General features: G+C 37.8%; 2 protein-coding genes across 9 annotated transcripts; both read right to left on the bottom strand.

Annotated features, from left to right (window-relative positions):
• Window positions 1–2,378: 2,378 nt before the first annotated feature.
• Window positions 2,379–3,995, bottom strand: LOC1278594 (V-type proton ATPase subunit D 1). Its single transcript, XM_318202.5, has 5 exons — window positions 3,721–3,995; window positions 3,520–3,637; window positions 3,081–3,444; window positions 2,919–3,013; window positions 2,379–2,836 (listed from the first exon to the last, which is right to left on the bottom strand). Exons 1-5 carry the CDS (start codon window positions 3,759–3,761, stop codon window positions 2,714–2,716), a joined length of 741 nt encoding a protein of 246 aa, XP_318202.4. The 5' UTR covers window positions 3,762–3,995; the 3' UTR covers window positions 2,379–2,713.
• Window positions 3,996–16,085: 12,090 nt separating this feature from the next.
• Window positions 16,086–48,706, bottom strand: LOC1275345 (armadillo-like helical domain-containing protein 3). Of its 8 annotated transcripts, XR_009765923.1 has the most exons (8): window positions 47,652–48,703; window positions 47,422–47,583; window positions 34,956–35,168; window positions 34,669–34,889; window positions 22,425–22,532; window positions 22,268–22,338; window positions 17,137–17,369; window positions 16,870–17,069 (listed from the first exon to the last, which is right to left on the bottom strand). XR_009765923.1 is itself a non-coding variant. In XM_061655603.1 (6 exons), the coding sequence occupies exons 1-6, from the start codon at window positions 48,398–48,400 to the stop codon at window positions 16,501–16,503; spliced, it is 2,130 nt and encodes a 709-aa protein (XP_061511587.1). In that variant the 5' UTR covers window positions 48,401–48,695; the 3' UTR covers window positions 16,086–16,500. The 8 variants fall into 8 exon arrangements, 6 of the variants coding, with proteins under 6 accessions (XP_061511587.1, XP_061511588.1, XP_061511591.1 ...); XR_009765924.1 differs by lacking the exon at window positions 22,425–22,532 and having other exon boundaries at window positions 47,652–48,702; XM_061655603.1 differs by lacking the exons at window positions 22,268–22,338; window positions 22,425–22,532 and having other exon boundaries at window positions 16,086–17,052; window positions 47,652–48,695.
• Window positions 48,707–72,089: the final 23,383 nt, after the last annotated feature.

Here is a 72,089-nt window from a genome sequence, read left to right as displayed (position 1 = left end):
CATTATTTTTTTCAATTTTCACATTAATTCCTCATTATCTACGAGCCGCATGGGCAATTTACGTGAGATTAGAACTCTTACTCACATGATTTTAAATTTCGTGCATAAACAAATCATCCAATCTTTTGTTAATATACCTCATTTTTTCGATAAAATCAATAGACACACAAAAATGCACATAATAACAAAGAAATCTGTTCTATTTGCTAAGCTTTGTGTGTGGAAACCAATGGTTAACGGTTTTTAAAATGACGCAAAGTCCCTCAACTATGGTGACTCCCCACTGGCCCTTATCCACCAACTGATATTTTTAATCCACCTTGGCCATGGGGCAAAATGGGCATATGGAAACAAACTGCGAAACGTCAAGACACTGGGGCAATATGGGCCACAACAACTGCGCTTAGGTAAAGGTCTATGCTTTTGCGCACGTTTCGTGAATTGTATTTTCGTTCTATCTTTTGTTTTGCTGGCCAGGAAAGCCCTTAACATTCTTTCAAATATATGTTATCAAAATTAGAACAGTTTTTACACGTTTAAATCTACAAAATCGCATCTTTTGAAGCTATGTCTGTTATCATTATTTAGCACGTGGCCACGGAGCTGAAAAAATGTTGAATTTTTTTTCAACTTTGTCAAAATTGCTTGTCAACTGCAAAAAAGAGCTTTTCTCGTGGCCGCACCAAAAACATACACAAGAGCGACAAAAAGCTCCAACATCTGAATATCATCGATATTTTGTTTAAGAAGCACTAACTAGGTACATAAATCAATTAGAATCATGCATTTTAGCATTATTATCATAACAATGGGTCACAACTGCGCCAAATAGCTGTTTGTTTACGCTTTTTCACGAACGTCAAATTTTGTCAACTTTTGTCAACTTTTTTTCCTGGCTGCTCCAGGTCACAAAATTTTGACAAAAGCTCAAAAAAGTGACAAAAGCTCACATTTTGAAAAATTTGTCAGCATTTTGTCACTCCCGTGGCCTTTCGCTTTGAACTTTTGTCACTTTTTTGAGCTTTTGTCAAAATTTTGTGACCTGGACAAGGACCGTAAAGATATCAGGTCAAGTTATAAGCCCGTTTTGACAGCTAGGTGGAAGAAGAATCGACGAAGAAAACTGACAGTTAGTTTTCCGCGTTTGGCGAACGCTTCAAGTTCTCGAAGGAAAATTTCCATTTTAAATCACGGGCAGTGTTCTAATAAACTAAAATATTCACCCAAATTGATCTCCACCAAATATTAACCATGCAAAACGTAAACAATCCATCAATACATATACAAGCGGAAAACCATCTGTCAAAATCGGAGCCCAGGGGGGGGATCGCCAAAACCGCTATAACTACACCTCATTATACATTCCACCTTGGACCTGGAGCAGCCAGGAAAAAAAAGTTGACAAAAGTTCCAAGGTGGAATGTATAATGAGGTGTAGTTATAGCGGTTTTGGCGATCCCCCCCCTGGGCTCCGATTTTGACAGATGGTTTTCCGCTTGTATATGTATTGATGGATTGTTTACGTTTTGCATGGTTAATATTTGGTGGAGATCAATTTGGGTGAATATTTTAGTTTATTAGAACACTGCCCGTGATTTAAAATGGAAATTTTCCTTCGAGAACTTGAAGCGTTCGCCAAACGCGGAAAACTAACTGTCAGTTTTCTTCGTCGATTCTTCTTCCACCTAGCTGTCAAAACGGGCTTATAACTTGACCTGATATCTTTACGGTCCTTGCCCAAGAGTAACTGCCCATTTTGCCCCACTTGTAGCATTTTTGTATTTTTTGTTATATTAGCAAAAATACGAATTCAATCGCCTTGATTGCTTCAAACAAATTGTAAAGAAATATCATATCTTTAAAAATATATCATGAAAAACTTCAACGCATCTTTGTGACAATGGTTTAAGCTTATTTTCGAAGTGGCAAAAATTACATCAATGTGCTACTAAATCTTATTTTGCATTTTTCCTGGTTAATTGTTATGTAAGGGTTATGAAACTTACATGGCGTTCATAGAACACTCTAATGAAAACATTTTGAACATTGAAAAGAATCTTTGTAGTTAAATAATGCTTATATCGAGGGTTCCCATTTTGCCCCGCTTTCCCCTACGCACTAGGAGTCAAAGTAAATTTCGTGCTCGACAAATTATGCAGCACACATTGCAAAATAGCTTGTAAAACCCTGTAATGTTCAAATAAGAGGGGGTTTTCAAATTGGAGAGGTCCCAAATTTGAGGGAGTTCACTGTAGATGCATCACAAAGCAGAAAGAGCAACCGGCCTCGGTTGCGAATTCGGAAATAGTGCCCGATTTCGAATACCAACCATCGTATGTACGATGTCTGTTTGATAAAATAATAAAAGTACGCCACTATTAATCACATCCATTTCATCATTTGTATTTAAGACTAAAACGTGTGCAATTGAACGATTATCGAGTTGTGGAAGCATAGGTGTTACTAGGTTGAATCTTGCGCATTTATTATGTCCCACTTCTCAATCGCAATCCATTGATTAAATCCCTACCGTCAGCAATACAATCGCAAACGCATGCAGAAAAAACATATCTAGATAGATATTGGAAACATATTATAACTCCAAAGGGATTTGCACCAATATTTTTTTTTTAAATTAACCAGCAGTTCGTAATCAACTTTAAAAGGCTTGTAGTCGAAATCATATTGATTCTGGAATGGCGATGTAATTGTTCTAAAACAGGATATCATCATCGCCTTCGTCAAGAATATTGGCTTGACTGCGCACATCTATACCTTCTTGTAACAGTGCTGCTCTCTTCTCCTCGGCTTTTTTCTTCGCAATACGTTTTTTGTCCTAATGTGATGATATAACAAAAACCGGAAATTTAGTGAAATTGTAAAGTAAAAATAACTTCAGGCAGATCAACTATACGTACCTGAATTTTCTTCAGACGGTAAAATTCCTCACGTTCCAATTCATCTAGCTCGGAGATGATGTATGCCAAAGTACGATCAATTCTTGGAATAATCACTGTAATCAAGTAAAACGGCATATTTTGTCATTTAAGCTACAAACAAAAATTTCCATCACATCATACCATGTTCAATAGCATTTACTCGGCGATTAGTGATTTTAATCACCTCATCTAAAGTAACGAAAGATGTTTGAAGCGATGCCAGTTCTACCAACAATTTTACAGCACTCTGGTAATTCTTTTTTAATTTCTGAAGTTGTTGGCCACCCTTTGCTAATCCAGTTAATTCGTATGTGTCCGAGCCATCTTGGTAGGATTCAAAAACTGGTAGAGTTACTCCAGCAACGTTATCCTTCTTAGTTCGTATCTTAATTTGCGCTTTGGTAACATTCTGCAGAACAACCTGGTTAAAATCGCCGGAGGCAAATTTTGCTTCTGCCAGAGAGAAAGCGGCTTCTTTCATAACTTCACCCATAAGTGTTTTAGTCTGTTAAGTATGCAAAGTAGTCGAAAACGATTGATCAGAAGTTCTGTACAGAGTATGAATAAAAATGCATATTACCTCGATTATCTTGCTTAAAATCATTCGGAAACGCATCTGTAGAGCATCAGCCTTTTTTTTTAGCAGTCCGTGGCCCTTGTGGGCGCCAGCAAGACGAGCTTTCATTTGCATTTGCGCGCTGCAAGCGAATAGAAATATAAAATAGTATTAAGAAAATTATTTCAGCCGAGAATATTTTCTTCTAAGGCTAAACATATCTACCCGCGAGATGGGAAAATAGGAATCCTATCCTTGGATGACATCGTGCGAACTGCGATTTCTCTCGAAAAAATATTAAAAACTTTATTTATAAAAGCGAACTATACACACGCAAATAACACTCACGAGTAGCAAAATTTCAGATTACTCTGGTCACAAGACCATATCATACCGCACACACGCACACAGCTTGGATTTGTGAATGTAGTTACCTATTGAAACATAACTGGATCAATCGTAAATTTTGACAGACTTCCAGACACGGTTTACACTGTCTCAAAAACTATGAGAGTCAAATTACCAGGGTGACCAGAAATAACGATTCCCATCGATTTTTCATATGCCTACCGATCCACAGATGAGCTTCCTACAACAACCTATTTTTCTTTTTTTTTCTACCGACAATCACAGATTTTTTCAAAATACTGACCGAGAAATCATATTACCAATAAATTTGAACACATTTTAACTTTTTTTTATGTTTTTAAACAAAAAGCATGTAGGTTGATTGGGCAAAATGAGCTACTTTGATCTACGCGAAGTGAAATTTTGAACTATTTTTTGTCGCGCGCGACGTTGTCAGTCTATGTCCATTTGAACGATTATGCATTACGGTCTTAGGGCGGTGGCAACCCAAGCGCCACCGATTAAGCTTAAACGACTGGAAAATTAAATATCCGTAGAAAAAAAATGAAAGCTCCACAGCTTCATTGGTTTGATCAATAGATGGCGTATTACCCCATATAACCAAGATACCGAAAACGCCACCAATTTCCTTTCCACCAATCACATTTTAAACGCGCACCTGTGTTAAAATGTGATTTAATTGTGCAAAGGAAACAATTAAACGTGTGTGTTTAGGTTGGTTTGTTGTAAAACATTCATGTGTAATATGTGTATATGTGTGTTTGTTTACTTGCGAATGATCTCTCCATTTCGCTGGTCAGTGCATAGTTTATAGACTAATAATATTGCTGAAGTTGAAGTGCAGTGATGTAAGTGAATGAATGTAATCAATCGAAGAGTTAAAATCCTGTTCAGCATATTGAGCATATTAGCCAACCCTTGACCAAACTTTTCCTCAAAGCATTTTTGGAAAAGGTGGGTTAAGGGTGGGCAAGATAAATACGTCGGATCGGAACTGGCAGCTCCGATTGTTCTAAAATTTGGTGGGTTAACGACTGAATCGACCACCACAAACCCACGTGGGTTTGAAGTGGTTTTACAGTGGGTTAAGGACGATTTGGTTATTTGGGACAACTCATCATTATATTACTATCCTTTTCTTGCAACGTGTTTCGACAAGTTTCATCTTATCATGACCTATATAGCCTTCTAACTTTCTGAGCAAAAATCTTTATGAATGGTCGTGAGGTCAGATACGTGGGTATCAACACCAACGACCGTTACTCAAATCTCACTTGCTTCAGTGCTGCTGGTTTCCTTTGGAGTTAAGTATTTAAACAATCGTATCGCCGTTCTAGTTCTAGCGATGCAAAACTTCAATGCAAAACCATACAACAATACAGAACAAAGGAAATGAGAAAGCTTTCCTCCAAGCGATGAAGCTCTACTGGTTGGGGTATCCCACCAACAGGTAGCGCCACCAGCTTTTTTTTGCTATTTTTAAAATGCATGAATCGTTTGCCGTCTGCTAAACGAAGTCTTCCTACATTCCATTTAGGTAGAGAGCTTGAGTCATTTAAAAGCCGTTTAGTGATCATTTAGTGGATTTGTGGCACTTGGGAACGCTTTTTCGCATGCGATTTTATCGGACGGCCTGTCAAATTTTTATATGCGATTTGACAGATAACGTCGGACGACGAAATCGCAAGTCCGACGTTATCTGTCTAATCCCACATATCCCAAATAGCCAGCTCGTTCTCTATAGCTGATTTAGGGGTGTTTAACGAAAAATCGTTCCGATGTCGTACTTTGTGGCTGATTAAGAGATAGACGGTACTTTCCGGAACTATGGAGCTTTTTAACAGGCACATGATACTCTTTGGAAATTTGCGGCTGATTCCCAAATAACCAGAATTGCTTAAGCAGCTCATTTTGGCACGCTAAAGATCGCTGCTCTAATTCGCCTTTTGCAGTAGATAAACAGCATCAAAGTTCCAGGCGGTCCTTCTAAATAGCGCCTAAGCAGCTTCCTTAAGCTACGGTGCCGGGGATTATTTTTCTTTGTGTTTTATTTTCAAGCAAGCGTCATCGATGAAATAAACAAAAGGATTTATTTTGTTTGTGTACATGTGTTTATTTTTCAATCCTTAATATTCATAAATTACACGAAACGTATCACAATTTACTGTACAATCACAATCACTTGCTTCAAAATCCCTTCTTCAAAGAACTAATCTAACTTGTACAGCAGCAATGAGATGATTGGCGGCGTCTGTCTTTGACACTTTGACAAGACCCACCTTGTACCGATGTCATGCATTAAAAAGCTATGAAGTTCCACCAAGTTCGGTACACGTTCTAAACAAGCCTTAAAGTTCCATCATGAACCCTACACATAGTGTTAATCAGCCGCAAAGTTCCAAAGAGTACCATGTGCCTGTTAAAAAGCTCCATAGTTCCGCAAAGTACCGTCTATCTTTTAATCAGCCACAAAGTACGACATCGGAACGATTTTTCGTTAAACAGCCCTAAATCAGCTATAAAGTACGAGCTGGCTATTTGGGTTAGCACTATGAGTAGGGTTCATGAAGGAACTTGAAGGCTTGTTAAGAAAGGGTACTGAACTTAGTGGAACTTTATAACTTTTTAATGCATGACATCGGTACAAGACGGCTCTTGTCAAAGTGTCAAAGACGGACGCCGGCAATAATCTCATTGCTGCTGCACAATTTAGATTCGTTAATTGAAGAATGAATATTGAGTGAAGTGATTGTGAATCATCAGTAAATTGTGTAAAATATTGTGTAATTCATCAATACAAAGGATTTCAAAATATACATTTTGTGATATTGCGGGGCTTGGCTAAAAAGATTTTGTACTTATTTAGAACAATACAATAATATAATTTATAAATCCTAAGCCCTTTTTGTGTGACCGTCCCGCTCGGACGCCTTATTCGAAGAGAGCACGATCGTCCTTTCGATCGTGCTGAGTGGCCTCTCGGCTCGCTGAGTGACCAGCCAGTCGGAGCCGAACTTTATACGCAGATTGGCTCACTTTCCGTAATTCGCCCTAAAATGCCTCCATAACAATACATATGTGTTTAGACGAAAAAAATCTTGTTGTTTATTTCATCGATGACGCTTGCTTGAAAATAAAACACAAAGAAAAATAATCCCTGACATCGTGGCATAAGGAAGCTGCTTACCCGGCGCTCTAGCAGCAATCGAACAAGACATCGAACATGAAAAATGTATGGGATTTGACATGTTCGATTTGTTGTTTATCAAATCGAACATGTCAAATCCCATATATGTTCGATGTCGTGTTCGATTGCTGCTAGAGCGCTGCCTTAGGCGCTGTTTGAAAGACAGAGCGTTTCTACATACACCGAGAATGCAGCTGAGAAAATAACTGACAGCGTGCTTTGACAGCGACTGACAGCATTTTCGGTGAGAGAATTCTCCTCGGCATGCAAAGAACGATGGAGCTGAGAAAAAATTGAATTGGCAGTTTATAGCGATTGATCAATCATAGTTTGTATTTTTGCCGTCTAATAATCGTAGAAATATTATTAAACAATAAAAGAAACTTTTTTGACTTCATTTTAGCGATTAAAATGGATTTTTTCAACATCATTTTAAAAGTCTCATCTCAGCGCTTTTCAGAGCTTCTACACACACCGGCGTGAGAAACCGATTGTCAATTTTCTCACAGCCATCTCTCACCTTCAGTCTCGGTGTATGTAGAAACGCTCACACACATAGAACTTTGATGCTGTTTATCTACTGCAAAAGGCGAATTAGAGCAGCGATCTTTAGCGTGCCAAAATGAGCTGCTTAAGGGCGGTGGCAACGCTTTTTCGCATGCGATTTTATCGGACGGTCTGTTAAATTTTTATATGGGATTTGACAGATAACGTCGGACGATGGATAATTTAAAAATAATCCAAACTAACATACAAAGTCTGAGAAGAAACAGCAAACAATAAATAAAATTTCGTTTAAAATCATGGTGGAACAGTACACTAAGACAGGCACTACAGGATAGAAATGAAGCCAGACAAATTTTTAATCAAATATTAACTCTAACTCAAATACTAAAGAATTATGGGATTTACTGGGAAGAATAAGCAACAACAACCTCCAAAATAAGGAATAAAACTTGATACACAATGAAGAAAAACAAGCAAAAATATTTATGAACCTTAATTTTACTAAAAACAAAAAATCTAAATTTAGACTACATATAGACCCAACTTTTCCCATGGATAATGAACTAATCAATAAAGGTTTGTGGGAAAAAATTCTTAAACAGAAAAAAATACGGCACCTGGAAACGACAAAATTACATACCAAATGCTGAAACACATAAATGAAGAAGTATTAGAGAAAATAATACAAGATGGAAATAACAAGTGGAAAAAAGGAAAAATAAGCAAAGATTTAAAATCCGTTTAAAATAATAGCAATACCTAAACCGAATAAAGACGTGAACAACCCCAATAATTGCAGACCAATAGCATTATTACCAACCCTCATAAAAAATTTAAATTCTGCAGTATTATTCAAATTAAAAAAAATCATAGAAACCAAAAATATATTACCTGAAAACTCCCTGGGCTTCAGAAATAAAAAAAAAACGATAAACCAATGTATAAACCTTTTTAACAACCATATCAAACACAACCAAAGACAGGACAGAATTTGCGGTGCAATATTTATAGACTTAGAAAAAGCATACAACAAAGTAACAACAAAAATTCTAATTGAAAAAATGATAGCAGTAAACATACCACTACAAATTACCATATGGGTATACTCATTTCTTAGAAATAGAAACCTACAAATAGAAAGCAACAAAAAAATACAAAACATGTTAGTGACTGACGGATTACCTCAAGGAGACGTCATGTCCCCATCACTTTTTAACATCTACACCAAAGACATTCACACAATCATAAACGACACCCAGGAAAATATCATAATCCAATATGCAGATGATTTTGTAATCCTTAGCAGTGGAAAAAACGAAAACGAACTCAAAAATAACTTACAAAAAAGTCTAAACTCCTTCACTCAGGAAATTGAAAAATTAAATCAAGTCATAAACATAAATAAAACAAAATTCATGATTTTTGGAAATAACACTCACAATATTCAGCTCAACATAAAAAACATACACATAGAAAACACAAATACGTACAAATACCTGGGCACAATAATAGACAAAAAACTAAACTTTGAAAAACACATCGAACACATAAGAAATAAAGCCACAACAAGATTAAATTTCTTAAAAATAATAAGCGCTAAACAAATCAACTTAGGTCCAGAAAACAGCCTAAAAATATACCGGGCAACAATTAGAAATATATTAGAAACAGGAGCTCCATACATATCAAACAGCAGGAAAAACAGCATAAAAACCATTAACACCCTAATAAACCAAGCAATAAGGAAGGCGACAGGATGCACAAAAACTACCCCACTCAACACCTTACACGCCATAGCATCGGAAATTCCGTTCCATATCAGAAGCCATTTTATCGTAAGGAAAGAACTAGCCAAAGATATAGTATTCTCCAGACCAATCAGACAACAATTAAACAAACAACACAGAACACAATACAAAAAGAAAAAAAAAACATTTCAAGAACAAACATACGATACCCAAATAACCATGATACCGAAAACGCCACCAATTTCCTGTACTAAAAATCCAGTTGCATCGAACAAAGCCAAGAAACTGTCAGTTTGGTGGGTTAAACCACACGGCATCAGAATCGGCCACTTCAATGTTGTTAAAGTAAGTTTTTATACACGGGTAATTAATTTGCTAAACATTTATCACCCCAAAATGTGTTTAATCGTGCAAAGAAAGCAATAAAACTTGTGTGTTTAAGTTCATTTGTTGTGAAACATATTTGTGTAAGATGGGGATGCGTGTGTTTGTTTATTTGCAAATGGACTCTTTCATTGCGCTGGTCAGTGCACAGTTTATATATCAATAATATTGCCGAAGCTATGCTCTGATGTAAGTGAATGTGTTGAAGTAATCGATGTGTTAAAATCATGTTCAGCATGTTGACCTTAGCCCGCACTTGATGCATCTTTTTCTCGTCAACATGTTTGGAAAAGGTGGGGCAAGCGTGGGCAAGGTCAATACATCTTGTTAGAACTGACAGCTCCAATTGTTCTAAAATTTGGTGGGTTAACGACTGAATAGACCACCACTAACCACCGTGGGTTTGAAGTGGCTTTACAGTGGGTTAAGGCCGATTTGGTTATTTGGGTAAAGACTTACATATACTAAAAAATATGTATACAGCCAAGAATAATGACTTAACAACACAAATAAAAATAAACACAAGTCTCACACTAGATATAGGATCTAAAAACAACAAAAATGCCCAAACAATGAGCGAATGCTTGTTACCACCACACCTACCAGGTCACCGCTCCTAAAAAAAGACCGAAGCGCGGAAACGCTAAACGGACCGATGAATCTGCTGACGATGGCCCGTCGGACGAATAGCAATCTAGCATTGCATCCGGCGATGCACCTCGCTCAGCTCATCCTAGTCTCTCTATCTACTACCAACATGTACGTGGTCTACGAACGAAAACTACAAATCTTCGCCTGGCGCTATCAGAATCTGTATATGATTTTATCATCCTCACTGAGACTTGGCTTACTCAGTCCATATCTTCTTCGCTCCTCACTGACGATCATTATCATATCTACAGGTGCGATAGGAATCTTTCCAACAGTGCCCTCTCACGCGGTGGGGGTGTTTTAATTGCATGTTCCTTTTCAATACCGACATGTGAAATCGCATCGCCTAATACCATACTGGAACAACTTTGGATCAAAACATTGCTGCCAGGTGTCTCTGTTTACATCGGCGTTGTTTACATTCCGCCTAGTCATGTGAATGACCCCGCAGTGATGAACGCTTTACATGATAGTGTACGTGAAATTTCAAGCCGCATTAAAGAGAGCGATTTATTATACGTCTTCGGAGATTTCAATAAACCTGACATCAGATGAGAGCTGACTAATACATAAGAAGCCACTAAATGCTCTCCATGTTATTCTGTCATGCATTATACACCTTTATGCAATTCCGTGGCTAATACCGATTTCGTTGATGGGTTGCATAGTAGCGGATTTCAGTTGAGCGGTATTGCAAATCAATCTGGGCGTCAATTGGATCTGGTCTTCGCAAACCTAGCCGCAACCAATATTTTGTGCGACTCAATCACACCTCTGCACTCTGTGAATGGTACTTCGGCTCTAGAGAACTCCCTCCCATACGTAACACAATGTAGTATTCCACTTCTCAGTGAGGACTTTCATCATCCTTCATTGGATATGATGATTTATTATCCCGCACAATTATCCCACACCACCAACAGTCACACTCGCAGTACAGTCAATAGAAATTTCTTCAAAACGAATGTTGAACGTATGAATTCTCTTATTGTGTCGTTTGACCGCAATTTTGACTGCTCCAACTTTGCCACTATCGACGAAGCCACCGATTTCTTTAGCGTTTTTATGCGCTCAGCGATTCTGCGTTCCTGTTGCTCAACGAAAGTCTGGCCCCGATTGGTCTAATGCATCTTTAAGACGGTTGAAAAAAAAATAAAATCTAAAGCCTACGCGGATTACAGTAGAACGAGATCATCGCTGCATAGGAGAATTTTTTTCAATGCACTGAACAATTATCGTCGACAAAATCGTGTGCTCTACCGCTCCTTCATTCGCCGTACTGAAAGGCAGCTGTTTTCTAAGCCGAAACGGTTCTGGAGCTTCTGGTACAAACGGTGCAATATAAGAAGTATCCCTCCGTCAATGAGCTAAAATGGCGAAAATAGTATCGATACATCCGATATTTGCAACACTTTCGCCAATCGCCAAATAGTTCGCTGATGCATTCACCCTTCCTGTTCACAATCCTAACACACTAGCTGAGGCCACTCGCAACACTCCATCGGATGCTATCGACTTTATTTTACCCACAATTGACGAAGCACTAGTTGCGCGCACACTCAGCGATATAAAACCATCTACATCATCTGGACCTGACAATATTCCCGCATACATTTTGAAGCACTGCCGTCAATCACTCGCACCCATTCTTGCCAAAATATTTAATGATTCCCTTATGCGTGGCATGTATCCTGCGTCCTGAAAACACGCGCGAATGGTTCCTATCCATAAGAAAGGCAGTCGACTTCATGCTAGTAATTATCGTGGCATTGTTTCCCTATGCGCTTGTGCAAAGGTGTTTGAGCTCATTCTATACAATCCGCTACTCACAGCAGTTCAAAACTATATGAGCCCTAGTCAGCATGGATTTCTCCCAAGGAGATCTTCCACCACAAATCTTGCTGAATTTGTTGGTTTCTGCTTCGACCACATGGATCGTGGTACTCAAGTTGATGCAGTATATATCGACTTCAGGGCTGCGTTCGATAGTATCTCTCATGATATTCTACTCTCGAAGCTAAAAAAACTCGGTTTCCTCGACTGGCACATCACCTGGCTGCGTTCTTATTTAACTGGTCGTTCGTACTACATAAGCATAGGATCTCATCGTTCTCACTCCTTCACCAGCTCCTCCGGTGTGCCTCAAGGGAGTAATTTGGGACCGCTACTCTTCCTCATCTATATAAATGACCTATCTTTTGTTTTACCGCCAGGCCAACACCTAATGTACGCCGACGACGTAAAAATATTCGCTCCAGTTAGAAACGACAGTGACTGTGTACGCCTTCAAATGTTCCTTGAGAATCTCGACAGCTGGTGCAGCAGAAACGCGCTCCAAGTGTGTGCTGATAAATGTCAGTGTATATCATTCAGCAGAGCCCGTTACCCCATCACGTTTACATAAACTATGCTCAACACGGCTTTGGTTCGCACGACATGTATCCGTGATCTGGGGGTGCTACTCGATCAGAAGATGTCATTTCGCCCTCACATTGATAGCGTTGTTGCGAAGAGAAATCGGCTACTTGGTCTAATTACGCGGACCTGTAGCGAGTTTACCGATCCCATGTGCGTCAAGTCGATCTTCTGTGCCATCGTAAGGTCGTGCCTGGAGTACTACTGCCCGATCTGGTGCCCGCTTGGCGTTGGTGACATCAATCGCCTCGAAGCCATTCAACGGAGAATCACCAGGTACGCGGTTCGACTCCTTCCATGGCAATCCCACCATGCTCGGCCCTCCTACCATCAGCGGTGTCTGCTTCTCGGACCTGAACCACTCTGCTCTCGACGCAAAAACGCCCAATGCCTTTTCATATTCCGGCTCCTTAACGGAGAGATCGATTCCCCGGCATTACTAGCTAGAATCAATTTGTTCGCTCCCTGTCGGATTCTTAGATCTAATTTCCATCTCCGTGTACCGCGTACCCGCAACAACCATAGCCAGGGACACTCCATTATACGTATGTCCCTCGAGTTCAATGAAGTGTTAGATTTGTTCGATTTTAGTATGTTTACTTCCACGTTGAAGGAGAAATTGCGTCTACGTCACATTTAATGTTTGCTTATAACTAGAGGTTTATTTATATGCTCCTTAATTTAATCACAGTCGGTTCCCGGGTTACGCGGTTCTCGACTTACGCGGATTCGGAGATACGCGGTTTTCTAAATTTGACAGACCATATGTCAAATCAGTACAATTTGCTTCAAGTTCGGTAAAAATTTCATTTTGGCTTACAAATTGAAACTGCTTAAAAGCCAGAAATATTAGAATTTTTTGCACAAATCATATCAAATAAATGATAAAGTGTATAAAAGTACTAAATTAAATTAAAAAACTCTGAGTAATGAATCGTATTTTATTCAAAAAATGTGAAATTCGACTTACGCGGATATTCGAGTTACGCGGATTCGCCGAGAACGCAGAAACCGCGTAACTCGGGAACAGACTGTATAAGGTTGCCAATTAGACACGATGGTCCGTCGGTTATATATATGAAATAAATAAATAAATAAATAAATAATAAAAAATTGGATTTATTACAGATTCTAACTGGAATATTGAATCAGAGGAACCTCCCCATTTCCGCTAGACTGCCGCCCATGGGAATATCTTTATCTGTATTTCGGCCCGTGATCCTAAATGAGTGTGATACGGACGTCACACGAAGCGTAAACTTTGGCGTAAACTGAATTTCAGCCATACAACCCTATAATCTTTTGACAGGAAGTTTACGGTCTCCCATACAAATCAAGCGTAACCTTTTTGAGTTTACGCCTCGTGTGACGTCCGTATGACATCGCCGAGCTAGATGTTTCATATCAAAATCGTTGTGTTATGTTTCCTGGGTGCGTAAACCCTTTGACAGTTCCACGATGCAAAAATATGCACAAACCAAGGTGGATTAAAATATCAGGTGGTGGATAAGGGCTTTTGGGGGGTCGCCATAGTTGAGGGACTTTACGTCATTTTAAAACCGTTAACCATTGGTTTCCACACACAAAGCATAGCAAAAAGAACAGATTTCTTTGTTATTATGTGCATTTTTGTGTGTCTAATGATTTTATCGAAAAAATTAGATATATTAACAAAAGATTGGATGATTTGTTTATGCAAGAAATTTAAAATCATGTGAGTAAGAGTTCTAATTTCACGTAAATTGTCCATGCGGCTCGTAGATAATAAGGAATCAATGTGAAAATTGAAAAAAATAATGATTTCTTAGTTTTTATCATCAAAAATGTCGAAAACACAATGAATTATAGAATAAATTCACGGAATAAAACAAACTAACACACATTAATCCATGTTCTTATGTTTAATAAGAACTCGCAAAGTCCAAAATATATTTTTAAAGAATATTTAATCGAAAAAATGGAGTAGATAAATTATTTGAACAAATTTAATAAATGTAAACAAAGTTTGAATCCTGGGGACCTTACGTCAAGTGACGAATTGTCAAAATGCACTAGAGTCCACCACCTGATATTTTTAAATCCACCTTGGCACAAACCCATAATAAAATAATGGCAAAAAATACACAAAATAAAATACAGTGGAGCGCCGTCTACACGGGTACCTTTTATCCGTGCTGTTGAGAAATGACAGTTCAATACAAAAGTGACATTGGGTTATGAGGAGGATATTTGAAAAAGCGATTATAAGAGCACATTGTCATAACAAAAACACTATAATTCATGTCAAATTTTAAAAATTCTCTTTTGAAAAACATAAAGTTAATGAAAACTGGGTTATTTTTTATCAAAAAATAAGAAAAATTTCCAAAAAATAACCAGAAATTGGTGATAAAATATATCATTTGACCCATTATCCGTGTTATTCGCTTATCCGGGCGAAGTCAAGTCCCGAGAAGCCCGGATAAACGGCGCTCCACTGTAATGTTGGCCCATTCTGCAAACCATTGCACAAAAGATGATGTGCGAAATGTGCCAAAACACTGAATGGGTTAAGAGAAAACACTCTTGAATAGAATTATATCATTTTTTATTATTTTTTCTTCAATGGGATGTCTGTAACCGTTTTAAATTTTGAATGGATTGAATCCTTGATGCCCAAGATTGATTATCCTGCTATAGCGGAATTTTGGGATATAATACCCTAGTACTTTATACTTACTAAAACATGTTTAATAAAAGCCAAATTTTCCTTTTTGCCCATTTTACACTTTTAACTTACACATGAGTCTTAGAAATAATAAATGCAAAAACCACTGTGTTTGAAGTTTTTCAGAAATATTAAAAAAAAAACGTGATTTTGTAAGCTATGAGGCAGAGACGGCCACCTAGATAAAATAAAAGATTTTTTAAGTGTGACAGTAGTGAATGTGAACCTACATATTTTGATTAATCTGTGTATCTTATGCAAGCATCCACAAATGAGGTCCAAAACGGCCGAAGTAATACAAAATCATGAAAAAGTCTGCGCCCTTGCGTTCCGGCATCCACCCGACCCGCATCCATGCATACATTCCGGGTACGTTCGTTTACAATAGGTGACCACTAACGGGATGTTTTTTAACTGGAGTGCTTTTTAACTGGAGGTTCGCTAACTGGAGTGATTCTTAGTTTTAAAAAACTCTTAAACGTCAAAACATGAAACATCCGGAATCTCACGAAAAGAAATTTATCGCAAATGTACATTTTTCACACAAATGTAGGATGTATTACCTATGTTTGTTACTAATTTATGCCATCACACGAATTACTACACTTTATATCAACAAAAATGAAAAAAAAATTGATATGTTTATTCAAGTTGACACCAATGAAAACAATCAATCCATAGCAACGTTACTCCAGTTAGCGAACGTTGTTCGTTAACTTAAGCTTGTTTACCTCTTAGATAGCGGTCACCTACTGTATAAGCCTATCCCTCTTACGTTAATGGTGAAGATATAATCGTATGCTATAGGCTCTGCATTCGGGCATGGACAGGCCCGTGGGCGTCGTGTGGATGCTCGCAAAGCGAGTCCATCATCATGGTCCAAAAGACCATGACTGTACCGCGATATTCTACATACCTCCCTATTTATTGCCATCAATAGAAAAACGAGATGTTTTATGTACATACTTTTATAAAGTAAGGTAAAATGTTATTGAACTTTTTAACACTAAGCATTGTAAATCAGTCGCCTATAATTTTCAACTGGAGGATTGCATCATTCCAACTTCTGTATCCCCTGAAGTACTTGGTACACTCACAGCTCCAGGCAAACATTCTACAATAGTTCCTTTGCTACTTTCTTTTACTAAATAGTAAACTGTTTTTCTAGTATCCGCCATGACTTCCTTCACTAGATTGGCAAAGAATATCACATGCTTTGGTCGTTCGCTGTACCTTTCGTATTGGTCAAGACTATCTTGTAGTTTCAGTGTCAGATCATAGTTTTTTTGAATTTGCTCTAGTATCTGCTGCTCAGTAGGTGTTGATAAGCTTTGACTGGCAAGCCATTCTTTGATTTTCATCTGAAAATGTTTGATTATTGCTAGTATGTTGGAAAGTGCATTTAACAAACGAATTGAATCTTCTTTGTATTCGCAGTCTTGCATTGAAGCATATCGTAGAACCATGGCATGTAATTCACAGAACACTTTTTCCTCGCGGTTTAATTCGTAATAAAGCTCATCATAGCTGTTGGTTGTTGCAAGAAACGTGTCCCCATAAGTTATAAAAAGATTGAAAATATTAATAACCTAAAAATGTACAAATACTTGAATTAGTAGCATTAAAACATGAATTATTTTCAGTTTAACATTATTTTTGTAGTTATTTTTTACCTGTAATGCTAAATCAAATATATTACATCTCTTCATGAGATTTTGTTCTTGGTAGATGAGAAATTTTAATAAACTTATTATTGCCGTCCATAAATCCTTCCAGTGATATGCTATTCGTACGCGGCATCGTTTTTGGTAGATAATTACGCGATGTATTATTCCAACGCATAAAAGATAAAGCTCTATAGGAAACTTTTTCAGCAAATGTGAAACGATGAACTCCACTAAAAGATCTGAAAATACAAAAGCATTTTTTTAATTACTTTAAAATAGTACATAGTTATGTTACAAAAATGTTGCACACGCTGAACTGCATTGGAAATTCTGGTCCCATGTTGACCAACGTGACTCCAAAGCATCAGCATATAATCTGATAGTTCAACAGTCAACATGGTATCAGGGGAAAAGCAGCCAATGCATTTGCCGGGATGAAATTCAAAAAATCAACTTTGTAATAGCGCAATTCCAAATAATAGGTTTTAATACTAAGGGTTAAACTAAGAAAAATACCAAATATGAGCTCTGTATCTGTTCTGGTTCTCTAGAAAACACCTCTCAAAGTCGAGATTTGTTAAAAAAACGCAGAAATTTTTTTGGAAAACTTTGAACCTTTGTAACTTTTTCAAATATGAACCGATTTTGATAAGTTTAGACATTTTATAAAGGATATTTAGTCAGCTTTATAAACACATGAAAAATTTTGAGCTAAGTTAATTTTATGCAAAAATATACGATAATAACTGAAGAAACCTCCTGAAAATTTTCATCATTTTAACTTTTGACTTGATGCCATTATAAAAGTGGCGTAGAGTGGCGTTGTCTCATATATGTCACATCATAGTGTAATATATATACTATCAATCTGTGAAGAAATATTCTGCGAAAGTTTGCGAACGCGAATTTTATTGAAGTTTTTTCACATCAACTTTTTCTAAAAACAGACACATGCGTAACTAGGCGGCTCCATAGGTGCCTAGTGTAGCGTATTTCGTGTATTCTACAAAAATATATTCTACGTGCTTTTGATCAACTTTCATTTCAATTACGAACCTGTGTATCTTAGTTTCAGCTCATGTACTTATCTAATATGTAAATTTCTATTCTAACCTAACTTTATCATTAAATATAATAAAGCAAATCAGAACCAAATACCTTTTGGTCCTACTGCAGATTATATATAAGGATATAAGGAAAATACTCGCAACTCGTACGACTTAACAACATGCCCATCATGGGTTCAAGCCCCAAATAGACCGTGCCGCCATACGTAGGATTGACTATCCTGCTATGGTGGGAAATCAATAATTAGTCACTGAAAGCCAAACCCACAAGAGGTAAAGGCAGGCCTTGACCGACAACGGTTGTTGAGCCAAAGAAGAAGAAGAAGATAAGGAAAATAATTCTTAAATTATACGCATAACAGGAAAACGTTATGAATGCAGTAGCATCTATTGGCGTTTTGGGAGAAGAAACTCCCAAAACTCATGACAAACTAAATATAAGGATAGAGGGGAGATGCTACAAAGAATATTTTGCAAGAAAGAAAATGCATCCAGAAGGACATTTTGTATAATGAGCTGTATTCCTCTGATTCGTTAACCAGTTCAATATCAGTAGCTACACGCACTAAAACAAAGACAGGGTTTAACTTTACAAATGAAGTAAATACTTAGTTTGTAGCTATCGTACAATTTTGATTTTTTCAGATAGTTGTAAAACCAAGAAGGAATTTGTAGTTTTATTACCCCTTCTGAAGGCAGTACAGCACTTGGAAAGGTATTGGATGAATATTCAAAGACTAACAATATGTGCTGCTTTTCATTACGAATATGGGAAGTACTTTATTTCAATGCACCTGCTCTATCCAATTATTTAAATGCCTTTATTCATGTCTTTAGAAAAGTGAACTAGACGTCAGGAGCTTGTAATAGCAGCCACCTAAGTTGTGTGTGTAAATTTTTAATATTTGTACTACCTGTGAGTAAAAGTGACGAGAATTAGCTACAGTTGTCCTATACAATGCAGAAAAAATTATCTTATTCAAAATTATTATGTTTTGTTTATATATTATTATTATTATTATTTATTTAATCTTCATTATGGAACATTACAGTATATTTTAAAATGGTTTATACTATTAGCAACAAATAATACAAGAAAAAAAACACACAAATTTAATAAAACTAAACAAAGATCCCTTAAAACACTATTTTATGTAGCGCCACCTGGTGGTATGGATGCGAACTACAAATAAAATGTTATTTACTATCATAATACTTTACTACAAACGATAAAAACTAACCATTCCTGCAAAAATAATTTTATCCCGCAATTTGTTCTAAACTGCCCATTGTGCAATGGGAGCAACTCTTGAACGACCACCTAGCAGTCTTATTTCGCCTTGCAGTCGTATCAATTCGATTTATTTAGAGTAATAAAAGTGTAAATATATACATGATACATTGATATACAGTGGAGCGCCGTTTATCCGGGTACCTTTTATCCGGCTTTCCGATTGTCCGTGCTGTTGAGAAATGACAGTTCAATACAAAGGTAATATTGCGTTATGAGGAAGATATTTAAAAAAGCGGTTATAAGAGCACATTGGCATAACAAAAACACTATAATTCATGGCAAATTTCGAATATTCTCAATGGAAAAACATGAAGTGAATAAAAACTGGGTTATTTTTACCAAAAAATAAAATAATTTTTCAAAAATGTATCAGGAATTGGTGATAAAATATATCATTTGACTCATGATCCGTGTTAATCGCTTATCCGGTAGAGGTCAAGTCCCGAGAAGCCCGGATAAACGGCGTTCCACTGTATTTACATGTTTGTTCGTTTATCCGGGTACCTTTTATCCGGCTCTTTGGTTATCCATGCCGTTGAAAAATGACAGTTCAATACAAAGTTGACATTGAAAAAGCATATTGAAAGAGCATATTGTCATAACAAAAATAACTCTGAATCATGGAACATTTCAAATATTCTCTTTGGCAAAGCATGAAGTCAATAATAAAAACTGACTAGGATTTACCTAAACACAACTTCTTCTTCTTCTTTTTAAGCACAACAACCGCTGCCGGTCAAGGCCTGCTTGTACCCACTAGTGAAGTGGGCTTGGCTTTCAGTGACTTTTTGTTACCGTAGTAGGATAGTCAGTCCTACGTATGGGGGCACGGTCTATTCGGGGCTTGAACCCATGACGGGCATGTTGTTAAGTCGTTCGAGTTGACGACTGTACCACTAGACCGGCCTACTTGATAAAAGATTATTTAAATAATATACAGCTACAAGCCTGGATTTACTGTCTACCCTGTAAGGAATAATTATAAGCGTTTATCACTAGAAGCACTGTAATGTCATATTAATGTAAAGAAAACTGGCTTTGATATCTTTGGTATGCGGTTGATAGCATCTCAATTCGATTTTTTTATTTATTGAGTTGCTAATAAAGATCTTAAGCTATTTGAATATGCATTCTTTACATTTTCGGAAGTTTTATATGTGCTAATAACTGATGAAAAAACGACAAAAAAAAGCTTTACAAATATTGCTTTTTGGTGATTTAGCTTCATGACACTAACGTGTAAAGACTTTACCCCGTGGCAAAGATATTTTTCATCTGCTATCAATTGTTGATTGACAGATGTCATCACACAACCTTAAAAAAGAGTAACCGGAAGTCATGGACCAACCAGCTAGGCTAATTCCCGGTTTTCCCGATTGAGTGGCCACCCTGCTTTGAGCTTAATACCGTCACTTACACATAGACGGTTACATATAGATAATACGTTCAAATACACATAGAGCGACAACATCTCGCGCGACAAACAGTAGCTCAATTTTGCAAACAGTGTTTTTGTCTCGCGCGACTTTTGTACTGGGTCTGAAACAATCTAATTATCGAGTTTGATAATGTTCAAAACTCAAATACATAAATTAGAACACATTTTAACTCATTTTTTATGTTTTTTTAAGCATGTTGGTTGACTGGGCCAAATGAGCTACTTTTTGTCACGCGAGACGTTGTCGCTCTATGTCTATTTGAACGGTACGGTACTGAAGCAGCACTGTTCCTACTCATTCGAGCACATAATAGCATAATCGAAGATAATCGAATGCAATTTCCGCTCGCTGCTCCGAAAGAAAGGAAGATTTTTACGTCGATGATCTTATTACGAGTGCTGATACCGAAGAAGAATCAAGACAACTTCGTCTTGAAGCAAAATCCTTACTAGATAGAGGTGGGTTTCCGTTGCGAGTGGGCGTCAAATTGCCCGCAAGTGTTGCCAGATGCACAAAGGGTCCTCAAAGCCTGATGCTGTTGTATGAATCAAATTTAAACTGCGCAGTTACAACTTTAGGCCTAGTTTGGAATCCTGTTACTGATTCCCTGAGTATACGAGTACGATCAAAGGTGAGCAGGTAGTAACAAGGCGTAGCGTTTATCGGACTGTAGCTCGAATATATAATCCGCTGAGTAAAATCGATACTGTAAATGCTAAAGCGAAACAATTTATGCAACATTTATGGACGCTAATCAAGACGACAAGCAATATGGATGGAACGTGAAACCACCGACAAACCGACATGACACTTCGAACAAAATGAGCTTCAAAAGTTGTCTCTCTATTTCAAATGAAAATACGTTAAACACTAGCGCCATCTCTATAATGATTCGCTTACTACACTGACACAGAGAACAAACGGTGAAAGTAAGGCTCAGCCCTCTACGTTACGCTAGCGTTACGCGTAACGCCTGTTTATCACAAACCCAAGCAGCATTTTTGAACGTTTGTTTTAACCGCCGTGGATGAGCAAATTAATAGATTATTATGGCTTAATATTGTTTTCTTTTATATGATAATTAGAAAATCTAAAATTTTTGAACAAACATAAATAAGTACAGCAATCGCTAATAAAGATAAATTCATTGATAATTGTTTAGTATAAATATATACTAATATTATTATTAGGCTATCATTTTTAACAGCAATCAGAGTTGTAACAACTTCAAGAATTATAATTATACCAATCTTTTACATAAATAGGGTAAATAATAAAAAATGATTTTTTTATCTATTTACCCAGTTATTGATAAAGTAGGATAATGAAATACTTACAAGTATTTTCCAAGTGCCACAAATCCACTAAACGACCACTAAACGGCTTTTAAACGACTCAAGTTCTCTACCTAAACGGAATATAGAAAGACTTCGTTTAGCAGACGGCAAACGACTCATGCATTCTAAAAATAGCAAAAAAAGCTGGTGGCGCTACCTGTTGATGGGATACCCCAACCAGTTGTGCTTCATCGCTTGGAGGAGAGCTTTCTCATTTCCTTTGTACTGTTGTATGGTTTCGCATTGAAGTTATGCATCGCTAGAACTAGAACGGCGATACGATTGTTTAAATACTAAACTCTAATGGAAACCACCAGCACTGAAGCAAGTGAGATTTGAATAATGGTCATTGGTGTTGATACCCGCGTATCCGACCACACGACCATTCATATAGATTTTTGCTCAGAAAGTTAGAAGGCTATATAGGTCATGATAAGATGAAACTTGTCGAAACACATTTCAAGAAAAGGATAGCAATATAATGATGAGTTGTAATACGCCATCTATTGATCTAACCAATGAAGCTGTTGTGGAGCTTTCATTTTTTTTCTATGGATATTAAATTTTCCAGTCGTTTAAGCTTAATTATGGCGCTTGGGTTATTAACTTCATTAACCTCATTTTTAAAAAGAGCCCTTGCATCTAAAGTAATTTTTATTCGAAATGGCCGGAAACATTGATTGAAAAGGTAATAATTATATTTGAAATATATAATTTAATTATAAATATTTTTTATATTTTATATTTTCTAATCATAGGAAATGTTAGTCCAATTGAAAGCTTTTGGGGTGTTCATGAGCTTCCTTCTTTCAGACTTTTTTCATTAATCATAGTGCAACAATGAAAAATATTAAACCTGTACACAGAAAACTTTTTTTACTGAACTTCAGTAAAATTTTACTGAATTTTTTTTAACTGAAGTTTCAGTAATCCTTTCAGTAAAAAGAATGTTTACTGAATCATTCAGTAATGTCCGGTGCTCACCAAAATGACAGCTCGTTTACTGAAATCCCAGTAAAGCCATTCTCATATTACTGATTTTTCAGTAGTTAGTAGCGATTAAAAAAATGACGAAATACTTCTTTTAAATTGAGTTTTTATTGATACGCAGATATTGCTAGTCGCTCAGTTCATATTAATACATGTTTTGTGTTGTTTTATACAGTTTTTATACTGTATTTCACCGCCGCAAGTGTAGATGGTTCAGTAGGCGCTCACAGACACCACGCAATTTCAGCAAGCACAGTGGATTGTAGCAAACATTTTACACACCAACACGGCTGCCAATTGCTTTAAATTAATCCCGTAAGCCGAAATATCACCTGAAATTTCACCAGGGTGCCTGTAAGCGCCTACAAAATCAACTTTTTGCACATCACGAGCAAATAGGTACCGCATTGTTTTGTTTTGATGTTCTAACTGACAGGTCGATTTGACAGAATGAATTGCTGCATTTTCAGTAATTTGTTTTACTGATATCCAGTGAAACGACTAATTTGACACTTATTTTACTGATTTTCAGTAAAATGTGTATTACTGAAATGCGTTCAGTAAATTGTTTTGCTGAAAGTCAGTAAAAACATGACATTCATACTGAAAATCAGTAAAATATTCTATTACTGAACCGTTTCAGTAAAAAACTTTACTGAAGCAGGATGAGAAAATTTGCTGTGTAGTATTGTGGAGATTTGACCCCTAATTAGACCATAGTGCCGGATCGGAACATGACCATCACCGCGACAACTGTGCGAAAATCTGAATGTCAAAAATAAAGATCATTCGTTTACGGATCGTTGTACTGACAACACCTTCAGCCTTCGGTTTATTCTTCTGCCTTGCGTATTTGTCCTTTTGTGATACGTTCAACGTTAAATTCAAATTAGTTAAATTCGAGGTTTACAAACCTGTTATTTAATTGTTATTTAAAAATTAAATCTCCTAGAAATTTATTCATCTTAAAGCAATTAACTTTTTTTTTCATCGCAATTTAAAATATTTTGTATTCTAATAATGTACACTGGTCAGTCGCCTGGATGACAAAACTGTAATAAAAATGCTGCTTGGGAATATTTTAAGGGATGTAACGCTTCTCCAATGTAACGTAGAGGGCTGAGCCTTACTTTTACCGAACACTGCTAAATTCCCTTTTTGTTTTTCTTCACAAATTCCAATGCGTATTGTTTTATGTACTTCTCACATCTTTTGCATTGATTTGGAAACTTATAAAATGATTTTCCTGGGTGTTTTGTCCAATAATTCTCACAAAATCTTGCCTCACACTTCCTTCGCAATTTGTATTTATAAAAGTTGTTTACATCGAAGCAGCAGTGAACAGAGCTTACTTTGACAGAAGTGATCGCCTCACTGGTAAATGACAATACTTTCGTGTGGGACACTTTTGTAACGCCAGTGTCACGTCGGTTTGTCGGTGGTGAAACTTCTACGCCAACTGCGTGAGGAATGGCAACTATTTGAAACAGAACTTGTTCATCTAAAGGAGATCAGCATTCCGAGGCTGGTTGCTATTGCTCATCCGGATTCCATTCAACTTCATGGGTTCGGCGATGCCTCAGAAAGCGGCTACGGTGCATGTGCATATGTTCGTATTAACAGAGCTAAAACACCTTTACTGTTTGATGATTCTAAGAGGAATGAACATTTCATTAACTACATTCTGTTAACACTATTTCATAGAATACTACGATCAATTGTACACCAATATTTCATAGTATACTTAAATCAATTGTAAACTTCAGCAGTTCGATGTATTGATTCAACCGGGACAATGTTGTCACAGCTATTTGTGTCCAAATCAAAGGTGGCACTAGTGTTATCTAAGAAGTACACCATAGCAAGACTCGAACTGTGCACTGTTCATTTGCTTAGCAAACTGATAGCTAAAGTGAGAAAATCGATCAACATGGAAGTACAAACATACTGCTGGACCGATTCTACTACTGTGTTATATTGGTTGAAATCTTCTCCCAATCGATAGAAAACTTTTGTGGCAAACAGAGTATCACAAATCCAATGCACAACTCAAGGTATCGAATGGCGACATGTTCCTGGTATACAAAATCCAGCTGATGCAGTGTCAAGAGGAAGATTTTCGACCGAAATAATCAAAGATGATATTTGGTGGAGTGGGCCAGATTGGCTCCAAATGGACAAAACTGCTTGGCCAAATTACAAAATTTCAAATGCCGAGGATTTGAAGGTCGTTGAAGAAGAGCGCATTACATGCGCACTAACTAGTGCGGTAGATGTGGAGTCGTTCATCAATCGTGCTTGCGAGGCTGATATTTTTGATTAATTGAAGCGAGTAGTATCCTACGTCTACAAATTCTTTGATGAACGAAAAGGCGATGCACACAACACAGAAACTAATGAGATAAAATCGTTACAACGAGCGAAGAAGATCGTAAAACGCTTGGTGCAAAGAGTTTCCAATGCAAAGGAAATCGAATCGCTGAAGCAGGGGAAACCTATTAGTCGTTCATCACCATTGAAATTGTTAAGTCCAATCTGCAAGGACGATGGTCTTATTCGAGTGAGAGGTCGGTTGTGCAATTCAGGCATAGATGAGGAGCATAAACATCCAATTTTAGTGCCAGGAAAACATCGCATACTAATTGCTAACCATTATCACAAGACGCTATTGCATGGAGGAGCTCAAATCATGATAAATACTATTCAGCAGAAGTATTGGATAGTAGGCGGTCGAAATGTCGTTAAGAGTATCATCCATAATTGTAGGGGAAGGTAGGTAAAGACGGACACTGCGGGTAAGATGGACACTTCTCATAAATGCATGAAAAAGGTAATTTTCGAGTAATTCAACAATGTAGAATCCAAACTGAAGGTAAAACAACACATTTGAGAACATTTTTGGCATAATATAAATAAAATTGGTTAAATACACGAACAAAACAAATTTTCAATCATGTGCACCTTTGTGGATCTAATTTGACTACTGCCGATCTTAAGCTCTACAACTTGTATTGTTTATATTTCCGGAAGTTTTATTTCATGAATGGGTTGTCGTGATCATTAATGAAAAAACTGGCGAAAGAACGAGGATAAAAGCAATACAAAATATTGTTTATTGGAGGTTTAAACATTCTGACACCAAAGCGGGAAAGACGGACACCTTGTTGTAGGGAAAGATGGACACCGGATTTATTGATTTTTTTACTTCTTATATCAATTGGTGATGAATATATTTCTTCAAAAACCTTAAATCAGGGTATTCCGATGCTATAAATCAATCAGTAACTAGAGAAAGTATTGAAATAAGCGAGAAATGAAACACCGGTCAAAATAGTAGCCACTCGTTATGCTATTACTCGCTCGACGCTGATGAGGCGCTTCACGAAATCCAATATCTTCTCACGACTTGGACAACTTTAAACAATAAAAAGATGAGGCATTTATACGACATGTTCAGGAATAGATGAGAAATTCTATGGAATTACAAAAATCAAATGTTGAATTTTGACATGGTGGAAAATGGATTAAACTATTAACAAGTCCCTCATAAATACTGGGGTCGTGGTCTTTTCGCGGAGTAATTTCTTTAAAGGAAGTTCTAGACTGTTGTTCTGTAAGCTGGAGCAACGCCAGCTGTTAGTGCGCGATATTTCAATAATGCTTTCGATGCTGCATTCTACGATATATTACAATCGCTACTTACAATTCCTAAAACCACGACTGAATGAACCGTCGTTGCAATTGGCCTAGAATTGGTTTATAAACGTACCAGGACGTGGAAAGCGATAGAATTTGTTAAAATACTGTAAAACTCTTCACTTTCTAACCTTTTCATTTCCCTTAACGTGTCCGTCTTTACCTACCTTCCCCTATACGGTGCACACGATGCAAACCAACACTATTGCAGCAACCAATGGCGGATCTTCCTCTACATCGAGTTATTTCATTTCATTTCATTTATTAATTTCAATATGTCTGCCTCTGGGGTTGAACATATAATTGCTTAAAACCTAGTTGGCCCTGTTGGTACTAAACTAACTGTAACTTAACATAACTAAGGGGAAATAGAAAAGGATGTAACAGAATGGAAATCCATAGTGAAAAGAAAAATAAGCAGCGGATAAGAAGAAAATATTTAAAACAAAAAAAATTAAGAATAAAAGAGACATAATTATATTCTTTCTAATGTCAAATAGCCGGAACATAAAATTATAAATTAAAATCGCGGTAATGTTCATTGAATTGACGCAAACAAATTAGCCACGGGTCGTTAATGCCAAACGCTGTATTGCGGAAAGGTATTTCAAGAGCAGTCCGATTTCTTAAACACCTGGAAGGAACATACCAGCTAAGTTGGGAAAGCAAGTCTGGAGCATCTATATTCCCTCGTAACAAATTGCTGATAAATGACACACATGCTTTAGTTCGTCTAGATTCGAGGGTGTCGAGATTGAACAATATGCAACGATCCATCCACGTTATATACTGCTTCGATAAAAACAAAAGCTCAGAATGAACGATGATTTCCAATACCTCGCCACTAGCGGGAAGTAGGGAAATACCACGATAGTTGCTTACTTCAGATTTACTGCCTTTTTTTTAAATAGGAGGGAGCCTACCTGTTTTCCAAAGAGCAGGGAAATATTTATGTTGAAATGAGAGATTTAAAATGAATGTCATTATGCGAGCCGGTCTCGTAGTACAGTCGTCAACTCGTAGGACTTAACAACATGCCCGTCATGGGTTCAATCCCCAAATAGACCGCGCCGCCATACATAGGACTGACTATCCTGCTATGGGGGGAAATCAATTAGTCACTGAAAGCCAAGCCCACAAGTGGGTACAGGCAGGCCTTGACCGACATCGGTTGTTGAGCCAAAGAAGAAGAAGAAGCAGGTATACCATCTGGGCCAGGAGAATAAGAAGGTTTTAAGGACAATATAGCTGTAGCAACATTTTCGACGGTACAATTTATGGAACGGGAACACAAAACATCGTGAGGTGTAGTAGAAAGTCCACCCTCTAACAATTCCTCATCATTAATGTAATCAGAGTAGGCGTTGGAAAAAAAATCGTGCGGTACCACACAATTGTGCTGTTGCACAAAATCGTGCGGTTGCACAATACCCGCACGACAAAATCGAGCAGTTTTGTAGCTCGGATTTTCGATCGCTTTCCGCCAAAAGCGATCGAGAAAGTGAGCAGAAATGTCAGGGAAAACGCTTGGATTCCGATCGAAGAAATATTTCAATCCTAAAATTTCAGCGCTGAAACATTCGAAATATTTCATTGATAAATATGCAGCAATTTTGAATGCGAAATATTTCACAGCCATGGGCAGTGAAATATGTTTGCAGTTTGAGATTGAGAAGTTTTCGATCGCTTTGCGCAGCGGGTATCGCGCGGTTGCACAAAATCGTGCAGTTGCACAAAATCGTGCGGTTGCACAAAATCGTGCGGTTGCACAACATTGTGCGGTTGCGCAAAAGTGGTACCACAATTTTGTTTAGTGTGCAAATGTGCTCGCACATATTGATGTGCTGTGCGTGCGAGGTAGCACTGTGTTACTTGACCCATCACTAGATGGCGCTAACCCTGCGCAGGCCTGCGCAGGAATCGCTGGAGTCCCGCGCGGGAGACCAGCCAAACCAGTGCACTTTTCGCCGATCACTTTTCCAACGCCTACTCTGATTACATTAATGATGAGGAATTGTTAGAGGGTGGACTTTCTACTACACCTCACGATGTTTTGTGTTCCCGTTCCCTAAATTGTACCGTCGAAAATGTTGCTCCAGCTATATTGTCCTTAAAACCTTCTTATTCTCCTGGCCCAGATGGTATACCTGCTTCTTCTCCTTCTTTGGCTCAACAACCGATGTCGGTCAAGGCCTGCCTGTACCCACTTGTGGGCTTGGCTTTCAGTGACTAATTGATTTCCCCCCCCCCATAATAGCAGAATAGTCAGTCCTACGTATGGCGGCGCGGTCTATTTGGGGATTGAACCCATGACGGGCATGTTGTTAAGTCCTACGAGTTGACGACTGTACTACGAGACCGGCAATGGTATACCTGCAATCATCCTTAAAAAGTGCACCAACGCTATTGGTCCCATAATGACATTCATTTTAAATCTCTCATTTCAACATAAATATTTCCCTGCTCTTTGGAAAACAGGTTGGCTCCCTCCTATTTTAAAAAAGGCAGTAAATCTGAAGTAAGCAACTATCGTGGTATTGCCCTACTTCCCGCTAGCTAAAAACTATGCTCTACCACAAAATTGTGCTGTACCACAAAATTGTGCTCTACCGCAAAATTGCTTGCGCACAAAATTGCGTCATAGCACAAAAGAGTGCGCGCACAAAATTGTGCTATAGCACAAAATAGTGCGCGCACAAAATTGTGCTATAGCACAAAATTGTGCGATACCACAAAATTGTGCGGTACCACAAAATCGTGCGGTACCACACAATTGTGCTGTTGCACAAAATCGTGCGGTTGCACAAAATTATGCGGTTGCACAAAATTGTGCGGTTGCACAAAATTGTGCGGTTGCACAAAAGTGGTACCACCAAAACACCGCACACTTAATTGTGTGTGGTAGCACCGCACCACACAGTAAAAAGTGCTACTTGACCCATCACTAGCGCCATCTGTTGGCGAAATAGACGAACTATTTATGGCGGCGGAGAAAAAAAACGGTCAAAAAATTTAAAAATATTGGCGCCCATTTTTTCGTCCGCTTCTTCTCCCTCCCTCACCCTGCCTTGCCTTACTTGCGCTTCACTGCCCGTGCCTTCCGCCGCCAGCTGATTGGGTGTTGTGGTGTATGCGTTGATGCTTATATGTGCATTGCGGTTGTGTATTGTTATTGGTGGGTGTTAGCATTTATTAATTTGTGTGCGACCTTGAGACGCTGTGGGAGAAGCTGGATTGGGATTCAAAGTGTTATCGGTGTATTGAGGTTTATTTTATTTCGTGCCGCTGCTGATGAGACCATTCGATGCCCGTGCCAATCGAGGGTGACAAAGCCTATTTAAAACAAGCGTAGGAGAACGTCTAACACTAATCTAATATTTTTTAATTTGAACATGGGCGCGCTTTCGTGGGTGCGTGCTGGCGTGCGCGCTTTCGTGCGTGCGTGCTCGCGTGCGCGCGTACGTGCATGTGTACGTGTGTGTGTGTGTGTGTGTTAGTTTGCGCGCGTGTTTGTATGTGTGCGTTTGGAAACCCCAAAACTATTTGATTCTGATGCGTACATTTTCATCCGCTGCGGCTACAAAGTCCATTCATTTTCGATCTCGCTACCTTGGAGACAACACAACCATTGGCATTGGCATCTTTGCGATCGGCTCTGCTGTTGGGGGTATTAAAAAGACACACGATCTAAGCAAACATGCGTGTGATATATTGCACATTTATTTCTGATTCAGCTAGCGGACGCAAGTGGAAACAACATTTTGAATTGAATCCATACAAAAGAGGATGGTGCTGCACCTGTTCGTCCAGAATCTGGTGGCTTGTTGGTTTGGAGTAGTTATCATGACGCCGATTGACCGGCAATGCCTTGGAATGGGTTCGGATCGGTAGGTTCATGTTTTGGTCGAGTGCATTCCGTGCATTTGTCGCGCCACAGCGGTAGACCCGGCAGCACCAAAGTCAAAACAAAAACCTTCCCCGAGTGTGGACTGCTATGCTAAGTTCTTCTTATTATTATTCTTATTATTGGCGTAATGGTCTACACGATCATGCCGGTCTTTTCAGGACTTGAGTACCACGTAGCCGGATAGTCAGCCCTTGCTACGGCGGACGGTTCATACGCGGTTAGAACCCACGACGGGCATGCAGATGTCCGGAATGATGGCGGTGCCGCGGGCCCGCTCCTATCCAGCGTGCAATTTGCATACTGCCACACTGTCTCCTGCTCGATGCATACGCTGCAGGCAGGGGGAAGGATGCACCTCCACAATAAAAAAAAACCCCGTCATGGACTAGCGGCGGATCTAACGGTAGGCGGACAAGGTGGTCGCCGAAGATCTCTAGTCTGTAGTATGCAGTATGCTTACTAGTGGACAGAGTATTAGCGACAAGGGCCCCGGAAAGATGGTCGTTGGGGCCCCGTGGCTGAAGAACCATTTGCACCTCCCCTCCCCCCATGGCGACAACAATTTTAGGGCCTGTGACCGATGATCGTAGGGGTCCCATGGCCATCCCCCTCTCCATCCACCGGCAATTTAAGTATACTGTTCAATCTTCCAACAGCTGTGTATCAGTACCCCCTCCTCCCGGTCATCAGTTACCATCGACAGGGGCCTCAATTCGTCTTTCCACCTTTCATCAACACCTTCCTTTATTTGACCGATGGATCATAACATTCCGAAAGAAAACACATTTGGCGACAGTTGTGCACACACACGCACGCTCATACCCTTGCGCAGACGGCACAGCATATCTGTGTAATCTACAACATACGAAAGCAAAAGCTTAGTGTAACAAAGTTATGCTTAATGCTTAACACGTTCAGAACAATGGCAGGCCCCAGGAACTGCCAGTGAACTTTCCAGCCTGGATGCTGGTGGAAAGGAAAGTTGATGAAAATCAGCGGCGGGATGAACGTGTTAATGCGAATTAGGATTCAGCGCGTTTCATAGCAAACCAGCATTAGCTAGCGATTCCTTAGTCATTTTTACATTGCAGCAATTGAACTTATTGCGCTTTATTTTTTTGATTTGTGAAAATGTAACTTCATCGCCGCAATGTTTGTTGCCGGCATTTTTAGGCGCCACAACAGCTCGCGAGCATTGACCACACGCGAGAAAGAGATAGCGCTATGGAGGGAAAAAGCACGGACGACGGCTGACAGCGATTGGCCGTCTGACGCACCAACACATCCAAACCGTTGGAGGGAAAAAGATGGCATGATAAAATTCTCCGAACGGCATGATTTCTTCCATCGCTTTGCGCAGCGGGTAGAGATTTAAGATGAAAATTATGAAATAATTTAGTAGCAATAAAAAAAACTTGTCGAAATAAGAGCTATCGAAACACATGTATTCTGCAACCACACTCCATAGATCGGCATTTACTAAGTTATATTGCGGCTGCTGCCTCTAAAAAACGACATTCATCAAGGTGGATTAAAAATATCAGGTGGAAAAGGGCCTTTGGAGGGTCGCCATAGTTGAGGGACTTTAGGTCATTTTAAACCCATTAACCAATGGTTTCCGCACACGAATTATAGCAAATAGAACAGATTTCTTTGTTACTACGTACATTTTTGTATGTCTATTGATTTTATCGGAAAATGAGATATATTAACAAAATAATGGATGATTTTTTTAGTCACGAAATTTAAAATCTTGTGAGTAAGAGTTCTAATCTTATTTAAATTGTCGCTGAGGTGCGCACATAATGAGGAATAAAAGTGAAAATAGGAAAAATAAATGATTTCTTAATTTTTATCCACAAATATGTCGAAAACACAAAGAATAATAGAATAAATTCACGAAATAACACGAAATGACACACTTCAATTCATGTTTTAATGTTAAAAAAGAACTCACAAAGCCCAAAATATATTGTTAAAGAATATTTAATCGAAAAATTGTGATAGAAAAATTAAATGAACCATCCCAAAACATGTAAACAATGCTTGAATCCTGGGGACCTTACGTCATGTGACGAATTGTCAAAATGCTCTAGATTTCACCACCTAAGGCCGAAAATACACGGACCGGAATTTCGCGGCCGCGGAATTCCGCTTGCTGAAAAATGTATGGATATGAGGCTGGAAATAGACGAACCGAGATCATCGCGGTACCGCGAAAATCGCGTATGACTTGAGCTGTTAATTATGTTATAAAATCTGACAGATAGGCGAGATAATCGCGGTTCGTTTATGGAACCATCCGATATCTGGTGACGATTGAATGTGCCAAGAAGAAATATTTTTCTATCAATTTGCGAATCAAATTATTTATTTTACATAGTTTATGCAAAATAATATACAAAACTCATTTCTCGACACGAGTTTTCACACAAATCCGCCAGGAAAAGTAAAAATAATCGGTTCGCGCTACCGCGAAAATCTCAGCAATACCGAAGTTGGGTATCTTTGCGAAACAGCAGGCGCGATTGGTGGCGCGGAAGATTTGACAGCTCTACTGTTCTACAACTGTTATAAACAAAGCGCGAATTTCGCGGCACCGCGACGATCTCGGTTCGTCTATTTCCAGCCTGACAGTTCGGGAAAGTTGCTGTTGACACTTTGTATATGGGTTTGACAGCAGGCGGAATTCCGCGGCCGCGAAATTCCGATCCGTGTATTTTTGGCCTAATATTTTTAATCTAGTGTAACTGTACCAGTTTTCGGCAGGCTAGTGCAGCAGTTTCACAAAAACTGCTCATGCAATGCACCTACAATTTTTATTTATTTTTTCATGAAAGTTATATTATTTTGGTTGATAAATTATCGTAATATGTTAAGCTATTTTTTATTTTCCGTTTCAAAGTCCTTTTTTACAAATACTCGTGAAAATGTAAACATTGGTTTTGCTCCTATTTTCGGCAGTTTGTGTTTTATGAAAAATTTTACCGCATTTGTGCAAAATTTAACGTTTTTAGTTACCCTGTCGAAAATAGGTACACTTCCGAAAACAGGTACACTGCCGAAAACTGGAGTTACCCTACCTTGGTCCAATTTAATAACACAATTTTCGCCTTTTATCCGCACAAGGGTCGGATTCGGCACGGTTTCTTGTGGTTGTTGCAGTATTTACAAAATTAATGTTGTGATGTACTGGGATGTAAGGTATAATCTGCATATTACTTGAATAATAGAAATGTGTTTGAATACGTTTTGTTTTTGCAAAATTTGGTCTAACAAAACCAACCGTGCCAAATCCTAATCGAAGGCGAAAATTGTGTTCTTAAATTGGACAGAGTAGCTTACACCATCTGACGTGTGAGCAAGTGGTAGACAGCGGTGTCTATTGAAAACGACTATTGTTATAAAAACAAGTGAACAGTTGCTTATTGGACTGGTGAACCCTGTGAGCACAATACGAAGAAGTAGAAGAGAAATTTCATTCTTCTTACAAAATGTAAGGAATATCCGGGTATAGCGGGGAAAAAATAATTTGAGATTGTGCCTACGTAACACCGCACAATTAATTTGACAGATAACATCGGATGCGGCGTCCGACAATATCTATAAAATTGAATTCCGTCGTACGACGAAATCGCACATCTGACGTTATCTGTCAGTTACCATATAAAATTTTGACAGGCCTTCCGATAAAATCGCAGCCGATGAAGCACAGACACGACTCTTAATCCGGATAAAGGCACTAGGATAAACTGAATCCCAACATAGATATGATATGAAGATTAAATCTGAATTCAACTTTACTCACCTAATAATGTGTTTGCCAGCGGTTGTGGTTTAGAAACCTTTTCTGATGTCAATTTCCTATGTCTCATATGAGCTCGATGCAATGAAACTTTGAACGTAAGGTTGGTGTCATGCATCATTGAGTTCGCATATTGATCTTCAGCAATGCATGTCAAAATCAACAAACAAAGTTTCAAATTAGTTGAACTTAATTCACTTTTGTGATCCTGCATCACGATTGAGCTATAAAGAAACCCCATTGAAAGAAATATAAAATATTGTTAACAAGGACAGGAGTTTATGTCATACCAGTATTGAAATAGGGCCACAAACAAATTAGTAGAATAATGTGAGGCATCTAGAATGGCAGCCGCGGATAAGTCAGGCGATCCATCATTTATATTCAACGTATTGCACGGTGAAGGCGGAGTAGAATCTGCTTGTGTATGCGCTAATGTGGTTATGAAATTTCGATTTAAATGTATTGCTTCATACAGAGCCAAAAGCAGTGCGTTGTTTGCCCTAAAACAGAAATTAATTATTATATTATTATAACTAAAACGCTTGGATTAATTAACAAATTATCAAGTATCGAGTAGTAAGGTGGGCCATACGATTCATTTCACGACCCGACCTGGAGTCGGGTACGAGCCAGTCGGAATCAATTCCGACCTGTGGGTGCAGAGGGTGCACTACGTCGGAGTCAGAATCAAATCCGACATGCGGGTGCAACGAGTTCGTGTCGACCCGAACGTTCAGTAGGTGCGAGAAAGCATAAGCGACTCCGACCCATGGTTTCAGGAAGTTCGGATCGTCCCGAATGAGGAGTACCCAACCCAAGTGACATTTGCTCGAAATTGTTTTTCCATATCTGTTCGATTAGTACTCGATACATTTTACATTCGTAGCTTTGATTTTTGATGAAAAACAAAAGCAAAATTTGTGTGAAGTTATTTTATCAAAAATCGGTGTTATTTAAATCGGTGAGTGAATCTAGAAGAAAACAACGAAAAGCCGCATTACAGTTAATTTTAAAGGACTTATACTAAATTCCCTTAAACTGGTTCAGTTTAAGGGAAGTTTAAGGCTCCACCCAGTCAGACAAATCGGACTTAATTTACCCCTATCTTACCGTAATTTAATGGTAAATTAGCAGTCCTTAATTTACCCATTCGAGCAGTTTTGACAGATCCTATTCCTTCCTCTATTTTTTTTTTTATTTTTTTCGGCCAAAATGTTAATTAATAACACGAAATGAATTTTATTACAGTTTAATAGATCCATTTTCCTTAACTTATACAAACGATTACAATGTATTTTTTAAGCAAACTTGACTTGAACAGCCGCTTCACCCGGAGAAGGTGATGCACAAATAACACTAATAAACGCAATTTATACCCATTTAATACTTAAATAATACTGATTTTTTATAGAATAACGTCACAAAAAATTCTCTCTTCTTATCTTCTTTGGCTCAACAACCGATGTCGGTCAAGGCCTGCCTGTACCCACTTGTGGGTTTGGCTTTCAGTGACTAATTGATTCCCCCCCATAGCAGGATAGTCAAGTCCTACGTATGGCGGCGCGATCTATTTGGGGATTGAACCCATGACGGGCATGTTGTTACGTCGTACGAGTTGACGACTGTACTACGAGACCGGCAACCACAAAAAATTACCTTTTGTTTTTCATAGAAAAAAAAACCATAGCTATGAATGAAAAATGAGCTCGACGGCATCGTCCATCGATAGGGGAACGTCTAATTTACGAAAACAACAAATCTTGGCGCTTTCAACACACTTTATCACATACAAATCCATTCGCTCTGCACCAACAGCTCCGGAGCCGGTATTACAGGGTGGCCACTCGAATCAGGATTTGAAATTCCCGGTTTTTTCCGGTTTTACCCGGATTTTTTAGGGATTTTCCCGGTTAATTACACTTCAGTTGCCCGTAGTTGATAGCATTGTACGAAATTTCAAAGCATTTTTTAAACAATTTTATAGATAACTCTAATAGTATTTATAACTTCATCTGTAATTAGTAGGAAAGTGCAAAGCTACATGTTATCGATATATTTCATAATACAGACTGACTTCACTGGTTGAACTTTGAATCACTGTTAATGATTGAATGAATGCTTTTTATTTGGAAAGTTTTTCCATACAAAAAGTTTTGAATTTATTCTGAACAAGCCATGAGATTTGTTTGTATTTTTTCGGAAATCGGCGGATGAGTTCTAGTTTCGAATTTGTACAGTGTAAGAAAAATAAACAAGAATTAAATACAACAACCTTAAACTATTATTTAAAAATAAACCTATTAAGCAATATAAACGTTTTTATAAGATGGCTGAAACAGCTTATTTATTCAAATTATTCATTTTCTCTTCAATCAATGCTACTTCTTTTTGAGCATCTACGAGAATTTTGGCTTTTACTGATTCCAACTCCTTGAGTGCGTGATGCATTCTCTTTTTTCTAGCACTGGCATCGTCCGTTTGTGCCCTTTCCTTCTTCTTTTGCTCTAGGTTCTCGACGTATCGTCCATGCGCGTTTCGAGCGTACTAGATGAGTGATTTATTTATGTCAACCCCTAAAACCCCACCAGCGTTCAAAATAGCGTCGTACACTATTCGCTGTGCCACTAGGCTTTCGTCAATTAAATTAACAATCAGACACTCTTTGTTTGTAGAAAATCCTCGCTCCAGTGTTGCATTGCCATGTGATAGAATTAAAAAAAAAATTAAAAAAATCTCAAGTTTGAGAATTCTTTTCCCGAATCCGCAAGAACTTTAAACCAAAAATTATCTAGTCGACGTTCATGTCGCTTGTAGGCAGCTAGAGATGACTTCATGCTAGAAATTTCCACCGCATATGTTAATTCTTGACGAATTTTGTCAGCTACATTACCCGTTAAATGTTCTCTTTGGATCATGTAATCCAGGCAGTACCCCAACCGTTTCAAGGCAATATCAAGCGATTTTGTCGAGGTCTCTGGATTTATACATAAGATATATCGTGTAAAACTGTGTGATAGTGGAGAACGGTCACCAATTTTTGTCAAAAAGGCAAAATAATAAGGTTTACAATCGTTCTTACACTGTAGGATAATCTTTTCAGATATTTTTCCACGTGCCATTATTGTTTTAATTGCCGCTTTGACTCCCAAAACCGATATCAACTTACGATGTCGGTAGAATGTTGTCATCTTTGAGCTCGATATCGGTGATCGCTTCAACTTTTACATTTAAGCATTTCGATTTTAAAACCTTACTCATTATAGTATGGGTAAGTGAAGTTAACTCATCAAACAAAAATGGCGCCATAGGAGCATCACATTGAAATTCTCGCAAAAAGGGTTCTACACATCCTGCTGATGAAATAAAAAAGGCAAGTTTTGGGCTCAACATTTCATCAGAAATTGCCTTTTCTGTTACAGCGAATGGCCTCGACTGAGCAACTGCTGCAAAACTCCTTTTGAAAGCATGGTGACCTTCCTTGAGTTTTTTGTCACGTTGGTTTTTGACTGCAGCCACATAGACTTTCAAATGAGGAATCATTTTAGAAGCGCGCTCAGTCACATTCAAATTTTCAAACCATCGAACAGGACAAAATTTCAGCGGGAATAAATTGGATCCGGTAGTTTCTTTATAATCTGCATGACGCAACGGAAAGTCTTTGAACAAATAATAGAGGGATGTCAAAAGCTCATCAATGTTCCATTCAGTGTGCTTAATGCCATTTTTAAAAGCATTATAAATAGCATGTAAGCCGCAACTACTTATGTTTAACAAATCAAAAGATGGTACCCCATGCAGATTTCGAAGTTCTTCGCTTAAGTCCTTCATTAAACGCCAATTCATATTCGACCCGTCCATGCTTAGCTCAATCACATTATTTAGTAGAGCAGGCTTTTTTTCTGTGCACTGTTTCAATCCGTTCTCAGATCAGGAGATCGACTGCGTGAGAAGAATCTAAAAACGCTGATCGAATGTATCGACATTCTACCTGTTCCTTATTTTCATTCCAAAATCTCACACTAACATCCATCTGTTGGCGCTGTGAAACTTTATTCAATGTTTCATCGAAACCAATTACTATTTCGGAACATACATCAAGTTGCTTAAATATTTATTTATTTATTTATTTATTTATTTATTTATTTATTTATTTATTTATTTATTTATTTATTTATTTATTTATATATTTATTTATTTATTTATTTATTTATTTATTTATTTATTTATTTATTTATTTATTTATTTATTTATTTATTTATTTATTTATTTATTTATTTATTTATTTATTTATTTATTTATTTATTTATTTATTTATTTATTTATTTATTTATTTATTTATTTATTTATTTATTTATTTATTAATTTATTTATTTATTTATTTATTTATTTATTTATTTATTTATTTATTTATTTATTTATTTATTTATTTATTTATTTATTTATTTATTTATTTATTTATTCATTTATTTATTTATTAATTTATTTATTTATTTATTTATTTATTTATTTATTTATTTATTTATTTATTTATTTATTTATTTGAATCAAAGTTATCGGGCAGCATGCCTAAATAACTTAATGCTTACAGAGTACATGTTTAAAGTATGGCCCTAGAACTAACTTGAATATGCTGACGCAGCTGACTAACGGATTGATTGAAATCTGCTGATAACCCTAACCTATTATACACATCAATCATTTTGAGCAGTGGATCATTGGCACCAAAACCAGTCGATCTAAAAGGGCTTCTTAGTAGCTCTCTACTTCTAAGACCTCTAGAGGGAGTAGAAAAGCAAATATAATTTAAAATGTCAGGTGCATCAAAATCTCCAATGAATTATTTTTTGCATAAAAGTTATCTGAGCCGTAGTTCTCCTATGCTGTAAAGTCTCTAAGCCAAATAGTAAACACCGAACATTATACGAAGGACGTGGAATTTGGTTTGACCAGGGAAGACGATGAAACATAACACGTGTGATTTTTTTCTGATTTTTTTCAATTTTATCTATGCATGTAATCTGATGGAGACACCAAACTACACTGGCAAATTCCAGGATGGGACGGACTAAAGAACAGTATAATGTTTTTAAACTGAAAGGATCTTTAAAGTCGGCTGAGACACGTAAGACAAATCCTAACAGTTTAAAAGCTTTAGTGACGATAGTTTGATAATGGCTAGATAAACTAAGCTTACTGTCTAAAATAACTCCTAAGTCCCGAACCTGAGAAAAACGTGGAACGCTGTCTTCATTGATTTTGTAGTTATAAATAATAGGATTTTTTTTCTTTGAGAATGTTATACAACTACATTTGCTAACATTAAGTAACATTTCATTATTAAAACACCATGCAGAAAAATAGTTTAACGAGTCTTGTAACATTTCAATTACAATTACAATTCAACAATTTAACATGAGGAATAGCAAACACGACATCGTTAATAAATATAATAAATAGTAATGGTCCTAATATACTCCCTTGAGGTACACCAGATAAATTATGGAATGTGGCAGATAAACTAGTTCATATCTTAACGTTAATGCAACGATCAGTTAAATAACTTCTTAACCACTCAACAACATTTGTGTGAACACCATACTTTGATAATTTTTAATTAATTTTTAATTTTTAATTCAATTAAATTAATAAAATTAATTTTAATTTAATTTGTGAAAAAAGGTGCCAAACCAAACTTGATTAGATACGCAAGTTTTGTGCGTCCCATCTCGAGCTTGGCAGCAATTTGGCTGTCCGGAAACATTGTCTTGAACAAATTAGTGTTAGCCCCAGCACTGCGATAGGAGTTATGAGTGGCAATAGTTTCCAGAGCCCACACAATTTCACAATTATATATATATATATATATTTTTTTTTTTTTTTTTTTTTTTTTGCGTACATAGCACTACCATTAGACCACAATATATAGTTTTAACCATTAAGCTTTAGTTACAGAATTAGTGAGACTGTAAATTAATTGCTAGTTATTGGGTTATACACCAACTACCATAACTGTAAATCAGTGGTCTCCAACCTGTGGTCCGCAGCATTAACAGTCCGCGAAAAAAATGTTTTTTTTTTCTAACAATTGCTTATTGCCATACACATAGTGCAATTGTTTTCCCACAATCAAGATAACAATTTTAACAGTTACGTATAGAATAAAGTGAAATTGAACGTGAAATTTTGGGGCTGAAATCAAATGTATTATCAAAGCCAAGTGGTCAGTGATCCTACAAAGGTTGGAGAGTTAAAACCATTATTGCATGACTTATTATTAAAAAACGAAGTAAAGATCGCCTTTTATACATACTACAACCAGGATCACAGATTCTTTACTAATTCTTGTAAATAAAATATCGCCAACATCCAGCCATTATTTATACTCATAAAATACATTGCGAATACACAAACAAACGGCCGGCTGTGGGCGCCTTTATAGCGGGCTAGGTGAAGTGGGTGTTGGGTTAAAAAAAAGCAGGTTATGATAATATTCAAAACGTTGTTGAGGTTTTAGTGATCTGATCTGGCTTTTGTCTGATCGGATTAGCTTTGAATCTATATTCACTTTATGGGTAATGCTGTTAGGCTATTTTAAACTAATTTTTGAAAACCTTTTTGCACATTTTGGTTTGTATTCTCAAAACAATCAAAACTTCTGAGAAGAAATTATTTTTAGGAAAAATTAAGATTTTTCAAAATTACAGGCTAATCCTTGTAAAATTCATAAAACCTGTAATACAACTTTAAAAAAATCGTCATCAAAAATTATTTCTCTGAGACCTGTACTAGAATATGTTATTTGTACTTCTGGATTATTTTGAAATACATGAATTATAACAAAAACTTTATTAGGAAAGTGTCTTATGATACACTCTTAATTCGTTTTTTAATATTAAGTCATGTAATAATGATTTTAACAATTTCAAAAAATAGAAAAATATTGAATTTATAACCGAACACATAGCGGAATTTGGGGCAAGTGTGCCACCTTAAGTATTTCAAGTTATAACTCACTAAAACGTGTTTTTAAAAAGCCGATTTAAATCTCATAACTATTTTACATCTATTTCCTCACTTATAAATGAGTTTCGCTTGGAAAAAGTGCAAACAAAACAGTTTTTGAAGAGTTTTAAAAAGGGTCCAAAAAGACGTTGTTTTTAGGGCTATGGGGCAAGAGTGCCAGTCGTATGTGGCAAGACGGCCACCTGGTTAAAATAAGCGTAGCGGAATTTGGGGCAAGTGTGCCATACGGGGCAAGAGTGCCACCTAGCATTTTTCCTTAAAAACTTTAGTTTAATGATCAATTGTGTATACAGTTGGTTCCTTTCCAATGACTAGGTATACTGAGCCGAATTTCATATAGACCAATCGATATTCCCCATTGTTTTGAACTGATTTATATTGAGTTTCAAAATTGAGCAGAATATTATATTTTTTTAATCCAACCAAATAAGCTCTCAAAAATCATGCGAACAATCAACCGAGAAAATATTTACACCCCCGTATAGCTGAGAAAAAGTGAAATTTTTTGTGGGGTTAGTTGAAAAAAACTTTCTTTTTGTCACTGAAAAATTCAATTTCAAAAAAGTTACAACTTTTGGGGCAAGTGTGCCATCTCTGTTTGGGGCAAGTGTGCCACCATCTTTCATAGGCGCGAGCTGTCAAAAATGTAAACATTGTTGTAGCGGGCTGCGGAATGGTGCGCTATTGTGAGCGGATTCCACGCCAGAAAAACAGAACAGTAAAAAAAAACATATTGTGGTACAGTTGGTGGTCAAAAAGGGTTAATTGTTGACTAAATACATGTAGGAATACATACACTAGTGGTACAAACGTAATAATTTCCAATTATCTAAGAAATACGGTTATTTTAACCAAGTGGCCGTCTTGCCCCATACGAGTGGCACTCTTGCCCCATAACCCAAAAAACAACGTCTTTTTGGACCCTTTTTAAAACGCTTCAAAAACAATTTTGTTTGCACGTTTTTCAAGCGAAACTCATTTATAAGTGAGGAAATAGATGTAAAATGGTTATGAGATTTAAATCAGCTTTTGAAAAACACGTTTTAGTGAGTTATAACTTGAAATGCTTAAGGTGGCACACTTGCCCCAAGTTCCGCTATTTCTTAGATATTTGGAATTATTACGTTTGTAACACTAGTGTATGTATTCCTACATGTCTTGAGTCACCAATGAACCCTTTTTGACCACCAACTGTTCCACAATATGGGTTGCTGCTGGTCTGTTTTTTCCGGAGTAGAATCCGCTCGTAAAAGCGCACCATTCCGCAGCACGCTACAACAATGTTTACATTTTTGACAGCTCGCGCCTATGAAAGATGGTGGCACACTTGCCCCAAATAGAGATGGCTCTTTTACCTCAAAAGTTGTAACTTTTTTGAAATTGAATTTTTCAGTGACTAAAAGAAAGTTTTTTTCAACTAACCCCACAAAAAATTTCACGTTTTCTCAGCTAAACGGTGGTGTAAAAATTTTCTCGGTTAATTGTTCGCATCAATTTTGAGAGCTTATTTGTTTGGATTAAAAAATTATAATATTCTGCTCAATTTTGAAACTCAACATAAATCAGTTCAAAACAATGAGAAATATCGATTGATTTATATGAAATTCGGCTCAGTATACCTAGTCATTGGAAAGCAACCAACTGTATACACAATGGATCATTAAACTAAAGTTGTTAAGGAAAAATGCTTGGTGGCACTCTTGCCCCGAATGGCACACTTGCCCCAACTTCCGCTATATAAAAATGGGACACAATTAGTTGAACTTTTTTTTATCGCAAAACTATGAAAGTGTTAACACGTTCTACCCGATGCTGATTTTCATTAACTTTCCGTTCCGCCGGCAACACCAACGCAAGCAGTTAATTTTTGTTAATTTTTAAACCTAATATGCTGCAGCAATTTTTTTTTTTTTTGTATTACGATTTAAACTCTTCCCAGTACATCAATACTGTTAAGTGTGCGATGAGATTTTTGTCAACCGCAATAATTACAGTTCTTGACGATGATTGTTGTTACTCCCGCAATCAGCATCGGTCGGAAAGGGCTAATCTGCTGCAAACACTCTTTTTAATACTTCCATATAGAACACCATCCTAAGTTTGCTACTTTAAAATTCTAAACACGTTATAACTTTTACACATACCAAAAACCAAAAAGTTAAGTTTTTAACTACCGTCAAACGGTTATTCACTTACTTGGTAAAAAATGGCTGATTGGAAGGTTAGTTTTTCGAACCAACACATTATGTTGATGTGCTTTGCTTTTTTCATGACTAACCAAAGCCACTCTACCCATAGTGTTGATTTTTATTTTTTTTGTTACACCCTTTGCAAACCGCTGCATATACGTCCTTCGGGTCAGGAGAACACCATGGAAATGAATTTTCATAGTTTGGATTGTATGTAGTAGGCATAGCAGACAACCTATGGGAGACTATTATTAATAATTAATAAATTAACCAATTTGCAGCCAGTGCTGTATAAAACTTACCTGATAGCAAATTGAATAATTTGAACAAACACACTTCAATAAACTGAATATCAACTAATTCAAACGACACCGTGATTTGCACTTGCACTTCGAGAATTGAATTTTAAATCTTATCACATCACATTCGATGCTGTTCAACTCAAACCGCAAAATGAACTAAAAGTGTCCACAACCACGGCAATCGAAGCCTCCAACTAGCCAGCGATTCGAACCCTCTTCGATTCGATTTTTATTACGCTATCATACAATGCTGTGTCTATTGAACCGTTGGTCCGGATCCGTTGGTCCGGAGCCATTGATTCGTCGACGGCCGTTGATACGGAGCCGACTCTGGAGCCGTTGGTGCGGAGTCGGCTCCGGGAAAAAGTCGGAGCCGGCTCCGGAGCCGTTGGTGCACTCCGAAATGCCCGCGTTACGCGAATTTTTATTCTTGACAGTTTAGATGTCATATCATATACAATTTTCTAAATTAATTGTCAATTGAAAAATAATTTGCATTATTCCAAAAGTTTTAAAAATCTTTCTGACATTAAAAATACAGAAATAACCGAATTTTCCACACCACCATTAATGAAGTAATAAATTACATAAATAAACTAAATTAAATAAAAAAAATGATGATTAATACAGTAGAACGTTAATTATCCGGGGTCGGATTGACCGTTGAGCGGCTTAACCGTGCCCATAAATGTGACAGCTGTTCAAACATACGGCGAAAATTTGCAGCGATAGTCAAGTGGGCAACCAGTTTTTTGTGCTGCTCTGTAGTGTCTAGTGGTATTTTCGAAATTCAGTTTTGTTCATGAACAGTTGTTAAACCTATAGTTATTGATTAAAATAATATACTACTAACGAATAATCGATTAATTCAAAGTGAATTAATCATAAAACTAGTGAATATTATAATTTTTACATGAATTTGACATTTCTTGGACCATTATCCGTGTAAATCGATTAACCGGCAACCGTCCGGTCCCGAGCTGCCCGGATAATCGACGTTCTACTGTATAGTATATTTTGGCTATAAAACGTGATATTCGACATACGCGAACATCCGAATTACGCGAATGTCTCCGGAACGCATTGTTTGCGTAACTCGGGGAAAGACTGACTGACAAAGTTTATGCAAAATAAAATACAACACTCGTATCACGATAAAAGTTTTCAAACAAATTTATCAGAAAAGCGGTATTCGGTTCGCTATAATCGGTTCGATGGGTATCTCTGCGAAACAGCAGGTACGATTGGAGGTGCGGAAGATTTGACAGCACAATTGGTCATTACGAACACACCAAATATTGGCGCTTTCAACATACTTGATCACACACAAATTCACAATTTCAAGCGTATCGAGTACTAATCGAGCAGAAATGGGAAAACATTTTCGAGCAAATGTCACTTGGGACGGTGTTGTTTAAATTTACCCCAAGGTGGATCAAAGAGATCAAGTGGTGGAATCTAGAATCAAAGTGTATGTAGTCAAGGTGGTCTAATTGCATGTTTTTATAACCAAATTTGAACATTAATTTTGGACAGAATATACGAATACACGAAACACTCTTAAAATCTTCACTCAGCAGCAGAAGCGATAAAAATCAGCCTTCTAAATTCATACACCTAGGAAAAATCCCACCTGTATATTATACCCACATAGCTGCTCGAAAACTGTTAAACAAAGCAAACAGCTGACAGGCCTACGAACTCAAAACGGAAAGGGCCTCAAGGATTCATTTTAAATGACTATTAATTTTTAACAATTTATTTTGGAATGCCGGCTATTAGTAAGTATTCGCTAACTGAGAAGTTTTTACTTTTCAGTCAGCGGACCGATATTCGTTAACTGAAATGACAATATAACCATCAAAGCAACCAAAAAAAGAACTATTCCCATGATTTACTTTTTCCAATCGCATCCGTACGAAGTGGAATTTGGGGCAAAAGTACCATAGGGCTAAGAGTGCCCACAAGCATTTTTCCCTTTAAATCTTGATTAATTGACCAATAGAGTATACATATGGTTTTGTTCTCATATCTAGGTATACTGTGTCAAATTTTACATGGATTAATCGATTTTTACAATTGCTTTAAGCTGCATAATGTAGAGTATCAAAATTGAACAGAAAATTATAGTTTTTTAACCATACCAAATAAGCCCTCAAAAACTTACGAACAATCAATCGAGAACATATTTATACCACCGCAAAGCTGAGAAAACGTGAAATTTTATGTGGGGTATGTTGAGTTGAAACAAACTTTCTTTTTGACTATAAAAAATATAATTTTAAAAAAGTTACACCTTTAAGGACAAAAGAACCTCCTCTTTTTGAAGCAAGTGTGCCATCATATTTCATAGGCACGAGCTGTCAAAAATGTAAACATAGTTGTAGACCATATTGCGGTACAGAGTTTGTGGTCAAAAAGGGTTCATTGGAGATTCAAGACATGAAGGAATACATAAACTAGTGCCACAAACGTAAAAATCTCCAATTATCTAAGAAATACGTTCATTTTAACCAGGAGGCCGTGTGGCTCCATACGGGTGCAAGAGTGCGCCCCATAGCTCAAAAAACAACGTATTTTTCAACCCTTTTAAAACGCATCAAAAAGAGCTTTGTTTGCGCTTTTATCAAGCGAAACTCATTTATAAGTGAGGAAATAGATGTAAAATGGCTATGCGATTTACATCGGCTTTTGATAAACAAGTTTTAGTGAGTTATAACTTGAAATGCTTAAGATGACACACTTGACCCAAATTCCGCTAACCAAATGATGCCGGATGTTTTACATTTGTCGTTTAAGTGATTTTTAACTGGGATCCACCCCAGTTGGCGAATATCTAGTTAAAAAGCATCTAGTCATGAACACTTACTACAGTGAACCCTCTCTTATTTGACACCTCTCCAATTTGAGAAACCTCTCTTATTTGAACATTTTTCACAGTCCCTTGATTTCCAGTACATTTTTGTCCCTCTTAGTTGGACAACCTCTGAAATCTGTATTCCTCTTATTTGTGTATGGTGTTGCCATGGTTATTGAAAGATGTATGCTCAAATTGAATTCAGTTCGCAGTTTCCTATAGCAACAGTTAAGGCTGCATGCTAAATGTTCTGTTTCTTTCTAGTTTGTATGGACCTTTCATTCACTTTCAACCCCTGTAATTTGAAAACCCCTCTTATTCGACAGTCCCATCGTCTCTCAAATAAGAGAGAGTTGACTGTATATTTGTTTTATTTACTTACCGAATCTGCTGGCTTCGATAGCATAATTCGTCCGATATAAACATATTTCCAACTATGTTTGACAATGATGAAAACCATGACGAAGACGTAGTTAGCTCTGTAAGACTTAAAAGATGTTGCTTGCAGAACATAGTTAGCACACATGAGATAACTTGTCCGTAGCTGTAGAAAAAACAATTGAACTGTGAATCTCATTAACTATCACTGAAAAAATGTGTTTAGTAACATACCCATTCAGAGCCAACTCATCCGCAAGTAGTGAAAGTTCGACGACATATGGATTGCTACCCTCGTGTTTTCTATAATTTACTAAAATTGTGAGCAGCGTTACAACATCGTGTCCATGCAGGTTTCTCAAACTGGAGTCACTTAAGATGTGTTTAAATGCCTCAAATAAATTTTGTCCTATTATGAATTCTATTAGATTGTTCTCATTGACATTATCGATTCCTGTCGCAATTATTAACAAAATCTTCAAACATAGAACTTTGGGGCGATCAGTGGAAATATTGCTTGTCAATATATTGTAAAGCTGTTTCAGCAATTCCCGCATATCATCTTCGATATCGTTTATGGTAATAAACGGAACTAGTGTGTTATTTAAGGACATAGTAGCGCCATTATGACAATCATTAGCATTACCTCCTGTGCCAGTTTGTTTGCGGAATAGAAAATGTATGAACACAGCTATCGTTTGTAACGCATTGTGCACACGCTTGGAATTTCCGAATGACAGGGTGTGTATACATTCCGTAAACAAATTCAGTATATTTTGTTTCGCAGAAGAGTATTGCTCTGGGTTCAGTTTGAGCAATTCACATTCCAACATGTCCATGTTTGGCTGCAGTAAGAAAAATTCTTCCCAAAACTGTATGCTTAGTAGTTTTGGATCTTCGCCGCGGCATAATTGTTCGTAAATATGGACCACTTTTTCCTTGGGCCGTTTTGTACCAGATCCAGACCTTTTCCGAGATGCCATTACAATGTACCGTGTCGCAGTACTTCAATGTTGCCCCTGCTATGTTGATAGGAATTATCCTGGCTTAAGTGCCTATTTTTTGGTTACTTCACCCTCAACTTTGCTGGCGTTAATTCGTTAAATAAGGTTCAGCTCAAGAAATACTATGTTTAATTATGTCTCAGAACTTCTCTTTTATGACAGCCGATTTGCAGAAGGTACAGGCGGTCCCCAAGATACACGGTTAATGGGGACGGTAAACGGCCGCAAGATACAGCGTAAGGGCGGTGGCAACGCTGATCGGATACGATTTTATCGGACGAGATTTTTATGGGATTTGACAGATAACGTCGGACGTGCGATTTCGTCGTCCGACGTTATTTGTCAAATCCCATACCAAATTTTGACAGGCCGTCCGATACAAGGTGGAATATAGAGGAGGTGTCGTCTTAGCGTTTGGCATGTTGCCATTTTGAGATTCAGTTTGACAACAGCCGTCGATATTTGATTACAAGCAGCAGCTGCATTATAATGTGTAAAATGCCAATTTATGGAGTGTGGATGCAAAATACACATTTTTAGTGCTAAACAAATGTTTATTAAACGAAAACAATTCATTTATCATATCCAAATACCAACAACATTCGTCGCATTTGACAACTGCCGTCGATCCTGGTTTTGTGCTTTTTTCTAAAGCCTCGATGCCCAATTGTTCTACATGACGACACCTCCTTTCTACCCACTTTGGTCCGATAAAATCGCATCTGACGAGCGTTGCCACGAGCCTTAATGGGGACCGAAACGGCCGCAAAAAGCCGTGTATAAACCGTGCGAATTTCCGCGTAAGGGCGATGGCAACGCTTTTTCGCATGCGATTTAATCGGACGGCCTGTCAAATTTTTGTATGGGATTTGACAGATAACGTCGGACGACGAAATCGCACGTCCGACGTTATCTGTCAAATCCCATAAAAATCTCGTCCGATAAAATCGCATCCGATGAGCGTTGCCACGGGCCTAAGTCGAATCACGTAATTTCTAGCCAAAATATAGCTAATTTTTATATAATTGTGCAAGTTGGAGGTGGTTTTAGCCTATAAATTAATTATTTGCTATGATTATGAGTGAATTGAACTGTTTTCAACTTTTTTAAATGGTTTTTAACATTCGATCAAAAGGAATTTGTTTGGCATTTTGCAATTAATGTGTCAAATCAGTACAATTTGCTAAAAAAACTGTCAAATTTAGAAAACTGCTTATCTTCGAATCCGCGTATAAGAGGTACCGTGTATCTTGGGGACTACCTGTAACATACCAAAGTGGGTATATTACCGCGCGGCTACATGAGGTGAAATATACAGCGAAATGAACTATTTTACAGGCGAAATATCTGACGGATAATGCATCACAGCAACCAGCTGATGTGCAATGTAAACAAATAACGTGCACAAAATCGTAACTAAATCCATTAAATAACTTCAATATCCAGTACTTCGTCAATTTTTAGTCAACAGTTCACAATTTCTTCCAATTAGGGAATGTTCTGCTTAAGAAGATATTATTTTTAAGTGAATTTCGAAAGCGGATGTTGTGTCTCCCCCAGCCCTTTTGCTGTACCTGTGAGATATTTCGCCTGTCAAATAGTTCATTTCGCTGTATATTTCACCTCATGTAGCCGCGGGGTTAGACAGGTGGACTTATCCCGAACAATTTGACAGCCGTGCTGTAGAAAAATGAAAACGAAATAAGCGGAGGCCATGGGAGTGACAAAATGCTGACAAATTTTTCAAAATGTGGTAGCGCGTGGCCACGGAGCTGAAAAAATGTTGAAAAATTTTTCAACTTTGTCAAAATTGCTTGTCAACTGCAAAAAAGAGCTTTTCTCGTGGCCGCACCAAAAACATACACAAGAGCGACAAAAAGCTCCAACATCTGAATATCATCGATATTTTGTTTAAGAAACACTAACTAGGTACATAAATCAATTAGAATAATGCATTTTAGCATTATTATCATAACAATGGGTCACAACTCCGATAAATAGCTGTTTGTTTACGCTTTTTCACGAACGTCAAATTTTGTGAACTTTTGCAAGGACCGTAAAGATATCAGGTCAAGTTATAAGCCCGTTTTGACAGCTAGGTGGAAGAAGAATCGACGAAGAAAACTGACAGTTTTCCGCTTTTGACGAACGCTTCAAGTTCTCGAAGAAAAATTTCCATTTTAAATCACGGACTGTGTTCTAATAAACTAAAATATTCACCCAAATTGATCTCCACCAAATATTGACCATGCAAAACGTAAACAATCCATCAATACATATACAAGCGGAAAACCATCTGTCAAAATCGGAGCCCAGGGGGGGGATCGCCAAAAGCGCTATAACTACACCTCATTATACATTCCACCTTGCTCAGCATGCAAAGAACGATGGAGCCAAGGTGTGTTTATTTAGAAGGTGAATTATTAGCGCGTTTGCCGGGCGCCATCATTGAGTATTGTTATGTCAAATCGCATACAATTTTCTATACCCCCCTCCAGCCCTTCCTGATTTTAATACCGGAGCACCCAGTATTGTTATGTCAAGTCGTGAAATGTCAATTTGCTCTGAAGCACTTCACCTCCTAATATCCATACATCTTGGATGGAGCTGAGAAAAAATTAAATTGGCAGTTTATGGCGAATCATCAATTATTGTTTGTATTTTTGCAGTCTAATAATCGTAGAAATGTTACTAAAAAGTACAAGAATTTTTTTTACTTCATTTTAGCGATTCAAATGGATTTTTCCAACATAATTTGAAAAAGTCTCATCTCGGCGCTTTCCGGAGCTTCTACACACACCGGCGTGAGAAACCGGTTGTCAATTCTCTCACAGCCATCTCTCAGCTGCAGTCTCGGTGTATGTAGAAACGCTCCAACAACATTAGACCGCTGCCTAATGTGCATTAACCTTTAAGTTGGCAACCGGATACCCGGGTATTTTTTTCAACTTCGAACTGCAATAACTTTTGATTCATTGCTTTTATTGACCTGAAATTTTCCGTAGCCTCCCAACTTTTAATTTATGATTGTTTGGTGTATAAGTTGTAATTTTAAACAGTCTGTAAGTATTTTATTTTGAATTTTTTTAACTTTACCACGTAAGTTGGCAACCAGCCCAAATAGCCAGTTCGTACTTTATAGCTGATTTAGGGCTGTTTAACGAAAAATCGTTCCGATGTCGTACTTTGTGGCTGATTAAGAGATAGACGGTACTTTGCGGAACTATGGAGCTTTTTAACAGGCACATGGTACTCTTTGGAACTTTGCGGCTGATTAGCACTATGTGTAGGGTTCATGATGGAACTTGAAGGCTTGTTAAGAAAGGGTACTGAACTTGGTGGAACTTAATAGTTTTTTAATGCATGACATCGGTTCAAGGTGGCTCTTGTCAAAGTGTCAAAGACGGACGCCGGCAATAATCTCATTGCTGCTGCACAAGTTAGATTCGTTACTTGAAGAATGAATATTGAGTGAAGCGATTGTGAATTATCAGTAAATTGTGTAAAAATTTATGTAATTCATCAATACAAAAGATTTAAAAATATACATATGTGTTTAAACCAAACAAATTTTGTTGTTTATTTCATCGATGACGCTTGCTTGAAAATAAAACACAAAGAAAAATAATCCCTGGCATCGTGGCATAAGGAAGCTGCTTAGGCGCTGTTTGAAAGACCCACATAGAACTTTGATGCTGTTTATCTACTGCAAAAGGCGAATTAGAGCAGCGATCTTTAGCGGGCCAAAATGAGCTGCTTAAGCAATTCTGGCTATTTGGGCAGCATACCCGAGTATTCCATACATTTTGTATGGAGAATGACGTCTCTCTTCTTCCTCTTTTTGTATTGTGCTTATTTTCGAGTCAAATTCAAGCGATTCCAAATTTCAATTTGACCGTTATTTTTATAATAAAATGAAAAAAACTTAATGAATAAATGAAATAGAAGAGAATATATGGTCGGCATTACTTGCATACAGCATTAAAATATATAAAGAATTGTTTACCCATGAAAATCGTTAATTTTTTGCCTCAAAACGTGTGGAATACCCGGGTATGCCGGTTGCCAACTTAGGTGTGTAAATCTGGTTGCCAACTCTACGGTTAAAGATTCGGATAGAAAACACGTGTTTTAACCTTCGTTTCTATGACCAAAAATACACCCTCATCTTTATGACCACCTACCCGGGTAAGTAATACATTTTATAAGGGAATTTGTATTTTTATTTGGTCAAAAAATGTCTTATTCAATTTATTCTATGCAGCTATAATAACAATATTTCTTTTTATTTTATAAATTTATGAAGTATGGCTTTTAGTTACATAAATTGAATGCATATCAATTAGTTCAACTGACACTAATACACCGCCATTTCTTCCCGACTGTCGGTGCAATCATTTCAATCTATGTGACTTTAGAAGAATATTAAGAGCTAGAAAACTTTTGGAATAGATTCTATAAATATACCCAAATAGCCAGCTCGTACTTTATAGCTGATTTAGGGCTGTTTAACGAAAAATCGTTCCGATGTCGTACTTTGTGGCTGATTAAGAGATAGACGGTACTTTGCGGAACTATGGAGCTTTTTAACAGGCACATGGTACTCTTTGGAACTTTGCGGCTGATTAACACTATGTGTAGGGTTAATGATGGAACTTTAAGGCTTGTTAAGAACGTGTACCGAACTTGGTGGAACTTTATAGCTTTTTAATGCATGACATCGGTACAAGGTGGGTCTTGTCAAAGTGTCAAAGACAGACGCCGCCAATCATCTCATTGCTGCTGTACAAGTTAGATTAGTTCTTTGAAGAAGGGATTTTGAAGGAAGTGATTGTTATTGTACAGTAAATTGTGATACGTTTCGTGTAATTTATGAATATTAAGGATTGAAAAATATACACATGTACACAAACAAAACAAATCCTGTTGTTTATTTCATCGATGACGCTTGCTTGAAAATAAAACACAAAGAAAAATAATCCCACGCACGCTAAAGATCGCTGCTCTAATTCGCCTTTTGCAGTAGATAAACAGCATCAAAGTTCCAGGCGGTCCTTCTAAATAGCGCCTAAGCAGCTTCCTTAGGCCAGGGTGCCGGGGAATATTTTTCATTGTGTTTTATTTTCAAGCAAGCGTCATCGATGAAATAAACAACAGAATTTGTTTTGTTTGTGTACATGTGTATATTTTTCAATCCTTAATATTCATAAATTACACGAAACGTATCACAATTTACTGTACAATCACAATTACTTCCTTCAAAATCCCTTCTTCAAAGAACTAATCTAACTTGTACAGCAGCAATGAGATGATTGGCGGCGTCTGTCTTTTACACTTTGACAAGACCCACCTTGTAACGATGTCATGCATTAAAAAGCTATGAAGTTCCACCAAGTTCGGTACACGTTCTTAACAAGCCTTAAAGTTCCATCATGAACCCTACACATAGTGTTAATCAGCCGCAAAGTTCCAAAGAGTACCATGTGCCTGTTAATAAGCTCCATAGTTCCGCAAAGTACCGTCTATCTCTTAATCAGCCACAAAGTACGACATCGGAACGATTTTTCGTTAAACAGCCCTAAATCAGCTATAAAGTACGAGCTGGCTATTTGGGTACATGCATTGCTACACATATCATTACAACCCAAATAGCCAGCTCGTACTTTATAGCTGATTTAGGGCTGTTTAACGAAAAATCGTTCCGATGTCGTACTTTGTGGCTGATTAACAGATAGGCGGTACTTTGCGGAACTATGGAGCTTTTTAACAGGTACATGGTACTCTTTGGAACTTTGCGGCTGATTAGCACTATGTGTAGGGTTCATAATAGAACTTGAAGGCTTGTTAAGAAAGGGTACTGAACTTGGTGGAACTTTATAGCTTTTTAATGCATGACATCGGTTCAAGGTGGCTCTTGTCAAAGTGTCAAAGACGGACGCCGGCAATAATCTCAATGCTGCTGCACAAGTTAGATTCGTTAATTGAAGTATGAATATTGAGTGAAGTGATTGTGAATTATCAGTAATTTGTGTAAAATTGTGTGTAATTCATCAATACAAAAGATTTAGAAATATACATATGTTTTTAAACGAAACAAATCTTGTTGTTTATTTCATCGATGACGTTTGCTTGAAAATAAAACACAAAGAAAAATAATCCCCGGCACCGTAGCATAAGGAAGCTGCTTAGGCGCTGTTTGAAAGACCCACATAGAACTTTGATGCTGTTTATCTACTGCAAAAGGCGAATTAGAGCAGCGATCTTTAGCGTGCCAAAATGAGCTGCTTAAACAATTCTGGGTATTTGGGAAAGTTAGCGACGAATCGAAACCAAAATCCTTTATTGTATGTGTTACCTACCTGGGTAGGTGGTTATAGAAGTAAGGGGTAAAAGTTGATTTTATTTTTTAAAGCACATTTCAAAAAATTTAAAAATTCTGAATTTTTTACCTCTTTTGTAAAACATGTTTCTCTAGGCATTCTAATTTTGTTGGATCGATTCGAAAATCCTATAAAAAGTTATCATAAAAAGAATATGTAAAACATACCCGGGTAGGTGGCTATAGAAATGAAGGTTAAGACACATGAAATTTATAATTTCTTGTTTTAAATATGATATGCTTCGAGTTGGATAAAGGGTATCCAATAAATGCAAATGTTAAGCATCTTAAGTAATAATTTTTTATAATAATATGCACTTGCCCAAATAGCCAAAATTGCTTAAGCAGACAATTTTGGCAAGCTAAACATCGCTGCTTGAATTCGCCTTTTGCAGTAGATAAACAGCATCAAAGTTCCAGGTGGTCCTTCTAAATAGCGCCTCTAAAGCTTCTTAATGCCACGGTGCCGGGGATTATTTTTCTTTGTGTTTCATTTTTTTGTTTTCTTTGGTACTATTGCTTATTTATTAACACATTAAAATATAAATTATAACAAATAATATGACACGTTAAAAGGTGGTCTGTTCTGTCCGAACGGTCAACGACCTCTCTTCGTAGAACGATCTGTCGATCGTGTCCTGCACCGCACACACACCTCTACAAGCACAGTACAACTGTCATTGCGAGCTGTCTTGGTACAGCGGTACAGGCACAGGGTGGTTGCCAACATCCCCCCTTCTTAATACTGCCGGTACGCTTCCATCCACGGTGGCGTTCTTCTGACACGCGAAGAGCGACGTGGAGGCTGCACGGGTAGAGATGATATTACGTCATTCGTCGCAACCTCAGAAGATTCAATTGGCTCCGGACAAACATTCACAGAAGACTTACCGTCTTCGACTAAACTGAAGACGATAACATTGATGACGATGACGATGGCTGTGTTGATGTTGTTGCTGATGATGATGACTGCAATGCTGCAGTTGATGACGATGATGACGGTACACTCAAGGATGGTGCATCTGATGATATAGACGAATACAAGGACGGCTTAGGGATGGAACAGGTATCAGGTACTGGTGATGAGGAAGAACATACCCCAAGCATCTAACAATCCTTTGAATGACGCAGCTGATTTATGTGTGAACGGAGCGTTCTGCCAGATGTGGTTAAAACCTTAAATATCACACTTCCGATCTGCTCATCAATCACACCAGGAACCCATCTCTATTTGTTGACTTCATAAAGCTTCGCATATACAGGATCACCAGCATTGAACTTTTTGGGTTTATGCTCAGCAGTATACGTGCTTGGCGAAGGTCGCGGTGGTGGTCGTAGCAGCTCTAAATTTGTGCGTATTCTTCTGTTGAACATAACATCCGCTGGAGTTTTTTGGTTTTCTAACAACTTATTAGGTGTATTCCTGTAAGTCAGCAAAAATACATCTAACGCTTCTTGCAACGAGACCTTCTCCTTCCTGATTTTGCTGATTTTGAGTGTTCGTTTGAACGTGTCCACAAAACGTTCAGCCTGGCCATTAGACTGCGGATGGTACGGTGGACTTCTGATGTGCTCTATGCCATTACTATTACAGAAATCTTCAAATTCCCAGCTCGTGAACTGTCGCCCGTTATCACTAACGATAGTGTTCGGCATACCAAAACGAGAGCAAAGTCCACGAAGCATTTCTACTGTGGCCTTTGCAGTAATTCTTGTCGTTGTGCAGGCCATTTGGAATAAGCATCGATCACTAGTAGAAAATACAAGCCGTCTATTGGTCCAGCGAAGTCCATGTGGACTCTTTGCCATGGACCGCTGCACTTAGGCCAGGGTATTGGAGCGTTATGAGGCTGAGTTTTCGCGGCAGAACCACACGCTTTGCAAGATTTGACCATTTCAGCTATATCTGAATCAATCAGGGGCCAATAAACATAACTCCTAGCTATTGCCTTCATTATTTCGATTCCGGGGTGCCCATTATGCATCAGTTTCAACACCCGACTACGTAGACATGCAGGAACAATTACGCGATCGCTAAAAACTATACAGTTGTCGATCGTTGAAAGGCCCTCACGCCTTGCGAAAAAACATTTCATCTCAGGACTTTTCACTTCCTTTTTTGGCCAACCATTCTGAATGAAGTTTGATAACGATCGAAGCACCGGATCCTTCTGAGTTTTTCTCATTATGTCGCAAAAAGCCAGAGGTAAAGCATTTGTAGCACTCTGCAAAATAGCTGCTGTATCATTTTCTAGCTCAATGCTTGCAATAACATAATCATCCTCTGGTTTTTCATGCTTGTTGATCAAACGCGACAAAACATCGCCATTCCCAAATTTATTTGTTCTATATCAAAGTCACAAACTCTATATCAAAGTCATACAAGAACAGTGTTTGTGCAAATCTTTGCAATCTATTGGCCGTGTAAATGGGAATTCCTTTTTTCGATCCGAAAATCCGTAGTTGTTGTTGATCAGTTTGCAAGCGGAAATGTCTACCAAAAAGCATGCGACGGAATTTAGTAACAGCATAGACGACGGCTAAACCTACGCGATCTCACAATGGGCATTTGCCGGGATGAAATTCAAAAAATCAACTTTGTAATAGCGCAATTCCAAATAATAGGTTGTAATACTAAGGGTTAAACTAAGAAAAATACCAAATATGAGCTCTTTATCTGTTCTGGTTCTCTAGAAAAGACTTCTCAAAGTCGAGATTTGTAAAAAAAAACGCAGAAAATTTTTCACTTTTTTGGAAAACTTTGAACCTTTGTAACTTTTTCAAATATGAACCGATTTTGATAAGTTTAGACATTTTAAAAAGGATATTTAGTCAGGTTTATAAATACATTAAAGATTTTGAGTTAAGTTAATTTTATGCAAAAATATACGATAATAACTGAAAAAACTTCCCAAAAATTTTCATCATTTTAATTTTCGACTTGATGCCATTATGGAAGTGGCGTAGAGTGGCGTTGTCTCATATATGTCACATAATAGTGTAATATATATACTATCAATCTGTGAAGAAATATTCTGCGAAAGTTTGCGAACGCGAATTTTATTGAAGTTTTTTCACATCAACTTTTTCTAAAAACAGACACATGCGTAACTAGGCGGCTCCATAGGTGCCTAGTGTAGCGTATTTAGTGTATTCTACAAAACTATATTCTACGTGCTTTTGATTACCTTTAATTTCCATTACGAAGCTGTATATCTTAGTTTCTGCTCATGTACTTATCTAATATGTAAATTTCTATTCTAACCCAACTTTATTATTAAATATAATGAAGCAAATCAGAACCAAATACCTTTTGGTCCTGCTCCAGATTATAAACGAATGTAAGGAAAATAATTCTAAAATTATACACATAACAGAAAAATTTTATGAATGCACCAGCATCTATTGGCGTTTTGGGAAAAGAAACTCCCAAAAGTCATGACAAACTAAATATAAGGATAGAGGGGAGTATGCTACAAAGAATATTTTGCAAGAAAGAAAATGCATCCAGAAGGACATTTTGTATAATGAGCTGTATTCCTCTGATTCGTTAACCAGTTCAATATCAGTAGCTACACGCACTAAAACAAAGACAGAGTTTAACTTTACAAACGAAGTAAATACTTTGTTTGTAGCTATCGTTGAATTTTGGATAGTTGTAAAACCAAGAACATCGGATTTTTAGTTTTATTACCCCTTCTGAAGGCAGTACAGGACTTGGAAAAGTATTGGATGAATATTCAAAGGCAAACAATATGGGCTGCTTTTCATTACGAATATGGGAAGTACTTTATTTCAATGTACTTGCTCTATCTAATTATTTAAATGCATTTATTCATGTCTTTAGAAATGTGAACTAGACGTCAGAAGCTTGTAATAGTATTAGCTACAATTGTCCTATACAAAGCAGAAAATATTATGTTATTCAAAATTATTATGTTTTGTTTATATATTATGGAACATTACAGTATATTTTAAAATGGTTTATACTATTAGAAACAAGAAATACAAGAAAAAAAACACACAAAATTAAAATACAAAAGCAAAGAACCATTAAAACACTATTTATGAAGCGCCATCTGGTGGTATGGATGCGAACTACATATAAAATGTTATTTACTATCATAACACTTTACTACAAACGAAAAAAAATTTCTGCAAAAATAATTTTATCCCGAAATTTGTTCTAAACTGCCCATTGTGGATCTGGTTGGCTGTACCTCTGTTCAGTTGCTGTCAGAGCACGCGATGCATGTTGTACTACCTTAACACTCCCATCTGGCAACCTATGGGATATTGTAGCACCAATTCCGATGGACGATGCATCTGCTGAAACAATTATTTCCAATCGCGAATTATTATGCATACTTATTATGCATAAGTAGAAGATCAGACGACAATATCTTTTTAAATTGTAGAAAGGCATGCTGACACTTCTGGGTCCAGTAAAAAACATTCCCCTCTTTAAGCAAATCATCTAGGGGCTGCCTTAACATTCGCATGTTCCGCACAAACTTACCATAATAATTGATCGCTCCCAGGAAAGATCTCACTCCTGAGACGTCAGTTGGTCTCGATCTCGATATTTAGGTCGATCTGACTAAATACGCAACAACTTTGCAGGCTAGCAAAAATATTTTCAGGAAGAGGCAATGGGTATTGGTGAGCCATCAATGCATTATTTAAGCCGGTGGAATAATCCCCACAGATACGGACACTTCCATTTGCCTTACGCACAACCACAATCGGCGCGGCTCAATATTCTACGTATGTGTCGATACCTTCTCTTTCCAACCGCTGAAGTTCATCATCAACCGCTTGCAACATAGAATACGCCACTGGCCTTTTTGGGCGAAAAACCGGAATCGCTCCTTCCTTCAACACTAGCTGCACCTGTGTCCTCATGCATTTTCCCAGACCATCAGCAAACAACGCAGGATATGCCTCTTTCAGCTTCTCAGCATTCATTACTGCAGTCGCAATGCGCCGGCTGATTGATGACAATGGCACATTCCAGAGATCAAAAATGTCCATCAAATCCGCACCTAACAGCAACAAATCAGCTTCTGCGACGTGTATAACACACTGGTGGCACTGGTCTACAATCTTGGCTTCACATATAAAATTCCCTAAAAGCTTTAAGGGGTCTCCGGATGCCGTTTTAGCCTTTACCTTTGTCGGCTTTAATGGAGGTCTTCCTATGCGGATCCACTCCTCATGCGAAATAATACTGATATCGACACCGGTCTCGTAGTACAGTCATCAACTCGTACGACTGAACAACATGCCCGTCATGGGTTCAATCCCCAAATAGACCGCGCCGCCATACGTAGGACTGACTATCCTGCTATGGGGGGAAATCAATTTGTCACTGAAAGCCAAGCCTACAAGTGGGCACAGGCAGGCCGTTTGACCGACATCGGTTGTTGAGCCAAAGAAGAAGATCGACACCGGTATCCACCATCATCCGGACAGACAGACCATTTAGAAAAACATTCAGGCTATTGCGGTTCACACACCTTAGGCTGTTAATCCGAACTGTACTAACACGCTTGCGATTTCGATTCTTATACCATACCTGTGTAGCATATCTGCTATACACAACTTATTATAATACACACTATCAGCTATAGACACATTGTAACACACTTTGGAAAGCCAAACCACACCATTGCACAATGGGCAGTTTAGAACAAATTTCGGGATAAAATTATTTTTGCAGAAATAGTTAGTTTTTATCGTTTGTAGTAAAGAGTTATGATAGTTAATAACATTTTATAGGTAATTCACATCCATACTACCAGGTGGCGCTACATAAAATAGTGTTTTAAGGGATCTTTGCATAGTGTTATTAATTTTGTGTTTTTTTTTGTATTTGTTGTTTCATAATATATGAACAAAACATAATAATTTTGAATAAGATAATATTTTCTGCTTTGTATAGGACAATTATAGACATCACTTTTACTCACTGGTAGTAAAAATATTAAAAATTTACATACACAACTTAGGTGGATGCTATTACAAGCTCCTGACGTCTAGTTCACATTTCTAAAGACATGAATAAAGGCATTTAAATAATTAGATAGAGCAGGTACATTGAAATAAAGTTCTTCCCAAATTCGTAATGAAAAGCAACACATATTGTTAGTCTTTGAATATTCATCCAATACTTTTCCAAGTCCTGTACTGCCTTCAGAAGGGGTAATAAAACTAAAAATCCGATGTTCTTGGTTTTACAACTATCCAAAATTCAACGATAGCTACAAACAAAGTATTTACTTCGTTTGTAAAGTTAAACTCTGTCTTTGTTTTAGTGCGTGTAGCTACTGATATTGAACTGGTTAACGAATCAGAGGAATACAGCTCATTATACAAAATGTCCTTCTGGATGCATTTTCTTTCTTGCAAAATATTCTTTGTAGCATACTCCCCTCTATCCTTATATTTAGTTTGTCATGACTTTTGGGAGTTTCTTTTCCCAAAACGCCAATAGATGATGGTGCAATAAATTAACTCACTTACATTATTTTCCTTACATCCTATAATCTATAATCTGATGTAGGACCAAAAGGTATTTGGTTCTGATCTACTTCATTATCTTTAATAATAAAGTTAAGTTGGAATAGAAATTTACATATTAGATAAGCACATGAGCTGAAACTAAGATACACAGCTTCGTAATGGAAATTAAAGGTAATCAAAATCACGTAGAATATAGTTTTGTAGAATACACTAAATACGCTACATTAGGCTCCTATGGAGCCGCCTAGTCTAGCATGTGTCTGTTTTTATAAAAAGTTGATGTGAAAAAACTTCAATAAAATTCGCGTTCGCAAACTTTCGCAGAATATTTCTTCACAGATTGATAGTATATATATTACACTATTATGTGACATATATGAGACAACGCCACTCTACGCCACTTCCATAATGGCATCAAGTCGAAAATTAAAATGATGAAAATTTTTGGGAAGTTTTTTCAGTTATTATCGTATATTTTTGCATAAAATTAACTTAACTCAAAATCTTTAATGTATTTATAAACCTGACTAAATATCCTTTTTAAAATGTCTAAACTTATCAAAATCGGTTCATATTTGAAAAAGTTACAAAGGTTCAAAGTTTTCCAAAAAAGTGAAAAATTTTCTGCGTTTTTTTTTACAAATCTCGACTTTGAGAAGTCTTTTCTAGAGAACCAGAACAGATAAAGAGCTCATATTTGGTATTTTTCTTAGTTTAACCCTTAGTATTACAACCTATTATTTGGAATTGCGCTATTACAAAGTTGATTTTTTGAATTTCATCCCGGCAAATGCCCATTGTGCATTGTAACACATTCATTATAACACATTCAGTAAATCAGATCATACAGTATCGGACAGAATGATAGGACCCTAGTTTTTTCAACGCACCGTACACTTGTTTTGCCACGTTACTTGTGTTTGTGTGTGTGTGTGTGTGTGTGTGTGTGTGTGTGTGTGTGTGTGTGTGTGTGTGTGTGTGTGTGTGTGTGTGTGTGTGTGTGTGTGTGTGCGAGTCTGTGTGTGTGTGTGCGAGTGCGCGGGTTTTTGTCTGAAGAAACGTAGCTTGACATGGTTTCATATTGCATTGAAAGCATTCTGTTTATGTGTGTTATCATGTGAAACAGCGTGCGTTTACACTTGGATAAATGCTAAAGTTTGCATCGACAGCAGCGCTTGTTCCCCGGACGAGAACGCAGGTGTGCTGTTTCATGAATGTGAATACGACACCGGTGCGAAATGAAAACGCGCACAATAGCAATGAACTCGGCATTCCCTCACAGGTGTTTCTCCAGTGCACGCCATTGAAAGGCATGCGTGCATCTTTGCGTTGAACGTTGTGTGCGCATGGGAAACTTTGTGTGTGCATTGAGCAAGCGCGCAGGTGTTCTTTTCAATGGGCGTTTTGTTTCATGAGCGCGGCAGTATTCTGTTCTGGTTTTGAATGGATACATGCTCACTCGCTTACTCATTGATTGTTTTTATCCATACGCTTTTTTGCTGCTCGACAACGATGTGATTCATCGCGTATAAAAGCAGAACGCAGGCAGTGCACGGCATCAGTCGTGTCCAAGTTTTTAACCAGTGTGTTCTTGACGGTCTAAGCAAGCAATTTTTATTACAATGGGTCGAGGTAAACATTGTACCGATTATCAGCGCCATATCATTAAGCGAATGGCGGCTGCTGGCATTAAGCGCAGAACGATCGAGTTCGTGATGGAACGATCGCGCACTTTTGTGGCGAACGCGCTTCGGACAACCGAAACGCGCAAGTCACCCGGACGTCCTCGGAAGACCACGGCGGAGGAAGACCGTAAGATTGTTAACATATCGAAGAAACATCCGTTTAGCTCGGCACCAGAGATCCGAGGCAGACTGAAATTGGCGGTGACGCCGAGAACAGTTCAGCGAAGATTGGTCAGTGCCGGGCTACTCGCGCGAGTGCCAGTCAAAGTGCCCAATTTAACACCTGCGCATAAAAACGCACGGGTGTTATTTGCAATTGAGCACATGTTCTTCGATGAAGAGGATTGGCGCAGGGTTTTGTGGTCAGACGAGTCAAAATTCAATCGACAGGGGTCGGACGGACGTAGGTTGGTTCGGCGCCCTGTTAATTGTGCTCTTGATCCGAAGTACTGCTTCAAAACTTTCAAGCATGGCGGTGGTAGTCTCATGGTGTGGGGATGCTTCTCCTACTATGGGATGGGTCCGTTGGTTCGAATCCACGGTAATTTAAATCGGTTTGGGTATCGAGATATTCTTGATACTCATTTGCTATCACACGCTAGGAAAAACCTTCCTCGGTCTTGGATGTTTATGCAAGACAACGATTCTAAGCATACTTCCGGGACTGTCCAAACTTGGCTTGCTGACAACAATGTCAAAACAATGAAGTGGCCAGCCCTTAGCCCGGATCTCAATCCCATTGAGAACCTCTGGGCAATTTTCAAGAAGAGGCTGGGTAAAAACATACCGGAAGATCTGGATCATCTCTTCGATCACATGCAAGAGGTGTGGAGCAAAATTCCACCTGAAACGATCCAGAATCTGGTGATGTCGATGCGTCAACGCATGATTAATGTCATCGTGGGCGACGGCAATAAGATCAAAAACTGAGCTTATTGCATTTTTGAATAGGGATCACTGCTCGCGAGGGCGGTGGTCCTGCAAATTACAACAAAAACCTAACCCAAAACACAAAAAAACTACTGACAAATCTATCCGAAACGACCTACTTGTGAAACAAACACACACATCAATACACATTCAAACATACATACACACACACACACACACACACATGCACACACACACAAACACAAACACATACAAACCACACATAAACTTGACCCAACGGGTGCATGGTGCGTTAAAAAACCAATGCCCTATCTTTCTGTCCGATACTGTACCATAGCACCGCAACCGGAAGAGTTCAGGCCGTCCATTCAAACAAATAACAGATGTGACACACATATCAAAAACAACCGAAACGCACAACATAAGCAGGAACAGTATGTAACCCAAAGCAGGAACTTAGTGACAAGAACCATCGTTCTTGTCAACAAAAGACAAACGTAACTAGCTGAGTGAAAACATTAACTTTCCAACATAAAACCCGGAACCAAATGTGCGAAACCCTTAACTTCATTTGTGTTATGGGCCAACCTGATGATCCCGTAGATCGCTACCGAGGACACTCATCGGGCGTAGATCGAAGTGTGTGTGCGATCTATCGGGAGGTCAGCGAACGCGCGCTCGGCACGATGCGTGAGTGCCGATCGAGGAGAAAGATATGGCGCGCGCTTGAGAAAGGTCGTGGAACAAAGTGGTAGCAGCGGCGGGTTAAGCCTCTCCGAGGCCCTAGGCGTTATGGTAGACGGGGCCCCTTCACCAAATCCATCGACGGGGGGGGGGGGGGGGGGGGGGGGGGGGGTTTGGTGTACGAATCATACACTGCAAATTTTATAAGTTTGCTGCAGTTACATTTTTTACTGAAAGCTATTGAGTAATACATGGTTTTCTCGTTTCACTGAATATCAGTAAAACAAATTACTGAAAATGCAGCTATTTATTCTGTCAAAACGACATTTCTGAGCTTCAAAATAAAACATAATGCGATGCCCACTTGCTCGTGATGAACAAACATTTGATTTGGTAACCGCTTACACCCCGATAAATTTTAGGTGCGTATTCGGCTTGCGGAATTAACGTTTTGGTTGAGAAAAATCTTCACACCACTTTGCTGTTCTTGCTGAAATTTCATGATAACCGTGAGTGCGTACCAAATCAACAAACTTGTTTCGACAAAATACAGTTCACATCTGTATAAATCTTTATGAAACAGAGATGAACAAGAGCAGCATGGACTGCCACCCGCGCATCAATAAAAACTCCAATTTCAATACTTTTTTTCGCCAATTTTTAATCGATATCAATGACTAAACAATCAGTAATATCAGAAAGGCTTTGTAGTATGTTCAAATTTTGGGTACTGTGGATACTGTTTCGAAGCGGACTTTCGACACTTGATCGTCTAGGCGATCATAAAAACCTTTCGGACGTTGGAGTTTAGAGGGATTACCTTGGGTAGGAGGACATAACTAAACTCCTTAAATGAGAAGTCGATAGATGATGGATGGGCTTAGTCCTATCCTGACAATCCGAACAAATCTGACCTGCCATGATCGGAGTTGGTTTTATCTATACTCAAAAGAAGTTAAAGGTCGGAAAGTTATCGTTTTCGCTAAGCTAGTTACATTTGTCTTTTATTGACAAGAACGATGGTTCTAAACGATATTTTCTTTCCTACTTTACAGTTTCTAGCTCGTGTTTCATAATACGGACGATTTGATTTAAAATCGTCATCGTGAGCATAACATGAAAACAATATTTTGCTTTTACGTTGGTGTTTACCTTTACAATGAATACTGAAGTACCGTCTTGCTTCGAATTACGGCCACTTCATTTTCAATCGGTCAGAGCGATAACTTGTTGCACGCGGGAAAAACAATATTTTCATTCGAAAGTAACTGGAAATACCTTGTATTGCAGTATGTTTGTCTCAAGTAATCCACGGACCACAGGTCGAGCGGTGAGGGCCAGGAGAATGCATTTTTTTACACATATATTATTATATTATTACAGTTAATACCCAAATAACTGGTTTATGATATTAAACAATGCGATTGGTTATTGGTTTTCTTAAATTATTATATCATCCAAGCAAGTTTCAAATTCATTTTATTAAATAACTAAAATTGATTGTAAAGATTCTTCAATTAAGAGTCTGCAGCATACTGTGCAAAAGTCATAAAAAGTTCAAAACAATTAAGCAAAATCGCAATATCGCTTCTGAATGTACCCTTCCTTCCATGTTGCAAAATGTTTTCAGGATATATCTGAAGATGGTACAAAAACCTTAACAGCTGAAAAATTATCGAGACAAAAGTACAATCGTTCAGTACTATTATGAGGCCACGGACAAATAAGGCCAGGTCAGACCAATTGATAGTGCATTTCTTTAAAAAAAGCTCCAAGAAAATCGTTGCATCCTTAAAAAGCAATAGTGTGTAACCATTGTTCTCGTAAAATCAACAGTCAGGTTTTTATGGAATTATTCGTTTCTATTTTCTAATTTCTCCTCAAATTTGACCATATTGATTGGTCCGACAATCCATGTTGTGGTGATCAAATTTGGAATAGTTCAACGATATGAATTGTCATATTAAAATATGTTCAGTTAATTTGTAATGAATAGGATCTTCCTATCTTTCAAAATCGCGCAAATATTTTCTCGGGCCTGACTGCATATTGTGGCGGGCCGGACTTTGCCGACCGCTGCCGTCAAATTTTACGCGATCATTCATATCGATATTTCCTTTCCGCCGACCCTTCCAAATTTGACCCACACCCTTCAACAGCTTGCTTTTCCACCATCACTTCGTCCAGTCCCCAAAAGATAGCAGGGGCACGAGTTCTTAGTTTTTGCGAGATAACATAGACACAAGCCAAATTAAAAAACGCACACATCGACATCGGAATCGATTCTTGAATGAAACCTCAACAGATAAAAAGAGCGTGCTTGGTGTCAGCCAATTTTTCTTGCTAATTTCTCCGGCTACGAACCGTTGTGTTGAGATCGGTTTCGGATCCTTTTAATGTCGTATGTCCTTGTAGTTTGCGTGAGGCATCTCTTATAACGGATTTTCGCTTTACCCAATTCGTGCGTAGCGTTCAATGCATTTGATCCAACGCTTTGGGCCAACGATGATGAAATGGTATTGTTTTGAGCTGTGGGCATGTATCGCAGCGTTCTGCGCTTCCAACTAAGGTAAAAATATTGCACATGTTAAAAAGGCAAATGTTTTCTGCTTCTGATAGTAAAATGCTTCTGATAAATAAAATAAATATGCTTCTGATAGGTCTGGTAGTAATAGCAAACCTGATTGTAAACATAACCCCCGGAGGGAAAATGGGGGTATATTGGGTTGACAACACCAAATAGAAGGGGCCCCTCAATCGACGGGATCATCAACGGGGCCCCAAATGGACGCGGCAATGGAGATTGTTCTTCGTATTATGGCTGTGTATGGCTGTATGTAGATGCATCTGTAACGGTTTTTGGTCTTGTTGTATTCGCAAAACTTGAAATAGTCGATAAAAACCATATATAAATGAACATGTTCCATAGGTTCCTTGAGTATTTTTATACCCTTCCCCCCTTTCTTCTAACTGAAACCTTTCCCATTTCCCCTTCTCTTCGGTCCACAAACTGGATGTGTTCGATTAGGGCCAAGAATGAAAATTTTAGTTTTTGCATTAAAAGACACACACAATCCACTATCCCAGGCCAGGAATGTGAATACCATTTTTCGTGTGAAACAGCTGTCTGCTTTTGGCACAGAATCGCAAAGCGGTAGCAGGGGCCCCGTATACAACAACAGGACGGTTCATCCCAGCCAAGAGCGCCCACGATGACATCGATTTAACCATTCCTCGAATGAAACCTCAACCCACTGAACCCACCGTTGACCAAACGACCTTCCTAGGCTTTTTAAAGCGACGCGAGCTTGGTGTCATTTTTTCCTGCTAATTTCTCCGGCTACGAGCCGGTGTATTGAAATTTTGTTTAGGGGCCTTTAAATTTTTGTCTGTGTATGATGTGTGCTTGTGGCTGTTGAAACGGGTTTTCTTTGTGGTTAAACGCAGCGTTCTGTTCTGTGTGCTGTGTATTGGATTTTAGCAGCAAGTGTCTCCGCGTTTTTTTTTTGGTGAGCTCGTACATCGACCATCCACACCAAGACACCAAATGGACGGGCCCTTCATTGACGGGGCCCCTTATAGACGGGGCCCCTTATCGACGGGGCCTCCTTACCGACGGGGGCCCTTACCGAAGGGGCCCCTTCATCGAAGAGTCCACATAATAGTTGGGGCCTCGTAAACCACCTTTGAGTTTTAGTTTCAGCATAGCTGTAACGGTTTTTTATCTTGTCTTCACGCAAAAAGTTGTATGTAAATAGTGATAAAATTTAATATTTTAATATTAACATGGCACAGTTTCTTTTTGGACATATAAATACCACCCCTTCCCGATTTCCCCTATTTGTCAGTTGACCACAAAAGTTGAGTAAGGCCCCGCGTGAAAATTTAAGGTTTTGCGTTAAAAGCAGGCACGCTCCACGATCTCAGGCTTGAGATGTGAATACCATTTTTCGCGTGAAAACAGCTGTCTGTTTTCGGCACACATCTGCAAAACAAGTATAGGGGCCCCTAGACTAGTGATGGGTAAATACAATTTTTTTCCGGAGTCGGATTGATCCGACTCCGGCACCCCTCGGAGTCGGACTCGGAGTTGCTCCGGACTGTTTAGCGGGGGGGGGGGGGGGGGTGCGTACGGGAAAACCCTCGGACTCATCGACTCCGAGTCCGGATCACTCCGGATCACTCCGGATCACTCCGGATTACTCCGGATTACTCCGGATTCGGAATGATTGTCCATTATCGTTTAGACAATTCTTGATGAGTTCATTGATTTTCAAGTCGAACATCTAATATGTACGAAAACTGATCCGGACTGATCCGGAGTGATCCGGACTGATCCGGAGTGATCCGGACTGATCCGGAGTGATCTGGACTGATCCGGAGTGATCCGGAGTGATCCAGAGTGATCCAGAGTGATCCAGAGTGATCCGGAGTGATCCGGAGTAATCTGGAGTGATCCGGAGTAATCCGGAGTGATCCGGAGTAATCCGGAGAGAACCGGAGTAATCCGGAGTGATCCGGAGTAATCCGGAGTGATACGGAGTAATCCGGAGTGATCCGGAGTAATCCGGAGTGATCCGGACTGATCCGGACTGATCCGGAGTCGAATCCAGTTGTATTCGAGAAAATAGAAATATTAGATAGAATTTATGATCAGGTGAAACAGCTGAACAGATGTTATAGGCTTTGCGCGTTAACAACATTAAGGGATAATACTAAGGAAATATACGACGAAATACAAGAACTCCTACGAAAGCACGAATCGTCTATTAAAGATGAAATATTAACAAAGCTAGTTAAAAAGAGTAGATACGTATACTACGAAATAAATAAGTGCATAAAAATACACTTCGAGAGACATCCAGATTCGTTAAATACGACATTATCAGAGAACCAATTTGACATAACAATAGAAACGAAACCTGACAAAATGGCTGACATTATGGAATTGATTAAAATCACCACTTCTCTCATATCAAAGTATGATGGTAATGAGAAGGATTTGAAAGGTGTGGTGTCAAACTTAAATGTATTAAAGAAAATAGTAAAGCCAGAAAATAAAGAAACAGTAATAGAACTGGTACTAGGACGTCTAACAGGAAAAGCACGAATTGTAGTAGGGGAAGCCCCAACTTCAATTGAAGATATAGTTAGCAAATTACAAGACAGGTGCAGCATAAAGGTAACACCAGAGATCGTAGTATCAAAAATGGACAATACTAAACAGACTGGAACGATAGAAGATTTTGGAAGCGTTATTGAAAAATTAACGCAACAACTAGAAGAGGCATACATTGCAGAAGAGATAGCGCCAGAAGTAGCTAGAAAAAAGGCAACTAAATCAGGAATCAGTGCATTGAGTTATGGACTTAAAGATGGCGAGACCAAAATTATAATGAGATCGAGTAAATTCGAAACCTTGCATGAAGCAATAGAGCAAGCGGTAAAGTTGGAGCTAGAAGATAGAACGAAAAAGGGAAAGAATGATCAGACAAAGATCCTATATTCAAACGCTACCAGGAACAATAGAGGGTATGGAAACAACTACCAGGGAAGGAACAATTTCAACAAATTCTCAAATAATAATAGATATCAGACACAAATCCCACCCAGGTTCCCACCCGCAAGATATGGACAGAACAACAACAGAAATAATAATAACTTCAGATATAACAACAATAACACTAACAACAACAGAAATCAGCATGCAAATCGACAAAATTATTCCAACAGAAATCAGTACGTACAATCAAATAGAAATAATAGCAATTGGCAAAATAATCGAGCGCCTATTCATAACACAGTAACAGCCGAAGAACAGAATAATTTTTTAGGCCACTCTCAAGTACCAGAAAATACCCTATACTAACCATAAACACTGATGCTGATAATTTTGTTAAAGTTAAAATAGAAATTGCAAAGGAAATTTATAGCACACTTATCATAGATACAGGAGCAACCGTATCCGTACTTAAAGCTAGTAAATTAAAACCAGGTTGCAAGATCAATACATCTAAAAAATTAACATTGATAAGCTCTAGTGACCATGAATCAGAGACTTTAGGTACTGCTATGACAACAATTCACTTTGGTGATTATTCCATTATACACGAATTTCATATAATAGAAGACGTAGAATCCATTTTTTCTGACGGACTGTTAGGAAAAGACTTTATAAAGCACAGATGTATTGTTGATTATGTTAATTGGATGATATACTTCTCATCTGATAACGGATTGATTTCACATCCAATAGAAGACAATGTAAATGGAAATTATATTTTACCAAAACGAAGTGAAGTAGTACGAAAAATAACCATACCAAACTTGACAGAGGATTCAATCATCTTATCGCAGGAAATCCAACCAGGAGTGTTTTGCGGAAACACAATAGTTTCAAAACGTAATCAGTATATCAAATTCATTAATACCACAGACAAAGATGTTTCTTTTGAAATAAAATCCTATACACCAGAAATCGAATCTTTAAGAGATTATGAGCAGCTACAGAGAAAACCAAACACAGCTAGGGAACGAATTCAGAAAATTCATAACAAAATTCACATAGAAAATATTCCACAAATAGCAAGAGAAGAATTAGAAAATCTGATCACAAAATTCTCGGATATATTTTGTTTAGAAGATGAACCGGTCTCTACTAACAATTTTTATACCCAGGAAATTTCATTGAAAGATAACATTCCTTCTTATATACCAAATTATAAACAAATACATTCACAAAGTGAGGAAATGCAATCGCAGGTAGAAAAGATGTTGAAAAATAACATTATTGAACATTCTGTTTCGTCATATAATTCACCGATACTATTAGTACCAAAGAAATCAGTTGAAGGCAAGAAGAAATGGCGTTTAGTGGTGGATTTTCGGCAGTTAAACAAGAAAATTTTACCAGACAAATTCCCTTTACCCCGCATAGACACCATACTAGATCAGTTAGGAAGAGCCAAATATTTCAGCACATTGGATTTGATGTCAGGGTTTCATCAAATCAAGCTTGATAAAAATTCCAGAAAATATACAGCTTTTTCCACACCTACAGGCCACTATCAGTTTACACGAATGCCATTTGGACTCAATATTAGCCCAAACAGCTTTCAAAGAATGATGGCTATCGCTATGGCTGGTTTAACACCAGAGCTAGCATTTGTATATATAGATGATATTATAGTTACTGGATGCAGTGCACGGCATCATATCAGTAATTTAGGTGAAGTTTTTGATAGGCTAAGAAAGTATAACCTTAAACTAAATGCAGAGAAATGTTGTTTCTTTAAAACAGAAGTAACGTACTTAGGTCATAAAATAACAGATAAAGGAATTTATCCAGACGACGCGAAGTTTGATACAATTAAAAACTTCCCGATTCCTACTAATGCTGATGAAGCAAGACGTTTTGTCGCATTTTGTAATTATTATCGTAAATTTGTACAGAATTTTGCTAAGATAGCTAAACCAATTAATAATTTGATTAAGAAAGACGTTA

This window comes from Anopheles gambiae, chromosome 3 (assembly GCF_943734735.2).
Source record: "Anopheles gambiae chromosome 3, idAnoGambNW_F1_1, whole genome shotgun sequence".
NCBI classification, from domain to species: domain Eukaryota; kingdom Metazoa; phylum Arthropoda; class Insecta; order Diptera; family Culicidae; genus Anopheles; species Anopheles gambiae.
This window is presented reverse-complemented; position numbering and strand designations above follow the sequence as displayed.

What these genes read in the sequence shown, in the direction of transcription:
- LOC1278594 (XM_318202.5), bottom strand. Translation starts at nt 3,761, where the DNA reads ATGTCATCCAAGGATAGGATTCCTATTTTCCCATCTCGCGG. An exon ending in CCTATTTTCCCATCTCGCGG is followed by an intron (nt 3,638 to 3,720) that starts GTAGATATGTTT and finishes ATTCGCTTGCAG; the next exon opens with CGCGCAAATGCAAATGAAAG. An exon ending in AGTAAATGCTATTGAACATG is followed by an intron (nt 3,014 to 3,080) that starts GTATGATGTGAT and finishes ACTTGATTACAG; the next exon opens with TGATTATTCCAAGAATTGAT.
- LOC1275345 (XM_061655603.1), bottom strand. Translation starts at nt 48,400, where the DNA reads ATGGCATCTCGGAAAAGGTCTGGATCTGGTACAAAACGGCCCAAGGAA. An exon ending in TATCGAAGCCAGCAGATTCG is followed by an intron (nt 35,169 to 47,421) that starts GTAAGTAAATAA and finishes TTTCTGTTTTAG; the next exon opens with GGCAAACAACGCACTGCTTT. An exon ending in TATTTGATTTAGCATTACAG is followed by an intron (nt 17,053 to 17,136) that starts GTAAAAAATAAC and finishes GTACATTTTTAG; the next exon opens with GTTATTAATATTTTCAATCT.